This window comes from Grampus griseus (assembly GCF_964374135.1).
Source record: "Grampus griseus genome assembly, chromosome: 17".
In the NCBI taxonomy this organism is placed as follows: Eukaryota; Metazoa; Chordata; class Mammalia; order Artiodactyla; family Delphinidae; genus Grampus; species Grampus griseus.
In genome coordinates this window covers 55,084,158-55,156,246 of record NC_139011.1, presented here as the reverse complement: position 1 = coordinate 55,156,246, position 72,089 = coordinate 55,084,158, and positions in this window count along the sequence as shown.

Genomic DNA, 72,089 nt, shown 5'->3' with positions numbered 1-72,089 from the left:
AGCATGTGGGATCCTCCTGGACTGGGGCACGAACCTGTGTCCCCTGCATCTGTAGGCAGACTCTCAACCACTGCACCACCAGGGAAGCCCCCTCTAACCACTTTGTTGAGAGTTTTTTCATAAATTGATGTTTAATTTTGTCAAAGGCTTTTTCTGCATGTATTAAAATGATCATATGATTTTATTCTTCAGTTTGTTAATGTGATGTATCATTTTGTTTGATATGTGGATATTGAACCGTCCTTGCATCCCTGGAATAAATCCCACTTGATCATGGTATATAATCCTTTTAATGTATTGTTGAATTTGGTTAGCTAATATTTTGTTAAGGATTTTTTTTCATCTATGTTTATAAGGGATATTGGCTTATAATTTTCATTTTTTGTGGTATCTGTCTGGTTTTTTCATTGGGATGCTTCTGGCCTCATACAATGAGTATGGAAGTACTCCTCCCTCTGTTATTATTTTTTTTTAATAGTTTGAGAAGGATAGGTATTAACACTTCTCTAAATGTTTGGTAGAATTCACCTGTGAAGCCATCTGGCCCTGGACTTCTGTTTTCTGGGAGATTTTTTTTCTTTTTTAATTAATGATTCTATTTTATTCCTGGGAATCAGTTTCTTCATATTGTCTATTTTTTCCTGGTTTGCTCTTGGAAGATTACACATTTTTAGGAATTTGCCCATTTCTTTTAATTTGTCCATTTTATTGTTGTATTATTTTTCATAATAAGCTCTTATGATCCTTTGTATTTCAGTTGTGTCTGTTGTAACTTCTCCTTTTTCATTTTTGATTTTATTTACTTGGCCCCTCTCTTTTTTTGTGTGATGAGTCTGGCTAAAGTTTTATTAATTTTCTTTAACTTTCCAAAGAACCAGCAATTAGTGTTACTGATTGATTTTTTTTCCTATTTTTGTCTCTAATTTATTTCTGCTCTGATTTTTATATTTATTTTCTTCTACTAACTTTGGGTTTTGTTTGCTCTTCTTTTTCTAGTTCCATTATGTTAAGGTTAGTTTGTCTATTTGAGATTTTCTTATTTCCTGAAGTAGCCTTGTATTGCTATAAACTTCCCTCTAGAACTGCTTATGCTGCATCTGGCAGATTTTGTCTCACTGTGTTTTTATTTTCATTTGTCTTCAGGGGTTTTTCCATTTCCTTTTTGATTTCTTCAGTGATGCATTGTTTTTTGAGTAACATATTGTTTAGCTTCCACATGTTTATATTATTTGCAGTATTTTTTCTTATAGTTGATTTCTTGTCTCATAGCATTGTGGTAATAAAAGATGTTTGATATGATTTCAATCTTTTTAAATTTACTGATAATTGTTTGTGGTCTAGCATGTAATCTAGCTTGGAGACTTTCCATATGTATCTGTAAAGAATATGTATTAAACTGCTTTTGGATAGACTGAGAGGGAGAGAGAGGGAGAGAGACCATCTGTTCTAATGTGTCATTTAAGGCCAGTATTTCCTTATCGATTTTCTGTCTGGATTATCTGTCCATTGATGTAAATGTGGTGTTAAAGTCCCCTAATATTACTGTGTTACTGTCAGTTTCCTTCTTTTTTTTTTGCAGTATGCGGGCCTCTCACTGTTGTGGCCTCTCCTGTTGTGGAGCACAGGCTCTGGACGCACAGGCCCAGTGGCCATGGCTCACAGGCCCAGCTGCTCTGCGGCATGTGGGATCTTCCCAGACTGGGGCACGAACCCATGTCCCCTGCATCGGCAGGCGGACTCTCAACCACTGCACCACCAGGGAAGCCCTCCTTCTTAATATTTTCATTATGTACTTAGTTTCTCCTATGTTGGTTGCATATATATTTAAAATTTTACATTTTCTTGTGAAATTGATCCCTTTATCATTATGTAATATTCTTCTTTGTCTCTTTTTACTGTCTTTGTTTTAAAGTCCATTTTGTCTGATACATGTATTGCTACCCCAGCTTTCTTTTGTATCCATTTGCATGGATTACCATTTTCCATCCCATAACTTTCAGTATATGGGTATCTTTAGATTTGAAGTGAGTCTCTTGTAGGCAGATTATATATGGGTCTTATTTATTTATCTATTCAGCAACTCTATGTCTTCTAATTTTAACATTTATTTTATTTACGTTTAAGGTAATTATTGATAGGTACGCACTTTTTGCCATTTAGTTCATTGTTTTGGGGTTGTTTTTGTAGTTCTTTTTTGTTCCTTTCTTCTTTTGCTCTCTTACCTTGTGATTTGATGTCTACCTTTAGTTGTTACTGGATTCTTTTCTCAGTCTTTTTTGTGTATGTATTATATATTTTTAGCTTGTGGTTACCATGAGGTTTATATAATGTAATCTATGTATATGTGATTATTTTAAGTTGTTGATATCTTAAGTTTAAACTTATTCTACCAATCCCACATTATGTGAACACATAAAACATTATGTCAAAAACATTAAATGAGGTAGGTGGGGGTGGGGTGGGGGTAAAAAATAGTTAGCTGAGTTGGATTTTTAGAATATTTATTAAAGATAGTTTTTTCGTAAATCATGGAAATAAATACATATATAATTTCTCGAGAACATAGTTACCTTTTTCTGCCATTCAGGATAATCAGAAATTGAGAATAGTTAGATCCATGAATAATATTTGAACATTACATAATGTTTGAAATTTTGAAAGTGTATACCTAAAATAACTCAGGATTTTAGTGTTGTTATTTCACATGTATTTAGATAAAACTAACATCATGTTTAAATATTCTTTGCCTACAATAAAAACTAACTGAAGTTTTTTTCACATGTCTTATGTCATCAAAAACAGCATGTTAGTCTCAAAAAGAAATGGGATGTTACTACATTTATATGTTTGGCTTAATGGATATAATTTTGCATTTACTGAAATGAGAGGGTGTTAATGGAAATACGAAATCATTACTTGCCATAGCTAAGTTTTTCTTTCCAAAGCAAGGCAAACTCCACCTTAAAAACTTGCTTAAAAACTCTTTATGTAGCAATACTATCTGGCTCCTGATCTTCTAATTATAACCTCAAATTCTCCTGTGCCAGCTTTCTATTTGTTGAATATATTGGTAACTTTTGTTATCTGTTCAAATGTTATTGTTTTTTTTGCAGTCTATATTTTGAAAAAGCCACTTTGCTCTGTCTCTCTTATAAGTTGGTAAGTATCTTGAAGGTAATTCCTTCTGCACAAAGATAAAGGTATTGTTATTAAGGAAGCTGATTAGAGGCACCAGATGGTCATAGGAAGCAGGAGTGAGGATCAGGGGGCCAGAAAACAAGCATATCATTCAACAGTCTTTACAGAGACTTTAAACCCTTGATTTATGTTTTTTTTTTGTGTGAATTTAGATAACTGCCTCTTCCCTCATTTTCTAGGAGGTAATGCTTATCTCAAAAGTAGCAGGTACATGGTGTGGGGGTGAAAAGAATTTAATCCTGAGACAGAAGACCTGAAATTAAGTCAGACTCTTTACTCAATTGTGAGACTCCAAGCACTCACTGCTGAGCTCCAGAGTACTAGTTTCTGGGCTGCTAATCCACAGCCAAAGGGACAAGATTATCTTCTGTGAAGTAGATGAACGTCCCAGAGAAAAAGCATAAACATTCTACAGTGAAAATCTGACGGCAGCAGTTTCATCCTAAACTAGCTCACCAGTAGCAAGCCCTGTCCATGACAAGAGCTTTTTACTACCTCACTCTTAAATATGAGTGAACAAAGATTTCCAGATTCATTAGGCAAGCTTCTAACACAAGATATAGAAACTAAAACAAATAACAATAAAAAGGGGATGTTGAGGGATATCGATAGAAATATATAATCTGACTAATAAATGTGTCAGAAAGTGCAAACAAAATTTTATGATGAGGAGGAAATTGCTTTTTAAATATTTCTTTTTTTTAAAAAAAAACAAAAGGATGTAAGTCTTGGGAGGAGAGTATATGGTGGTGGCAATGGAGTCTCATGTTGTTAACTCTTAGGACATTAAAGAAAAATAACATTTAAAAATAGTCCAGAGAGAAAAAAATGAGTACAAAAATTCAAGTATCTAAAGGACATCTGAATTTGCAATAGCAACACTAGAAGGCAGAAGAAAAGAGGGGGGAAAAATGCCTTCAAACTTATAAGTTAAAATAGTTTGCAAACTAAAATTCAAATCCAGTAATCCAGCATTCCAGTACAAAGGTAGCATAGATATGTTTTAAACATGCAAAATTTGAAAAATAAATGTAACTCTTATTGCCTCCTTCTCAGAGGGCTATAAGAGTATGTATTTCAAAAAAATCAGGTAAATAAATGAAGAAAAAGTAAAGTCAGATATGTAGGAAAGAAGATATTCAATACCTGAAAGAAGCAAAGGGAATTCCAAGGACGACAACTCTGAACCATATTTAGAGATCAATCTAGGAGAGTTCCAGAATTCCAGGAAATCCTGGGAAAGAAAGTAAAGGAAACTAACAGATTATTTGACAAGTCTGATCTTGTGGAATCTTATAATACCAGACATTTTTCAGAGCTTATAAATTATGAGATTGTGAAGCCAAAAAGTCTAAGAAAAGTAAGTAAAATTTTTAAAAGAGTCAATTATTAACCACAGGAAAATGCAAAATATACACAAGAAAAGAGAAAGTCCCCATATAATGGCACTTAGAACAGCAGTTAGTAATATTTTAAAAGAGAAATCAAAACACTGAATATGTATTTATTCAAATTACAATATAGCTATTTTGGGAATATGGGCTGAGTGTAGTTGTGGTTGAAGAGTGCTGAGATAATATCTAAAATGCTGAATCAAGAGATAGCAAATGCTAAGATTAATCAGAAACACCTTGGAAATACCAAGAAAAACACACTGGATGGTTAAAAGACTGGTTTTCTCTGGACCTAAAAATGGGTATGCATAGTAGAGTGCTGGCCAAGAATTGTTGGATTAATATTGTTATTATTTTTAAAAGCTTTTATCATCATTTGTCTTTTCTACACTATATATATACACATATATATTTATATATGTGTATATATATGTAGTAATTAAGTTAAAATAATAGTTTACATTAATACATCAAAATATTGACCAAACATTAAAAATAATATTGATAAGTTTGTTAATAACAAAAACAGGTTATAATCACAGCTCACTAAAATGTCATAGTTTTCTCCTTTTTCTTTCTATTTTTAAAATACTAATGAAATCAGAGAAAAAGAAGAGATGCAGTGATAACAGCCCTGGAAATTATGGGTTCATGAAAGATTCATGAATCTTTGAAATGAATTTCTACTAATTTAAATATGGGAGGGGCCAATTTTTTTAAATTTCTAACGACCCACAGATAGAAAGGAAATAATTTAACAGGTAGAGCCATGTTCAACAGTAATTCCAGTGTTAGAGTCAGTGTCTGTGAGGCTGAGCCATGCTTTTCTTTATGCATCTCAGTATTTTTCTGCTAGATAAATATCCAGCATTACATACTGGATGTAATGTAAAGGGCAAGTAGACGTAGGAAATACACTGGGAAGAGTACATACATGATAAGAATTATTAGAGATTATGCTGTTCAATACATGCTTCAAGGCAAAAGAAAAGCTCTGAATATTCCCAAAGTACTTAGAAGTATATTCACCTTCTCAAAGACAAAAAGAAAAAGAAAATGATAGTGAATTTTCTACCTCAGTCTATCAGAATCACAGAAAGTTATCACCTGGAATTTTTACTAGCATGTAGAGCATCTTCTTGTATTCCAGCTCAATATCTGAAAGGAGAATGCTGGAAATAGCTGTAAGTAAAGCAAGAATTTTGGGGAAGAAGGAGATAAATAAAAATACCAATAGAGGCCCAAATGCAGACTAATTTTGCCAAGAACACTGATGAGAAAAAGCAACAATCAATGACAAGCATATAAGAGCCTGAACATATCCAAGGATTCTGTAATATACAAGAAGAACCACTCCTAAGATGCATAGAAATGAATTCCTAGGCAAAAGATAACTACACTAGAAATATACTGTAGATATGTTTATGTTCTCATTTATTCATATTTAAAACCTTTATGGGGTACCTATCCTATGCTAGGCATGGTTCTTGGATATGGGAATATAGTAGTGACCAAAACAAAATCTATGACTTCATGGAAAATGCTTCCAAGTAGATGGACAATAATCAAGATACATAGGAAAAATACAGTCATCTCTCTGTATCCACAGGGGATTTGTTTCAGCCACTACCCCCATCCCTCATGGATACCAGACTCCCCAGATGCTCAAATGCCTGATATAAAATGGTGTAGTATTTAACCTTTACACATCTTCCCATATACTTTAAATCATCTCTAGATTACTTAGACCACAAAATACAATGTAATTGCCAAATAAATAGTTGCCAGTGCACAGCAAATTCAAGTTTTGCTTTTTGGAATTTTCTGGAATTTTTTTTTGAATATTTTCAATTGGTGTTTGGTTGAATCTGGGAATGTGGAACTGGGGGATATGGATATTATCCATCTGTATGTTAGTATGTGTATAGTATGTTAGTTGGTGATAAATGCTAAGGAGATTATAGAAAGGGTAGAAGAATATTAAATATCAAAGAGGGATAGTTTTGGAATTTTAAATAAGGTATCCATAAAAGACTTCACTGGGTGAGTGACTTTTAAGTAAATACCATTCTTGCAGATGTTTTGGAGTCAAACTTTCCAGGTAGATAAAACACTAAGTGTGAAGTCCCATCAAAGGAAGTGTTTCCTGGCCTGTCTGAGGAACAGCACAGCGACCAGGTACAGGATACGGTGAAGAGAGAGGTGGTTCAGAGAGCTATCTCAGAGGCAGATCACACAGGGCCTTGTGAGACATGCTAAGTCTTTATTTTCAATGTCATGAAGATCTCTGGGGGAGCTTGAGCTCAGACTAATATTTTAATAGGATTATTCTACCATTTGTGTAGACCATGACTTCACTGAGCTAAGAGAAGAAGCAAAGGCCCCAGTTTTGATACTATTGCAATATTCCAGATGGCAGTACCTTGGGCCAAAGTCATAGCAGTGGGTGATATACATGGTAGGCTTCTGGTTATATTTTTAAAATTTAGCTGAAAAAAAGTTTGTTGATGAATTGAGTGTGAGGTAATGGAAAATACAGAGAATTTAAGGGTGTGGCCTGAGCAGCTGGAAGAATGGAGTTGCCATTAACTGAGATGTACACGATTATGGCAGGAGCTGGTTTGGGGGCTTCTCAGTAGCTAAGATTTACACATTTTAAGTCCAAGGTGCCTAGAGACTCAAGTGGAGATTCATGTTGATAGGTAATTAAATACAGGAATCTGGAGATCAGGGGAGGGGCCTAGAGCTAAATATAAAGTAAATAAAAATACTAGAACTTATGAGTTCTATGAAACAAAATTTAAAAAATATATATATAGATAATTTTCTGGCTAACATGCACACTAAAATAATGAGTTATAAGATAAGTAATAATTGAAAAATGCAGATAACTCAATTCTTTTTAAACAGACAAGATTTTTGAATGCACACTTTACAAAAAAATAGATACAAGTTTCCCCTACCATCCAAAAGTAAGCATTACTATGAAATCTTTTATAAGCTGAAATGGTGTCAAGCAAAGAAGCAATTACCTTAGTACACATCATGCTAACAGACTCACAGCATAAATCTAGATAAAGCATAGATGTTCACAGACACAGTTCAAAGCTATGGAGGCTTGATGCTGAGTGTAGTTCCAAAGAAAGAGCTTGGCAGTGCCAATCATGCTGATTCAGGTGTGTGCTGCCCTGTAACTGCTCTCTGCAAAACAAATGTCGAATGGTACTTTTGCTTTTCACCATATTTTTGTAAGAGCAAAAACCCTCTTTGGCTATATTTCCTTAAAGGAAGGACTAATGTAGGTCTTTCCTAAAAGCAAAGTGGTGTAAAACAAACTTTTGATAAGTGGAGGATACCTGTAATCAAAATGCCAAACATAAAAATGTACTCAACATTGTTAGTTATCAAAGAAACTAAAATTACAGTATTATAGCAATCACCATCCACCAAAGTAACTGAAATTAAAGGCTGACAACACCAAGCATGGTGAGAATGTGGAACAGCTGAAACTATCATACACTGATAATGTGAGTGAAAAATGAAACAGCGACTCATAACCATTCTAGAAAACTGCTTGGCATTATGCCATAGACCCAATATTTAATAACCAAGCAGGGGGACACCTTCAAGATGGCGGAGGAGTAAGACATGGAGATCACCTTTCTCTGCACAAATACATCAGAAATACATCTACATGGGGAAAAACTCCTACAGAACACCTACTGAACGCTGGCAGAACACCTCAGACTTCCCAAAAGGCAAGAAACTCCCCACGTGCCTGGGTAGGGCAAAAGAAAAAAGAAAAAACAGAGACAAAAGAATAGGGACAGGACCTGCACCTCAGGGAGGGAGCTGTGAAGGAGTAAAAGTTTCCACACACTAGAAAGCCCCTTCACTGGCAGAGATGGGGGGCGGGGGTGGGGGGAAACTTTGGAGCCATGAAGGAGAGCACAGCAACAGGGGTGCAGAGGGCAAAGCAGAGAGATTTCTTCATGGAGTATTGCTGTCGACCAGCACTCACCAGCCTGAGAGGTTTGTCTGCTCACCCACTGCGACGGATGGGGGCTGGGAGCTGAGGCTGGGGCTTCGGAGGTTGGATCCCACGGAGAGGACTGGGGTTGGCTGTGTGAACACAGCCTGAAATGGACTAGTGCACCACAGCTAGCTGGGAGAGAGACCAGGAAAAAGTCTGGAATAGCCTAAGAGGCAAGAGAGCATTATTTCGGGTTGCACGAGGGGAGGGGATTCAGAGTGCCACCTGGGGCTCCAGAGACTGGCGTGAGCTGCAACTATCAGTGCGGACACTGGAGACTGGCATGAAACACTAAGGAGGTGGCTGCAGCCACCAAGAAGCCTGTGTGCAAGCACAGGTCACTATCCACACCATCCCTCCAGGGAGCCTGTGCAGCCCACCACTGCCAGGGCCCTGTGATCCAGGGACAACTTCCCTGGGAGAACACATGGCATGCCTCACGCTATTGCCAACTCACGCTGACCTCTGTGACCACAGGCTCTCCCTGCATTCCATATCCCTCCCTCTCCCACAGCCTGAGTGAGCCACAGCCCCTTAATCAGCTACTCCTTTAACCCTGTCCTGTCTGGGCAGGAATAGATGCCCTCAGGTGACCTACATGCAGAGGTAGGGCCAATCCAAAACTGAACCCCAGGAGCTGTGCGAACAAAGAAGAGGAAGGGAAATTTCTCCCAGCAGCCTCAGGAGCAGCGGATTAAATCTACACAATCAACTTGATGTACCATGCATCTGTGGAATACCTGAATAGACAACGAATCATCCCAAAATTGAGGCAGTGGACTTTGGGAGTAACTGTAAACTTGGAGTTTGCTGTATGAAACTGAATGGTTTCTGGTTTTATGTTTATCTTAGTTTAGTATTTTGAGTTTATTATCATTGGTAGATTTGTTTATTGATTTGGTTGCTCTCTTCCTTTTTTTGTATTTTTTTACATATATATATATATTTTTTTTTTCTTTTTCTCTTTTTGTCAGAGTGCATGTATATGCTTCCTTGTGTGATTTTGTCTGTATACCTTTCTTTTACCATTTGTCCTAGGGTTCTGTCTGTTCATTTTTTGTTTTTTTCCTTAGTATAGATTTTAGTGCTTGTTATCATTGGTGGATTTGTTTTTTGGTTTAGTTGTTCTCTTCTTTCTTTCCTTCTTTTTTATATTACTTTTTAATTTCTTTTATTTTTAATTTTTTTTTAATTTTAATAATTTATTTCTTTTTATTCTTCTTTCTTTCTTTTTCTTTCTTTCCCCCTTTTTTTTCTGAGCAGTGTGGCTGACAGGGTCTTGGTGCTTCGGCAGGGTGTCAGGCCTGTGCTTCTGACGTGGGACAGCCGAGTTCAGGATATAGGTCCACCAGAGACCTCCCAGCTCCACGTAATATCAAATGGCAAAAGCTCTCACAGAGATCTCCATCTCAATGCTAAGACCCAGCTCCACTCAACGACCAGCAAGTTACAGTGCTGGACAACCTATGCCAAGCAACTAGCAAAACAGGAACAAAACCCCACTCATTAGCAGAGAGGCTGCCAAAAATCATAATAAGGTCACAGACACCCCAAAACGCACCACTGGATGTGGTCCTGCCCACCAGAAAGATAAGATCCAGCCTCATCCACCAGAACACAGGCACCAGTACCCTCCAACAGAAAGCCTAAACAACCCACTGAAACAACATTAACCACTGGGGGCAGACATCAAAAACAACAGGAACTATGAACGTGTAGCCTGTGAAAAGGAGACCACAATGCAGTAATCTAAGCAAAATGAGAAGACAGAGAAACACAGCAGATAAAGGAGCAAAGTAAAAACCTACCAGACCAAATAAATGAAGAGGAAATAGGCAGTCTACATGAAAAAGAATTCAGACTAATGATAGTAAAGATGATCCAAAATCTTGGAAATAGAATGCAGAAAATACAGGAACCATTTAACAAGGACCTAGAAAAACTAAAGGGCAGCCAAACAATGATGAACAACACAATAAATAAAATTAAAATTTCTCTAGATAGAATCAATAGCAGAATAACAGAGACAGAAAAACGGATAAGTGACCTGGAAGATAAACTAGTGGAAATAACTACCACAGAGCAGAATAAAGAAAAAAGAATGAAAAGAATTGAGGACAATCTAAGAGCCCTCTGGGACAACATAAAAAGCACCAACATTTGAATTATAGGGGTTCCACAAGAGGCAGAGTAAAAGAAAGGGACTGAGAAAATATTTGAAGAGATTATAGTGGAAAACTTCCCTAATATGGGAAAGGAAAGAGTCAATCAAGTCCAGAAAGTGCAGAGAATTCAAGGGGAAACACACCAAGAAACATATTCATCAAACTATCAAAAATTAAATACAAAGAAAAAATATTGAAAGCAGCAAGGGAAAAACAACAAATAACATACAAGGGAATCCCCATAAGGTTAACAGCTGATCTTTCAGCAGAAATTATGCAAGCCAGAAGGGAGTGACAAGACATATTTAAAGTGATGAAAGGGAAAAAGCTACAACCAAGATTACTTTACAGAGCAAGGACCTCATTCAGATTTGACTCAGAAATGAAAACCTTTACAGAAAAGCAAAAGCTAAGTGAATTCAGCACCGCCAAACCAGCTTTACAACAAATGCTAAAGGAACTTCTCTAGGCCGGAAACACAAGAGAAGGAAAAGACCTACAAAAACAAACCAAAAACAATTGAGAAAATGGTAATAGGAACAAACATATCGATAATTACCTTAAATGTAAATGGATTAAATGCTCCAACCAAAAGACACAGAATGGTTGAATGGATACAAAAAAAAAAAAAAAAAAAAACACCTGTAGGTATGCTGTCTACAAGAGACCAACTTCAGACCTAGAGGCACATATAGACAGAAAGTGAGGGGATGGAAAAGATATTACATGCAAATGGAAGTCAAAAGAAAGCTGGAGTAGCAATTCTCATATCACACAAAATAAACTTTAAAATAAAGACTATTACAAGAGACAGAGAAGGACACTACATAATGATCAAGGGATCAATCCAAGAAGATATAACAGTTATAAATATTTGTGCACTCAACATAGGAGCACCTCAATACACAAGGAAAATGCTAACAGCCATAAAAGGTGAAATTGACAGTAACATAATCATAGTAGGACACTTTCACATCCACTTTCACCAATGGACAGATCATCCAAAATGAAAATATAAAAGGAAACACATGTTTTAAATGATAAATTAAACAAGATAAACTTAGTTGATATTTATAGGACATTCCATCCAAAAACAACAGAATATACTTTCTTCTCAAGGACTCATGGAACATTCTCCAGGATAGATCATATCTTGGGTGACAAATCAAGTCTTGGTAAATTTAAGAAAATTGAAATTGTATCAAGTATCTTTTCCAACCACAACTCTATGAGACTAGATATCAATTACAGAAAAAAAAATCTGTAAAAAATACAAACACATAGAGGCTAAACAATACACTACTAAATAACCAAGAGATGACTTAACAAATCAAAGAGGAAATCAAAAAATACCTAGAAACAAATGACAATGAAAGCACAATGACCCAAAACCTATGGGATGCAGCAAAACAGTTCTAAAAGGGAAGTGTATAGCAATACAATCTTACCTCAAGAAACAAGAAAAATTTCAAATAAACAACCTAACCTTACACCTAAAGCAATTAGAGAAAGAAGAAGAAGAAGAACAAAAAACCCCAGAGTTACAGAAGGAAAGAAATCATAAAGATCAGATCAGAAATAAATGAAAAAGAAATGAAGGAAACAATAGAAAATATCAATAAAACTAAAATCTCGTTCTTTGAGAAGATAAAAAAAATTGATAAACCATTAGCCAGACTCATCAAGAAAAAAAAGAAGACTCAAATCAACAGAATTAGAAATGTAAAAGAAGTCACAGCCACCACTGCAGAAACACAAAGGATCATGAGAGATTACTATAAGCAAATATATGCCAATAAAATGGACAATCTGGAAGAAATGGACAAATTCTTAGAAATGCACAACCTGCCAAGACTGAATCAGGAAGAAATCAAAAATATGAACAGACCAATCCCAAGCACTGAAATTGAAACTGTGATTAAAAATCTTCCAACAAACAAAAACCCAGGACCAGATGGCTTCACAGGCGAATTCTATCAAACATTTAGAGAAGAGCTAACAGCTATCCTTCTAAAACTCTTGCAAAATATAGCAGAGGGAGGAACACTCCCAAACTAATTTTACAAGTCCACCATCACCCTGATACCAAAACCATACAAAGATGTCATAAACAAAGAAAACTACAGGCCAATAAAACTGATTAACATAGATGCAAAAATCCTCAATAAAATAGTAGCAAACAGAATCCAACACAACATTAAAAGGATCATACACCATGATCAAGTGGGGTTTATCCCAAGAATGCAGGATTCTTCAATATATGAAAATCAAACCATGTTGTACACCATATTAACAAATCGAAGAAGAAAAAACATATGTTCATCTAAATATATGAAGAGAAAGCTTTTTACAAAATTCAACATTCATTTATGAAGAAAACCTTCCAGAAAGTAGGCATAGAGTGTACTTGCCTCACATAATAAAGGCCATATATGACAAAACCACAGCCAACATAATTCTCAATGGTGAAAAACTGAAACCGTCTCTGCTAAGATCAGGAACAAGAAAAGGCTGTCCACTCTCACCACTCTTATTTAATATACTTTTGGAAGTTTTAGCCACAGCAATCAGAGAACAAAAAGAAATAAAAGGAATTAAAATCAGAAAGGAAGAAGTAAAGCTGTCACTGTTTGCAGATGACATGATACTATACATAGAGAATCCTAAAGTTGCTACCAGAAAATGACTAGAGCTAATCAATGAATTTGGTAAGGTAGCAGGATACAAAATTAATGCACAGAAATCTCTTGCATTCTTATACACTAGGTGAAAAACCTGAAAGAGAAATTAAGGAAACACTGTCATTTACAACTGCAACAAAAAGAATACAATACCTAGTTATAAACTTACGTAAGGAGACAAAAGACCCATATGCAGAAAACTATAAGACACTGATGAAAGAAATTAAAGATGCTACAAAACGATGGAGAGATATACCATGTTCTTGGATTGGAAGAATCAACATTGTGAAAATGACTACACTACCCCAAGCAATTGACAGATTCAATGCAATTACTATGAAACTATGAATGGCATTTTTCACAGAACTAGAACAAAAAATTTCAAAATTTATATGGAAACACAAAAGACCCCGAATAGCCAAAGCTATCTTGAGAAAGAAAAACGGAAGTGGATGAATCAGGTTCCCGGACTTCAGACTATACTACAAAGTTACAGTAATCAAGACAGTATGGTCCTGGCACAAAAACAGAAATATGCCTCAATAGAATAAGATAGAAAGCCCAGAGATAAACCCATGCACATATAGTCACCTTATTTTTGATAAAGGCGGCAAGAAAATACAATGGAGAAAACACAGCCTTTTCAATAAGTGGTGATGGGAAATCTGGATAGCTACATGCAAAAGAATGAAATTAGAACACTCCCTAACACCACACTTATAAATAAACTCAAAATGGATTAAATACCCAATGTAAGGCCAGCAAAAATCAAACTCTTTGAGGAAAACATAAGCAGAACACTCTATGACATAAATCACAGCAAGATCCTTTTCTATTTTTTTTGCGGTACGTGGGCCTCTCACTGTTGTGGCCTCTCTCATTGCAGAGCACAGGCTCTGGATGCACAGGCTCAGTGGCCATGGCTCACAGGCCCAGCCGCTCCACAGCATGTGGGATCTTCCCGGACCGGGGCAAGAACCCGTGTGCCCTGTATCGGCAGGCGGACTCTCAACCACTGTACCACCAGGGAAGCCCACCGCAAGGTCCTTTTTGACCCACTTCCTAGAGAAATGGAAATAAAAACAAAAATAAAGAAATGGACATAATGAAAGTCAAAAGCCTTTGCACAGAAAAGGGAACCATAAACAAGATGAATAGACAACCCTCAGAATTGGAGAAAATATTTGCAAATGAAGCAACTGACGAAGGATTAATCTCCAAAATATACAAGTAACTCATGCAGCTCAATATCAAAAAAACAAAGAACCCAATCCAAGAATGGGCAGAAGACCTAAATAGACATTTTTTGAAAGCAGATATACAGATTGCCAACAAACACAGGAAAGGATGCTCAACATCACTAATCATTAGAGAAATGCAAATCAAAACTACAATGAGATGTTACCTCACATCAGTGAGAATGGCCATCATCAAAAAATCTACAAACAATAAATGCTGGAGAGGGTGTGGAGAAAAGGAAACCTATTGCACTGTTGGTTGGAATGTAAATTGATACATCCACTATGGACAACAGTATGGAGGTTCCTTAAAAAACTAAAAATAGAAATACCCTCTGACCCAGCCACCCCACTACTGGGCATATACCCTGACAAAACTAGAATTCAAAAAATCATGTACCACAGAGTTCATTGCAGCCCCATTTACAATAGCCAGGACATGGAAGCAGCCTAAGTGTCCATTAACAGATGAATGGATAAAGAAGATGTGGCATATATATACAATGGAATATTACTCAGCCATAAAAAGAAACCAAATTGAGTTATTTGTAGTGAGGTGGATGGACATAGAGACTGTCATGCAGAGTGAAGTAAGTGAGAAAGAGAAAAATAAATACCATATGCTAACACATATATATGGAATCTAAATAAAAAATGAAAATGGTTCTGAAAGACCTAGGGGCAGGAAAGGAATAAAGGCGCAGATGTAGAGAATGGACTTGAGGGTATGGGGAGGGGGGACGTGTATACTGGGACGAAGTGAGAGAGTGGCATGGACTTATATATACTACCAAATGTAAAATAGATAGCTAGTGGGTAGCAACCGCATAGCACAGGGAGATCAGCTCAGTGCTTTGTAACCACCTAGAGGGGTGGGAGGGAGAAGCAAAAGGGAGGAGATATAGGGATATATGTATATTTATAGCTGACTCACTTTGTTATACAGCAGAAACTAACACACCATTGTAAAGCAAGTATACTCCAATAAAGATGTTAAAAATAAATAAATAACCAAGCAATTTCGCTCGAGTGTATATACACAACTGAATTAATTATATACGTCAGAATAATTACAGCAACATTGTTTGTAATAGACTGGCAGAATCCAATTGTCCATTTAAATTAAAACAGTTAAATAACTTACGGGATGTTCATACAATGAAATATCATATAGCATGTGAAATCATATGTCATATGTTTTTTGTCCCTGGATTATTACTCAGAATTATATTTGTGAGAGGTATCAGTGTTATTTATTGTATGTACAGTAGCTTGAATAGTTGCACAAACATAACTCTGAGTAAAATAATCCAGACAAACACACAAAAATATAACATACTAGTCCATGTATATAAAGTCCCCAAACAGAGAAAATTGGTATATGTCATTAGAAATCAGCATTTATTTTGGGGAAAAAGAAGAGGTAGCAATTCAGGATAGTTATGATAAAGGGCTGTTGAGGCTTCTGGGGTGCTGATAATGTTCTTTGTTTTGGCCAGTGTCATTGTCACATGAGTATGTCTATGTTGTTATTCAATGTGTTCATTGAACTTTACCCTTATGTATGTACTTTTTTCTCTATGTATAGTAAACTTCTACACAAATGTTCATGTAAAATTATATCAGGGAACTCAAAAAGAAACCAAACCTGATATAAAAAAATGGGATTGAGTTAGAAACTATGAAAACTAATCCCACCTAAAGAGAGACTCTGAGAACTTTAGAACAGATAAGAAGACATGCAGCACAGTCAGTCAAATAGGTGAAAAAAAGTGGTTTGTTTAAAAGAAAAAAGACATATGCTGCACAGAAAGATTAGCTTATCTTTATAGGATTGAAAAGGGAGAAAATAGAGACTGGAGGAGAAAAAAAAAAGCAAAGAGATAATAGCTGAGAGTTTTCTAGAATTGATGAAAAGACAGTTTCAGATTCAGGCAGCAGAATAAATTTCTAGCATGATAAAAAAGAATTTCTTACCCCTGGATATCATAGTCGAAGTGCAGAACACCAGAAACAGAAGATCTTAAAAGCTTCCAGAGAGGAGAGACATTACCCACAGAGCAGCAACATCAGATTGTCAGGAACAAATAAAAAGCCAGAAGAGTGTTGAATATTATTTTCAAAGGAGGGGAGACAATAATAGTTGCCTAGAGAGAATTTGATACCAAATGAAAACTAACTTTCAAGAATGAGTTTAAAGAAAAATGTAAACACAGTGGAGGAGACAGGCTGACAGCACATGGTCAATCTTTGCTCCTGTACTGGTATGACTATTAGATATTATACGTCTGCTGAAATGAAGAATCATAAATGACTCAGTGATATATTCTAACTTAAATTTATCAAGTCTTTACAATCTATTAATGTATACAAAATAAAGGGGGATAAGAAATAAACAAAATAATACCCCAGGAGGCAATCAGAAAAAAACAGAACTAACAGTGTCTTCATAAGTCAGTGGCATGAAAATATAACTGTTTTAAATTAAAAGACACAAAGTACACAACAACTGGATGCATTGAATGATTCTGGGCTTGATATGATTTGGGCAAATCAGCTATAAAGGGCATATTTTAGACAATTTAAAATATTTGAAAGTGAAATAGTTATTAGCTGATATCAAGGAATTATTTTTACTTTTGTTAATTTTAAAAATATCATTTGGCTATGTAGAAATACTTAATTTTAAAAGGTGTATCCAGAAGTTAAAAATAACATTTTTTCAAGTTTGAAATAAAGCCTTTATTTTCAAACAAATAATAAGAAACTTTAAGATCAAGAGATTTTCAAAGAAATAACTAAATGATGTACTTTAGTATAATAGGAGAATTCCATCTCACTTGTCTTGATTTGGGTGAGAACGGATTTTCTGTAAGCAGATCTGGCTGTGTACCCCACTCCTTGGTCTTCCTCATGGAAGTTGAGTGATTAATCTGGAGGTTAGATGACAGGCAGTGATTTGCATTTCTTGACTGAATGAGGCTAGGTATATGGTGGGAGGAGTACAAACCCTTGGGAATTTGATCTATGTTCCTTTTTACAACCAAGCCAATGTAATCGAATTTCCAGCAATAACACCTGTTTTGCAGACCTAAACATTAGATGGGCTGGTCACAGGTCTGTATCTAGGGTAGGAAATTAGCAAGCCCATTTTTGTCTCTTGCACTAAGCTATGTTACTCAACTAAGCTTATCAAGTAATAAAGTTGATAATTTGCTTTTCCATATATAGACACTTTAATTGTATTTCTAAGTTATTTTGTTTCTCAATTGGAGAAGAGTGGTATTTTGTCTCCAATTCCACAAAACCGTAAACATCAGATTTACTTAGCAGAAAAACTTGAGAAATAAAGAAAATTTGAGGAACCAAATAACTTGCAGTGATGCTCACTTTGTACACAGCTGAATTGAGTTGCTGTTTTTACACAGGCGAGTGCCCATTTCCAGATATCTGGAATATCAAGTTCATGCTTTAAGCAAATGTGTGATCCTAAGAAAAATCTGGTGCCTAGAGAAAGTACAGTATACCTCAAAGTTTGACACGTGCGTTTTCTGTGTCCTGAAGGAAAGCATGAGAAATGTATGGAATCCAAGGTCTAAGGCAACATGCACCAAGATAAGATGTATTAAAGGGGACAAAATCAAGACAATGACAGGTTGCATGCAAGTCTGGATTAGATGGAAGTCTGATGGGAGACATCTCCTTGGTAAGACTATCTCATTAAGCATCATGAGGTATGCATCATGTGATTGACCTATGGAAGATTTTGGTAGAACTGATATTCTGGATACTGTATTTCAAAATATATTTCAAACTCTTCCAGGCAAAATGTAGAGGAGTATGTTAGAAAACAAATATCTGGTTCAGTAGGCAAGGAAGATATAAAGAAGGTACTTAAATATAGCAAAAATCACTAGCCCTCATGTGGAAAAAATAAGAAGGAGCAATTTAATAATTGTATTAACTTCTTAGAAATGTAACTGAGTCCTCTGAAATGACTTTCAGGACAGCAAAAGTAAATAAACCACCTGAGGCATCACCCATTTTAGCAGAAAAAGATGCATTCAGCACACTGGGTATGCAGGGTATAATGGAGCACATTTATAAAGGGATCAGTGCTCACCAGGCACCTTGGGGTCCAACCTTTGAAAGCATCACATCAGCTTTGCACAGAGTGACTACTGGGCTGAAACAAAAAAGGGAATGAGAAAGAAAACTCTGGAGGAAAATTTCACAGGTATAAGAAATACTATAACAAGGTCAGTAGAAATTGTTTCTGTCAAAGGACTCAAAATATCTGCTTACAAGAGAAAATGAAATTTGTGTCACTAGTCAGCAGCCCACTCCTATACAACCTGAGGGTATCAAAAATATGGAGCCCAAAGAGGAAGCAGCAATGAAGAGGCTTTGGATACTAGAAGGAAGATAAAAGATTATCATTTTAGATGAGGGCTGACCTTACTGTGAGATTCTTAAAGGGGCAATGAAGATTTTTTACCCCTCATTTCTTAAATACCATTATCTGTGAGAGGGGAGGATATGAATGTCTTTGCTCCCGACATTTGGTAAATGAATATTGTGAGTTTTGCTGAGTGATTTCTCCAGGGTTTTTTTTAGTTTTATAAATTGTAGGGTCTATACAACCAAAGTTAACTGTCATTTTAATTATCTACAACTTCAATATGCACTTAAAGTCTTTCCAAAACCTTGGTATTTAATTCCTTGTACTCCTCTTCATTGTTCTATTTTAGCCTATCTCTGTCAGAGTCATTACGTAGACCACATAATCACTCAGTAACTACAATTCCTCTTTGTTCCTGATTCTATCAATTCCCTTTTCTGACTGCCAATTTCTCCCTACTTCACCCAGCCTAATTTCAGTATTAGATTCTCATAATTACTCCTTTGCCTACACCCTCAACTCCCTTGCCATTCTTTTGTTTAATTCTACTCCTTGGCAAAATCATAAGCCTGGTAAATTCTAAATATATCCTTAATATAAATGTAATGGAAAGTGGATGATATTTATAATCATACCAGAGCAACCAGTAAACCTGTCTATCCTTAGAAAATCAAGCCATATGGTCACTGTATTAACAATAAAAAAAAATGTTTAAATAATGATACACACAAAATCTAGAATGTTGGTACAAAAAGAACAAGCAATAGGATAAACATAGATAAATTTAGGAGATACCTTTTCATCAAAATAACCAAGAAGACAGTTAAAATGCAAATTATAGAAAGGATGAATATGACTGCAATATTTTGAACCAATAGTTTTTTCTGTCTAGAATATATTAAGAACTCCTCCAGATTAATTAGAAAAAGATAGACATTCCAAATAAAAATGGGCAATAAACTTAAAGGTAGTTCACAAAAGAAATAAATACTGATGGGAAAAAAAATATAGATTTTTTGTTAACCTCATTAGAAAAAAACCAGGAAGCCTACAGTGAAATACCTCTTCTACCCACAAGAAGAGCTGAAAAAAAAAAATAGAAAACAGACACTATCAGTTGCTGGTAAATGTGTGGAGCATGAAAACTCTCACACACTTATGGAGAGCACATAAATTGGTTTAACTACTTTAGAAAACAGTATTTTTCTATTGCTATTATGTACTAAATTGTGATATCTTCAAATTAGCAAGTGTCACACATCCTATGATATAACAATTCTGTTATAAATATGTGCCAAGCAGAAATGAACACACATATATATAGCAAGACATGAACTAAAATGTTATAGCTACATTATTTGTAATAACTCCAGACCAGCCTAAATAACCACTAACAATATAATGAACAGTATGCTGTTTTTTAAATCTATTAAATATAATTTAGTGCAATAACATGGATTAACCTCATAAGTATAATACTGAACAGAAAAAATCCAAAAGAGGAGAATACATAGTCCATAATTCCATTGGCTAATGGAAGAAATATATGATAGTGTTACATAATAAAAGCATAAAGAAAAGCAAGGAAGTAATTAGCAAAAACTTCTGGACTGCAGAAAGGCAAGAAAGCAGAGCTGTAGAAAGAAAGGAAGAGCAGGTGATTACAAAGGGCTTTCTAGCAGGTTTACGATGTTCATAATATTCTGCGCTTTGATGTGGAGAGTGGTTACACCACGGTTCTCTTTGTAAGTCTTGGTAATTCATTAAGTTATACACTTATAATTCATGCACTCTTATGTATCTATGTTACATGGCAAAATAAAAGAAGTTTTTAACAGTTCATATTACTTTATAGAGGTATGTCTTACATACTAATCAATTTTCATTATAAAATCTAAATGAAATTCTTTAAGGAAAGTACAAAATCGTAAGGTTACTTATCTCTAATCAACAAAAAGGAAGTCAAATTGTTACAATGTGGAGCATACCATCTTTTAAGTTTTTTTTGATAGCAATGTGATTTTTCTCTCACATCAAAGAAGAAGGTTTGCTATAGTCTCACTTGTTTATTTTTACTGTTCTTTCCTGTGATTTTGGTGTCATATACAAAAAATCATTGTGAAGACTGATGTTGATGAGCTTTTCCCTGTGTTTCATTCTAGGAGTTTTATGGTTTCAGGTCTTATACATTTAAGTGTTTAATCCATTTCAAGTTAATTTTTCTGTATGATACAAGGGACTAAAAAAATAGTGGGAATATATAGAAGTAGAGGGAAGAAACATACATAAACCTACTCTATAATGTTAGATCCTTTCCCATTCTTACTCTCCCAATTCTGAAAATAGTGGTGGGGCGGAGGCAGGGGGAGGACCTAAGACCTTCAACTAAAAATATTTATTAAATTTCATCAAAATTTGCTTTTTATAAAACAGGCCACTCCTGGTCGTAGTCTTTGACAAGCCATAACAACATCTGATTGGGAATTATTGGGTGGTGAGAAGTATTACCCTGCAAATGATTAGGAAAAAATGAGATAAATTCTCCATTTTCAATAAGAGATGATGAGAAAGCAAACAGGAAGGCAGCTACCACAGAGATAACTGGCATTTATAGTTTCTCAAGAATTTTGTTTATTAAGTTATAAGAATTCACAGATAATGTGATTGTTTATTTGTGCTGTTATGAATATTGCTTTTGTTTCAGTCATGAATTATAATATTATACTTCTGGTAATTACTTGGTCATGACCTTTTGGGTTGGAATGAATCTCAGGAGCACTAGTAAATATGACTTTAAGTAAAGATATTTTCAAGTTAAATAAAAAGTAAAAGATTGGACCAGAATGTTCATTTTTATCAAAAAGTAATAGACATTAAATGTCAGTATATGAGTAGTCAAAATGAAAATGGCATAGGCTGTAAATGCTTCTGGAAAGTTTTCTGTTATGCTTTTTTTAATTGGAAACACTGATATTCACAATACGTGATTACATTCAAAACTCCTTGCATGTTATACACTGTCCCAAGTTGCAACTGGAAAAATGCATACACAAGAGAATACAGCTTACGTAACAGAAATAAAATCAGGGATAGAGATAGAAGATATATTCCATTATATTATGAGAACTCTTGAGTAAGGTGGGTTTCACTTGAACCTGGTGAATCTTGACTGTCCTTTCCAGCCTGGGATTAATAAGGAGGGAGTGTATATATTTGCTACTGTGACTTAGAGATATAGTTTTTTTGTAGTTGTTTTTTTTTATTTTCATTTAAGCCAGAATATGATACTGAAGATATGAAGTAAGAAGTTCTCTATGTACAGAAGAGTTATTAATTTTTTTAACTGTAACCCCAAGCATTGCTGCAACCCCTTCTTTCTGGGAAGGCTCTCTAATTGGGAAGGGGACTTCTAGATGTCATGTCCACTCACATCAACTGAACAGTCCCCATAGTCTGTCAATGTCAGTGACAATTAGTGCCAGTCTTCACACTAGTGAGAGGTGTGGGAAGCTGGTAGGAATCAGATAATAGTTTGTGCAATATGAAATACCAGACTTTAGTCAGGCAACTGGCCTGAAGATTTTCACATAGTTTTTCTGTTCTACCATCTGACAATATGTACAGGTTGTTTTGTAGAAAAGGATGAAGTCAAATTAACATTACAAAAATAAGCAGTTTATAACCAAAAGCTGAGGTGTCACTTAAAGTCAAATATAAACAAACAATAAAGCAACAATTAAACGGAGACCCTTCGCTAAAACAGCTCAATATTTATTCACTCAGGTCCTAAATACACATATGCATGCACATGTACACAAAACAGAGTTTGACAAAATTAGCATACACAGACAATGAGAATTTTACCGTACCTATTCTGAGTTTCTCCCTTTCCTACCTTAATTATATAATACTTATTTCTAGGAAGGAAAGAAGGAAAATAACTGATGATCCTAGTTTTTAGGGGCAAATCTACATGATCAAAAGAAGAAAAAATGCAGAATTTTTTAAATGAAAAATAAATTCAATTATGAGTTAATTGAGTTAAAATGGTTCCAACTCTGAAACAAATCTCAAGACTATTCAACTTCATAGCTAGATGAAAATTTGGAATTGAAGAGAAGTCCTTTTAAATGTATCAAAAAATATTGTTTCGTTAATGGCTGCTACAGTTAAACTTCAGTTAGAAAATAAAAAAACAAACTGAGGTAGTTAAATAATGATTATGAGAAGTGATTTGGGGGGAAAAAATAGAAGAACCCTCACTGTGTTTTCTATCATAACTGTGAGATCCTGGGAAGATTAATTACCCTATTTATTCTTCAGTTAAAATTCTAATTCATAGGATGAAGATAATTTTATTAGGTCATAACAGATAATGTGATAGAGATTAAAGTACTGCATGTAAACCATTTAGCAGGTGTTTAACAAATAAAAGCTAGCTTTAACCAATAGCATCAACACACCTACATCATCATTTTCACCAATATTCATTTTTTAATTTATTTTAATATTGTCATCATCATCGTCATCATTATCATCATCAATATAATCACCATATTCTCAAGTGAAGGTATGCATACCTGTTGGTCTTCATGAAAAATATCCAGTTAAGGTTAGATTGCTTTGTTTTCTTTGGTTTATGAAAACTTTACCTGTTCAGAGCTAGAATTGTCTCTTTTTTTAATATAAAGAAACCTCATTTAAATACACTAAATTTCCAGTTATTTTAGTATCATTTAGTACATCCATTCATGAATTCATTCATCATATATTTATTGAGAACCAACTAAATGCCAATCTTTGAACAAGATTCTGCGAATGCAGACATAGCCATGAGATAATTCATGACTTCAGGGAATATGTTGTCTAAGATAATTTCAGCTGCAAGTAACAAAATACCAACTATAGGTGACTCAAACTAAAACACCATTGATTATTTTACAAGACCAAGATAATCAATCTATAATACCTGCATTTGTATATTTGTGCCCTGCTTTCTTGCCCATTGCAATGAATAAACTGCCTATCATCCTTTAGAATGCCTATCCCTCCATCAAGATACTGATACATCCTCTCTGGTCTAACTCAACATTATTCCTAAAATTAGCTCCTCTCCTGAATCTTTAATTATTCCCTCTTGTGATACTGTGATTTACAACAAAAATACGTATTTGGTCATCCAGTTGACCAAAATGTATTTTTTGTATATATTTGGTTGTTTTTCAGGTTCCTGACTCACAGGGCCCAAAACTCTTGGAATTTCCTAAGTGTTGACAGTGACAAAAGTATCTCTTGTTATGATAATAAGGCGACTTTTGAACCCCACCTGAGGATGGGGCTGGTTGCCAGGAGAACCAACCATCTGATTAGAGGGTTGGAACTTTCAGTGTTACCCTCACCCCACCTCAAGGGAGAGGAGAGGGCCTGGATTTTGAATCAATTGCCAGTGGCCATCAATTTAATCAATCATAACTATGTAATAAAGCTTCCATAAAGACCCAGGAGAACAGGGTTCAGAGAGCTTCTGGGTTGGTACTCTAGAGATTTGAAGAGAGTGGTGAGCTGGGAGAGAGCATGGAAGCTCTGTGCTCTTTCCCCATACCTTGTCCTACGCATCTCTTCCATGAGGATGTTCATCTGTATCTTTTTACAATAAATCGGTAATCCAGTAAGTAAAATGTTTCTCTGAGTTCTGTGAGTGACTCTAGTGGATTAATTGAACCCAAGGTGCGGGTCCTTGGAACCTACAATCTGTACCCACTTGGTCAGAAGCACAGGTAACAACGTGGGTTTGCTACTGCTGTCTGAATGAGGGTGGGAAGTCTTGTGGGATTGAACCCTTAACCTGTGGAATCTGACTCTATCTTAAAGTATATAGTGTCATAATTGAATTAAATTGTAGGACACCCAGCTGGTGTCCAGAGCATTACTGGCATATGGAACCACTCTCCATGTTGGATTTGGGTCTAATAATTCCTTTACCTCTCTATTTAATCACTCTCAATAGTCTTCAAATATACCATATTATTTACCATCTCAAACAAAGTTTTTTATTGCACCCATACCACCCTCTGGCTTCCTCTTCATTCATTATTATGCTATGTTGATGAAACATTAAGCAGTCAATCTAAGAAAGAAATGGAAAATTTTAGTTGAGCTAAATTTGAAGATTATATCCCAGGAAGAGCATCTAAGAAAGCTCCAATAACTATTCCACCCCTTAGAAGACAAAGCACAGTTATATAAGATTTTTGAGACAGAGAGTTGTACATTAAATGTCATATTATTGACAGTTTACACAGTCCAGATCTAAGCATCACTATGGTCCCTTACAAAACCAAGTAGTGTTATGTTTTAAGGAGTTGTCTTATTGATGCTAGGAGAATGTTGTTCTTTGAGCTTGAGCAGGTATTTCTTCTGATTGGGAGAGGTTTGGTCAATGCATAATGCAGACACACAATATACGGTAGGTGGGAGAGAGGAGGCCAAATGGAAGAGAAAAAAAATTATGTTTAAGTTTTTCTTACCTTGCCATAAAATAACAATTTTATTTCAAGCTTTAATAGCAAAATTGTTTTAGGATGTTGTCTCTAGTCTCTGTTTTGTTTCCTCATCCTCTGATTATCTCTTAGGAAAAAAGTCCTCTCAGATTTTCTCCCAACCACTCAACTGATATTACTTTGGTGAAGATCACTAATAACCTCCACATCAACAAAGCATTGGTTCTCAGCAACAGTTCACTCAAAAATCTAGCAATATTTGACCTAACTAATTACTCCTTCATTCTTTCAGCATTTTTTTCTCCTAGCTTCTGAGTCATCATTCTTTCTCTTGAGTTGCTCTTTAGCTCACTAACCACTCTTTCTGAGCTTCCTTTGCTACTTCTTCCTCATCTTCCTCAATGTTGCAAACAATGCTGTGCCCAGGATCCAACATCAGATTTTTTTTCCTTTTGTCCTTTTGTCTCTAATCACTCTTACAGTGATATTGCTCAACTGAAAATATATAGATACCACTTACACATTGGCTAATTCCAAATTTACAGGACCTTAATAATCTCCCTGTACTTCAGACTCAAGTAGGGGACCTCCTACTTAAAATCTCCACTGGGATTTTTATTTAACATCCTCAAATTTAACACATTTAAACTGCTAAAAGCTACCCCTCCTCCAGTAAATGGCACTTTCAGTCCAGACATTCAGGATAACAAAATCTTTCTCTGAAATTAACATCTAATCTATCAGTAATTCTTACCTAGTTTTCATAGAAATATATTCAGAAATTACACAGTCTTAGTTCCTCCACTGCTGCCACCCAAGTATAAGCCACCATCAGCTCTCACCTGGACCATTGAAACAGCCTTCCATCTAGTTTCACTACTTCTACACTTGCCCTTTACAACCTGTTGTCCCAATATCAGTCACAATGGTTCCTATAAACCTAAATCAATCTATGTCACTCTTCTTGCTTGTAAAGGATGCAATGGCTTCTTAGGTAACTGAGAGTAAAATCTAAAGTTCTTACCATGTACCACAAAGACTTAGTTTTCTGATACTACCCCACGCTTATATTTTATAACTATCCCCACCCTCACTCTTTTTAATCTTCACTCACCTCCTTGCTATTTTTATCATGTTAGTCTCCATAATATCTTGTTAGTATATATTAATGTGTCGGTTCACTCTCTCACTCCTTCAGAAGACTTAGCATATTCTCTTCACTGCTTCTTGCCCAGTATCTAGCATAGAGACAGATGAAATTGATGAGTGGAAGAATAACAAGATACCGAGAGATAGGATGGTTACAAGATAAACTAAGTCAGAGGTTCAACAATTCCATAAATACTGAAGTATTTTCTCTTTTCTTTAATATTATATTGGTTTCAGGTGTAGAACATAGTGATTCAATTTTTTAAAATTTATTTTTGGCTGTGTTGGGTCTTCGTTGCTGCACGCAGGCTTTCTCTAGTTGCAGCGAGCGGGGGCTACTCTTCATTGTGGAGCACAAGCTCTAGGCACACGGGCTTCAGTGGTTGCAGCACATGGGCTCAGTAATTGTGGCTCATAGGCTCTAGAGTGCAGCCTCAGTATTTGCGGTACACAGGCTTTGTTGCTTCGCTGCATGTGGGATCTTCCCGGACCAGGGATCAAACCCATGTCCCCTGCATTGGCAGGTGGATTCTTAACCACAGCACCACCAGGGAATTCCAATACTGAAATATTTTCTGTATCTCTACTCTTCTCAGTATGTTGACTTAGGCCCTCATATGTTCTCCCATGATCAAAAGATTTTCTGCCATCATCCCAGTCATCCAGTATATAAGCAACAGTATACACTTAAAGAACTGGGCCATTTTTCCCGTGTATCTTCTATGATTAGAAAGGCAACTCCTTGCCTCAACGTCCTCAGCAGACGTTTCTCAGATCTAATTTCCCAGTACTGGGTCACGATTTATGTCACTCTGCAAATGCTTGCACTTCAAGTCTCGACTGTGGGTAGTGGGCTCTTATAGAAAGAAGAGGTGGATGGTTGTTAGGTAGCCTACTCTGCAACAAATAACTCACTATCTCAGGAATAAGTAGCAGCCCATTAGGGTAGACTTCTTAAGCAAATGATTATGTCTTTTTGTAAAATATATATTTTGATGCAGCTACTAAGACTGAGCTATTTTTATTATTGATTTTATACACCTATGTCAAAGTAGCGCTATCATACCATATTTTTTTTAACTTTTAAAATGACTGAAACAACTTATCAATGACCTTATTTTATCTCTAAACCATCTTTCATTTAGGGTAACTATCACTTTCTCTTTTATTCCTTTTTGTATTGCTTTATTTCAACTTTATACAGTATTTTGACTAATGCAATAGGTTGAATGAGAAATCCTAGATTTTGAAAGTATACATGATATAGTTTTATTTTTCCTAAGAATAACTCTCATATTTCTATGTCCAATTAATCTTTCTCACTGGGTAGCAGGTTCCCTTCACAATATATCAATCTTATTCCATATTATTTCTGTCATTGTAACATTTTATTTGTTAACTAGTCTTATTCAGGTCCTTAACACTTAGTACTGATAATTTTAAAACTAATTTCATATATCATTCTTTTTTCTGCTTCCATGGGAGAATGGCCTTGAGGCTGTAGTGACCAACTATAGAGCCAATGTCATCACTGTCACCCCGACTGTTAGAGGGAGAAGAAAACCATATTTCTTGTGAGATACCCCATGGCTAGGTACCCATCCTTCCTTTACTTTGTAGTAATTGCTCCTTTCTTATTTGAACAATTCTATACCAGCCATGGGGAGTGTGTTCTGCTCTTTGGGTGACTTCCATTAATCTGTCAAACACTGACTTTTATTGTTTATCCTGTGGCAAGGGATCCAAATGTTGGCTCTCTCAAGGGAGGCATTATTGGTTCATCATGAGTCCCTAAGGGGACCTCTCCCTGCATCATCCCCAGGTAAAGGAGATCTGGCTCTAGTCTTCCACCACTTTTGCCCCTTAGTCTTCACAGTGGGTGAAGCCACCAACAACCTCCTTCTTTGCTCTGCAATTTCCACATTCAAGGGGAACCCTCTTTAAGATATATACAATGTTTTAGTTTCTAAAACTTTCCTTTGTGTCATTTCAACCCATGAGAATCATGTGTCCATGTCATGTCAAATATAACAGGCAGTCTAAATTCAAATATGTTTTGAAGAATTTTCATTTTAAAGTTTTTTACCTTTGCTGTAACACAGCCACCATTTGAAAACCTCCCTGTCCGGAAAGAGGTCTTTAACAGAATCTCACATTATCCATTCACACTTGCAAAAGCAGAAAAGAAGAAAAAAAAGGAAATATATTTGTAAAGTCTCTCTGTAACTGAGTTGCTTCCATAATACTTAATCTCTAAAACTATTATTTTTTAAATATCTAAATAACATATATCTCCATAACAATGAGTACCACCATTTTAAGTCTTAGAAAATATTACAGGATTTAGTCTATGGATTGGAAATGAGAATAAGGAATCATATTATGGCTCATATGTCTTTCCCATCATTATTCATATCTGTATTTTATTGACTCACTTGGTAATATTAACACAATTAGACAGTTTACAACAAAAGGTGACACTCAGCCTTTAGGTTTGTTAATGGAAAAGAGAACATATACAGTTATTTAGTAGAGAAATATGCTACCAATTTAAAATATTACTTTAAGGAATAACTCTGATAATTTGAGAAATGAACTATTCAAAATTCAAGTGACTCTTAGAAAATTGAGAGGATAGCATGCTTTAAAAAATTGATGCCCTTCTCTTGAAAAGCTATATACACACAAGTCCTGAACATTTGTCTTTCATATATATTGAATTTGCATTCTATTCTGCACTCACAATGTCACTTCATCACCATCTTTTATTTTGGCTGTGCCATGTGGCTTGCAGGATCTCAGTTCTCCAGCCAGGGCCAGAGATTGAACTCGGGCCATGGCAATGAAAGGCTGGAATCTTAGCTCCTAGGCCATGGGGAACTCCCAGTCACCATCTTTATACTAAGGTTGATCCTCACTTCAGAGTGTGGGGTAATGTTTAACAAATTAAATGGAAATGAAAATAGGCAAACAATTGAATATTTTATACTTTCAGATATAGCAAAATGAAAGAGCTGCATCAAAATGACTATTTCAAATGTTAGAACCTGTCCCCAGCTATCTACAGTTTGCATCTATAACTTTTATTAGTTGCATGTTTTCCTTCTACTGGTTACTAACTTTTGTATTTTGAACCCACAAGTTAGTGTCTAGCTGAGAGAGTAACCTATAAATGATTTAAATGTAACAAATGACTGCAAAAAACATGTAGTTTTTAAGTCAGATATTGTTGGATAGAAACACTTATTTCTGTTATAAATGTCCTTTCTTTTCCACATCCCGTTACCAATTTATACAACTAGAAAACAAACAAGGACAAATTACCTGCACTAAAAATCTATATTGAAGGATGCTACCCTTCACAGCTTACAACACTAGAACAAAGCATCATTAACAGCAAGAACTCTTAATAGTGATTTCTAACTGGTGATTTGCCCAGAACCAATTTAAATAGCATGTCTCTGGAACAAATAGTGTTGTAGTTACAATAAGATACCTTAGGCATCATTGAAAATCCTACATATGACAATAATGTGTAGGGCTAAAAAAAAAAAAAAGCCATAATTTAAAAATAATAGAGAGGAGTACGTAAATGCATTTTTCAATAAAAGACTGAATTTTCACTTTGCAGTGTTTAATTTTTTTTCCTCTTTAAAAATATAGACATTATTACTTTCTTCTTGGTGATTACATATTTCTGAAACCACCAAATTCACAATTTACTCAATCTTTGGGGGTTTGTTGTTGTTTTTTGGGTTTTTTTGGCAAGGGGCGATGGTTGTTTTCTCTTTTTTTTGGCTACACATTTGAGAAATTTTGATTTTTTAAGGATACTTGTACATAATGTGTGCACAGCCACTTTGTTCTTGGTTTGTAAATTAACTTTTATAAACTTTATCTTTTTTATGCATTAAACAAAACCAAGTTTCTTAAGGCAACCTTTGTTTTCCCTCCTGTACCTCTTGAGCCTTGAACTTTGACCTCTGCAACAATAAAGCAGCATTTCTATGACACACTCAAGGTCATTTTTTCAAGAAAAAGAATGCACAGAGTTGTTAATTTTTTTTTTTTTTTTTTTTTTTTTTTTTTTTTTTTTGTGGTACGCGGACCTCTCATCGCTGCGGCCCCTCCCGCCGCGGAGCACAGGCTCCGGACACGCAGGCCCAGTGGCCACGGCCCCTGCGCTCAGCCGCTCCGCGGCATGCGGGATCCCTCCGGACCGGGGCACAAACCCGCGTTCCCCGCATCAGCAGGCGGACCCCAACCACTGCGCCACCAGGGAAGCCCAAGTTGTTAAATTTTTAAGAGTTGTATTCAAAAGATGCATTGCTCAGAATTCTCTAGTTTGAATCAATTCTTGCAAAGTACCCCTACTGTAATTTGTGAAATGATGCTGTGTCCTAAAGTGTATACTTTTCACTAATAGACAATTTATTATGGTACATCAGCATGATTTCTGTTTAGATAATACACCACTACCTTCTGCTAATCAATCATTAGGTGACTGAATTTCTTTTGCAGTTATTAAAAAATCTTGAATTTCTAAATCTGTAGAATAAAACTTTTTAAAATAATATATATATATATATATATATATATATATATATATATATATATTATACAGCCGTCCCTCTGTATCCATGGGAGATTGGTTCCAGGACACCTTAGGGATACCAAAATCCATAGATGCACAAGTCATTTATATAAAATGGCACAGTATTTTCATAACCTATACACATCCTCCATCCTCCCATATATTTTAAATCTCTAGGTCACTTATAATACCTAATACAATATAAATGTTATGTAAAACAGTTACGAGCCCACAGCAAGTCCTAGTTTTGCTTTTGGGTCTTTCTGTAATATTTTTTCTGTATATTTTTGATCTGCAGTTGGTTGCATACACAGGTATAGAACCCATGGATGTGCAGGGTATTGTGATGTGTGTGTGTGTACATGTATTGCATGTAGCCAGAGTATGCACAACTCAAGGCATCATATATTTTAAACAAAAGTTTAAATATCACTGAAGGATCAAATAAAAATGATATCCATAATATTTGATAAAAGTCAAAGGGGGAAATGTATTTTGACAATATATTTTTAGTGTTAATATAGAATAGAATATAATAGAACCTACATTTTCAGGTTTAAGCAAAAATATTTTTAAAATACTGATGCATTTTATATTACATATTAAAAATATAATGTAACAAAAATATCCAAGAGGGTCAAAGAACTGGGCTTGGATACTACACAAGTAGGAATAGGACAGGAAAATACCCAGCAGTGGCAGGTCAGGTTACCCAGGAGGAGTGGAAGATTAGCATGCAGTACATTAATTGGAGGACTTTTAGGATTAACATGTATATGAAGCTTAAGAAACATATTTTGAGCAGAGGAAGAAGTTGGGTGGTGATACATCACAGCAATCTCAGACAATTCGATCAGTAGCTAAGAAGAGGAGATGGCCCTTTCCCAGTAGCATGACCTTTTATAGCCTTGCATTGATCAACTATATTATATAAAGGGTGCCCCTGGAAATGGCTATAATGTTGGAGAAATGGCTTTCTTCGGGTGATGGTTGGTAGTTCCTGGAGAGGGCTGCCTGTAGAGATGTCTGTTGACAGTACCTGATACCTGGAAGACTGGTTTCTAGGTGGCACTGCATAGAGTGTACTAAACCCTCTATTATAAAGGGATGTTCTCAGGAAATACCGCTGCCATCACTGACCAGCATCTGGCCCTATTACGTTAGATGCCAAATGATAACAACTCCCCCATTACTCCTTCAGAGGTTCTTAAGGTCTCTGTCACAATGCTTAAAAGGATCACTAATGACTCCATGTACTATTACCCCTTCAAATTGTTTTCCTTCCAACTTCAACTTTCTCACAGGGGAGTCAACCCCATGAAAATTAAGTCATATGAAAGTCTTAAATTGTAGTAGCTGAACTTTCAGAAACTGTAGGAGAAGCGATCAATCTAGGATAACATTGCAATAAGTACAAAATTTGAGTAAATACATATTTGGTGTTTTGACTATTCAAAAGCCATGTATATCCCCATTTAGCTGTCCATGTAATAGCTATAAGAATCTGATCTTACTAAACACAATGCAACTATTCCTCATAAAAAATAAAATTTCAATCACACAACTCTCCCCCAAAAGGTGAACCGATGTACAATATTACCACAACTATTTCTACCTGACATTCATTTCCCTTCTAGTTTAGTCAAAATAATCTCATTTACAGTTTCTGGAAACTTTTTATCAAAGTATGAAGTCAATGATCTTTGTAGTATAGTTAATAAAGCATCTTATTCCAAATTTCTAGAAAATGCAAGTATATATATTTTTTACAGATGAGCACCCAGCAGTGCCAATAACAAGGTCAGATTGATGAGTGATACTCTGTGTTAAGTCTGTGCAACCCCTGCTCTTTGTATCATAATCAATCATTTTATGAGGCAAGAGTTTTTGTTGATAGCCACAGAGCATGTCACCTTGCCTGCCTGACTTTGCAACGGTATTTTGTTCTCAATAAAACATTTTAACATTCTATATCCATTTTGAGAGGGGATCTGTACACCTTTTGACCCAATCCACTTACTACCCATCCCCCAAGCTTTTTCCTTTCAAATCCCTGATAATCTGTTAAAATCATTAGTGCTTGCATGGAGTCTGTGTATATCTTTACCTTAGACCTCCTCTCCTTCCAGTCGATATTGAAATTTGGCATGCTGCTAGATGTTCCCCCAATGGGAAAGATTTGTTTTCTATGCTCTTTTTTGAGGGCCCCTGTGTGTGTCACTAAAGAACTACAGTATTTACCTTCCTATTGCTGCTAACTTATCAAGCAGAATCATCATTAAATCAGGTTCACTTAAACCTCATTCAAAACGTCATAACGAATTCTTCGTGAAAATTCATCACAAAAGTGAGTAGTATGAGAAGAGGCAGTGAAATTGACATACTAATAGTATAGTATTCAATAGGTTTTCAAATCTAGCCTTGAGGCATAATTCCATATGATCATGAAGAATTACATAACACACTTGATTATGTTTTGGTGGACCAGAGAACTTGGGCCATGTCATTGTTGGATGACCAAGGGTCAGATTAGGGTTTCTACATGGGCACAATAGCAAGCCAGGAATTGCCTCTAAATTGAAAATGCTTATTTGCTCAACAAAACATGACATTGTTAAAATGAAAACAAATAACAGCAACAGTAACAAAATCTTATATTTCTTTGCTGTGATTAATCTATCTAAGCTTTCCTTGGAGAGCATACATCACAATTTGCACACTCACTAAGTTTTAACAATGGATCCTCAGAATAAAGTACTACTGATGCTTGTACTTGAGTCTTGGTCAGCTTGACATTGCTATAGCTTACAACCTACAGTTCATGCAGGAAATTCAAGAGACCAAATCTGGTACAGTTATCTCAAAAAAAATAAAGAGAATTATCCAAAGTGTAGCTTCTTTCAAATCGAGGAAGATATAACACAGAGAATGTAATTTGGTAGAACACTCAGAAAGTAACGGAGACAGCAAGAACCTGAATTTTCATGTGGCTTATCTCCATTTCCCAAGCACAAAAGTAATTTAACAAGGACTCTAAAGTACCTGTGACTTCCTATCCACCTGGACATATCATCTTAAATAATTGATACAGCAAACTAATGGGATACCCTATGTGAGGTTAAAGTGACCAAAATCTCTATGAACAAAATTATCATGAAGCTAGAGAACAGATAAAAACCTGAGCCAATATTGTAAAAGTTGTTAAAGAGAAAACCACAGTTCCAAAATGACTTCACTTGCCCTGAATCCCATGGTACCAAACCTGGATTTAATACCCAACCTAACTGCAGTTTCCACTTTCCCAGGAATGTAACCTTAATCAGCCAGTTTGGAATTTTCTAAGCAGCACCAATGAGGTAAATCTGTCACAGGGAGCCCACACCTCTGCCCAAGAAAGAAGAGATAATCTGTATGATAGACTCTTGCCTTTCTCCCAAAAGAAGGTAACCTGGCAAGAAACAATTCTTACTTTCCTTCTGCTAAAAACTTTCTCCCTACACCTTGCTTCTATAAAAATCCTCCATTTTGTACAACTCCTTGGAGTATCTCTCTGCTTTCTAGATGGCATGTTGCCAATTCATGAATTGCTTAAGAAACCAATTACATCTTCAAATGTACTTAGTTGAATTTTCCTTTTTAACAGATTTGATGGCAGTGATGGGATCCAAAGCAAACTTCCAATGGCACTCAGGATCAATGAGAAACACAAGCATGATGCCCTGTAATTTCCTCTCAGTTTGAGCTCTGCTCTTTTTTTTTTTTTTTTTTTTGTGGTACGTGGGCCTCTCACTGTTGTGGCCTCTCCTGCTGTGGAGCACAGGCTCTGGACGTGCAGGCTCAGAGGCCGTGGCTCACGGGCCCAGCCACTCCGCGGCATGTGGGATCCTCCCTGACTGGGGCACGAACCCGTGTCCCCTGCATTGGCAGGCGGACGCTCAACCACTGCGCCACCAGGGAAGCCCCCTGAGCTCTGCTCTTTTTGAATTCAAGCTGGCAGACAGTTCTGTCCAGAGCCAAGAACCTAGACTTTCAGACCACAGTTCCCAGGTTTTTGAGTGAAAAACTCTAGAAAACTTCCACACTGGAAACTGCTGATAGTTTAATCTGCAATTCCCCATTTGTTTGGAATCCTTCCCCAGATTTCACGTTGGGAACTGTTGGTGGCAGCTGCAATTCTCCATTTTTGTTTGGAATCAGTCTGCAGCCCCCTTCTTTGAGGTCTTCTGGTTCCATTCTTTCCTCAGTCCAAGGTTCCACAGTACTTGGTGGTGGTGCAGAAAGGGCCTTTTCTTGGCCAGAAATACTCATTAATATCACTTGATTACTCCCAATATATTAAGGTGCAAGTTTGTTTGTCTTGTTTTGTGTAAATAAAGGCTCATTGCTACTGGGATCCTTTACAACCAAAGAGTTGAGCAAACCACCTTCCAGTACACCCACTTATTTTACACCTGAGAACTATGATCCCAGAAGCTGTAGACATTTACAAAAATGGCAAAATCTTTCCAAACTTGTTTTGTGTCCTGAGAACATGGCTTGGTAGCCATCAGGTTGGCAGCTCTAAAATATGGCCAAATAGAAATGTGAGTTGCACCCCATTTATGACTAGACATAACTGGATAGAAATGTGGATTAAACTCCACTGTGGCCAGGGACCCACCAAAGTACCGCCGGCCCTCCAGGGAATTATGATGGCCATTATAAGAACATTTGAAATAGATAATATCATTTTAAAAGTGCACGTAAAAGCAATCCTGGGAGATTCACATTCCATAGACAGAATGTGTCCATCTCAAAAAACTTGAGAGCAACCTGAAATATGGGGTGGTTAGTTTTTATGAGTGGGGTGATTTCATAGGCTAACAAGTGAGAGGATTATTCCAACTATTTTGGGGAAGGGGCTGGGATTTCCAGGAATTGGGCCACCACCCACTTTTTGGCCTTTTATGGTTGGCCTCAGAACTGTCATGGCATCTGTGGGTGTGTCATTTAACATGCTAATGTATTATAATGAGTGTATAATAAGGCTCAAGATCTACTGGAAGTCAAGTCTTCCACCATCTTGGGCCTAGTAGGTTCTAACTGGTTTTTGTGGTCCCCTATTCATTTAATGATTGTGTCATTCATTTTTAATGGTTGGGCCCTGCCCCCTTCCTTTCTGTCTCAACATGATCTGGGATAATCTTTGGTAAACAAAAGCTAGGGTTTCAGTTTGTTGGTTTAATTAACAAACATGTCCTTAATGTTATCAACATTAGATATCAATATAATGCAGATAAACAACTTTTATTCTACTAGGGTTTGGTAGTCAAATTCATGTTATCTCTGTTGCAAAATTTTTAGAAAAATAAAATAAAATAATTTAGAATGATAGCTCATTTTTTCTAATGTCTCATGAAGTTTTCATGGGTAATATAAACATGATTGTTGAGAGCAAGCAACTTAGGTAGATGTAAGTGGGATAAGAGTTTGTAGAGAAACTTTTTAGCAAGTTATATTTTATGTGTACTTAAAAATATCTTCCAAAATCTTTTTGGCAACTCAAAACTTAGGTTTGCTAAGTTAAATTAAATGATAGATATTAAATATCTAGATCATTTCCAAATAAAATAAAATAAAATAGTGAAACAATTTTTGAACATACATTTATCTACTTTTGGCTTCCCATTGCAGAGAAAGTAAAGATTAATTTGGTTCTAGTGGTACACATGATTTGTGTCATGTTGAAAGATTATACTGTGAAGAAGCACATTTCTAGAAACTATGAAATGTATTCATAAATTTGCCAATCTAAAAAAAATCGACATATGGTTCACAATTGCTTAATTCTTAGTTTTTACTAGAAATTAAGTTTTCTAATGGTTAATAATTCTAGTTAATATATGTAATTAAAGCAATTAGAGGTAATAAGGGAAACAAATGCATGCAAGGAAAGTAGAATATGTTTGGGGGTTAAGAAAAATTATGAGATATGGAGATGCATTCTTGTTAAGGAAAATAAGAGTAATTTTATCTAAAAGCAAAACTTTATTTTAACTCTGGTTATTTCCAGAATGGGAAGGAAGAAAGTGAAGGGCAAACTATGCACATAGGAAGTGGGAAGAGAAAATGAGAGAGAGAAAAGGAATCTTGTGTATTCAAGCTGGCTAAAATTGAACTGTTATTATAGGAGGTTTAAGAATAAGCTTTAATATCAATAGTGTACTTATGTAAAACAGGAACTTAACTTCTTACCTCTCCTAAAAGAACAAAATTTTCTTGGACTATAGGTCTGCTCTTGATAATAAGAGATTTTGAAAGGTTTCTTCTTTACTTTTAAAAGTAATCTGCCTAGAACCCAAGGATTCTGTATTTTGCCAAAATAATTCCCTGTGTTTATCAGGTCTTTGATTACTTGAATCTAGTGTCCTCAACATTAAAACAGCAAGTTTTGCTCACAACTATGTAACCTCCTGATTGCTGTCCTCAAAACTGAGGCTCACATCAAAAGAACTGAACTTGAGTATCAGGGAAATGCTCTTGCTGACTTTAACGTAACAGCAGTAGATTCTATAAAGATTGTGGCATGTGTGGCTAATGTCTTATCCTCCTTCTGCAAAAAAATGATCCCTCATTGCCAGAATTTTGCCATTCTGATTTCCTTGTGGCAACAAGGCAACAGTCTGCTTCTGAATCAAAGAAATTAAGATGGGTAAACAATGGCTGTAAATTAAACAAACAGTTGGGACTATGGAAAACCCAAGACTGCTGCTTGGTTCTTCCCATCTCCCTGGCAAATCCCATTTCTGGTTTTTACACCTCTTTATTCACCATAGAGCATTTAAGATGACTCAAATTTTGAATAGACTTTGGTGGAGAAACTCCTATAAAACTGCAAAGACAAATTACCAGCAGTGTATGACCTGCCAGATCCATAATCATGGAAAAATCATTTTTGTCCCAGCAGCCCCAGACTTCCTTTCTCTGGACCCTTGGAACACCTGCAGCTGGACTTCATTCACCTGCCATTCAGTATGAGTTATCCATATGTTCTTGTTATGTATGTTTTCCAGATGGATTGAAACCTCCCCCTATCTCAAGGCTGATACCCTCACGGTGGCAAAGAAACAGTTAGAAAATGTGTTTCCCACTTGGAGTATACCTTCCACAATCTCCAGTGATCAAGGCCCAGACTTCACTGGGCAAATCATACAAGCATTAGTGAAAACCTTGCAAAGTTCTTGGAATCATCAGGCAAGGTTGGGATAACTAATGGAAAAACTGGATTCAAGCAGAATGAAAAATTAATAATATGGAATTGAACAAACTGATGACAATGATTATAATTTAATGACTTTGTGTCTAAAATATTGCTTTTTTAAATTTTTTTTCAGGTTTAAAGAGATCTTTTCTCTTAAGCATTCTTATTATCAGTGATATTGCTATTATCAGCAGTACAGCTTGTAGTGATTGTGTCTCACCCCACTAAGTATTTAGTTTTGTGTTTTTCACAGTGCTGATGAAATGAAAGAAAGCTGCAGGTACTAGTTTAAGACCCCTGCCCTGAGGTATCTGGCCTTATTATATTGTCCAGGGATACATTGAATAATGTCAAGTAGAGGAGTGACAGAATCAGAAAAATATTTCAAGAAGTTCAATCTGATCATGGTCTTTTTTTTTTTTTTTTTTGCGGTACGCAGGCCTCTCACTGTTGTGGCCTTTCCCGCTGCGGAGCACAGGCTCCGGACGCGCAGGCTCAGCGGCCATGGCTCACGGGCCCAGCCGCTCCGCGGCATGAGGGATCTTCGCGGACTGGGGCACGAACCCGCGTCCCCTGCATCGGCAGGCGGACCCTCAAGCACTGCGCCACCAGGGAAGCCCTGATCATGGTCTTTAAATAAATGTGCGGACAAAATTATTCAAGTCCCTCCTTTTAAGCACCATTAAGGATTATCTGTGGAAAAGGATATTAAGTTTGAACTCTACCCTTTCACCTCTCCAGGCTTGCTTCTTTAGATCAATCACATTATGGTATTTTTCTCCTTTTTCATTCTGTTAGGTAGTTAGTCAGACATTAGCAGCAAGGAGGTAACAGTGGAGAAGAGATACAAGGGGAATGATCAAGTCACACCCCAACCATCTGGGTACCTTCCCCTGACATTAGCAGCAAGAAGGTTACCGTGGCGAAAAGACAAGAGGGGAATAGTCAACTTACACCCCAACCATCTGGGGACTCTCCCTTGACCCCACCCAGAACAGGCAAAACTTTGGTCATGTGGTGGGCAATTTATTCTGATAAAGAGGAAGCACAGTGACATGAGGGGACTTTCCCGGGCTGTGCATGCCCAGGCCAAATAGGCCTACAGCCTTTAGTAAACCCAAACTCATTATACCATCATTATAATAAAATATGCATAAAAATAATAAAATAAAAATAAAATAATAATAAAAAAATAATAAAATCTGCATGTGGTTTTGCCCCTCCCCCCCCCCGTCCCGTGGGCTTTTCTTAGTGAATCAAGGGTAAGGTGAGGGCATGCGCAATAACGTACTTGTTATGTAACTGGGGACTGTCAATCAAATAATGATCCCCTGTCACTCACCCATGATCGCACCCCACCTCCTCACAGAACACTCCTTATAAACACCCTAAAGCCTGTACAGGAGCGCTGGTTTCACTTCACAGAAACAGCCTGCTCTCTCTCTGAGAGTGTAAATGTGCTTTAATAAACTTTGCTTTGCTTAAGCCCGAAATAGTAGTCTGCAGCTCTTTGCTGCTATCACAAGGACCGAGATTGCTGGTTCAGGTCTTCCACTGACCTCCTCGGTTGAAGCCATTTGACACAATGCACACCAACCCAGTAACAATTCATGTTTCCAAATTACTTACAGTTAATCTTCAGTCATATAGTAAAAATATCCAAAAATGCATTTGCTCAAGCAAGATAGAAGTTTATTTCTCACTCATGTAACAGTCCCTAGTGGGTGGGTAGAATTTGCTCCAAAAACTACTTCAAGAACTTTCACCAGTTGGGCAGCTGTTCCATCGACAGCATGCAAATTCCAAGCCCACTCTAGTCATCACTGTTTCCAGTCAGCGGAAAGGAAAACAAAGGGATACGTCTACTGCTAGTTTGTTTTTTTTAAGAGAATGAGGTAGAATTTGAACATACACTAATGTTCACATTCCATGAGTAAGAACTTAGTCATATAACCACAAATAAGATTGAGTAATGTAGTTTTTTCCAGAAAATCAAGTGCCCAGCAAGGGGAAAACACACTGAGGATGTGAGATCCGGGATAACCAAGGTCTTCACACGTGTTTCCATTTGTCTACTGTTCTTCACACAAACTGAAATATAACTTTTTGGAATCCACTTTATTTTCACGTTCCTCATGAAGATATAAAGATTTCAAAATAGTATATTCTGTATTCCAAAAAAGCTTAGCAGAGAGGAGTCTGTGAGAATATTAAATGTCTTGGATTTTGTATTAAATTATCAATTGTACTTTGGTCTTCTTGGTAGAAGAATATAATTCTGAGTATTTGGATTTTTAATCTTTTTTAATTGAGATATAATTGACATATAACATTATAATAGTTTAAGGTGTACAACACAATTATTAAATACTTTTTATATATTGTGAAATGATCACCATGAAAAGTCTAGTTAACATCCATCACCATACATAGTTACAATTGTTTTCTTGTGATAAGAACTTTTAAGATCTATTCTCTCAGAAATTTTGATTTTTAACTTTTAATTTTGATTCTCTGAATCTCAATATTTTCTAGCAAAATATCAATACTTTTATTGTTTCCTGAGTATATCCTATCTTACGTGGACCATACCTAATAGAAATTGAGAGGGGAAAATGGCTTTATATGCTTTTTGCTTGTCACCTTAAATTTATTTGAAGATTTTGGTTGGTTGATTGGTTGGTTAAGGAGATAAGGAATGGGAAGTTTCAACAATAAAACTCAAGTCACAATATGTTCTTTTCTTCAGATGGAATAGAACATTTTCAACTGCATTTCTGTGGGAGTCAGTCTTCAAGGGGTCCTTGATGAATATCAGGTCCTGCTTCCTGATATTCGTAGTCATTGGCAGTCTCCCTCACATTGAGTAGGACTAACATGTGTAACAAATAGGATATTGAAGAAAAGGTGAAGTGTAATTTTTAAGGCTAGGTCATAAAAAGCATGTGAGTTCTGTCTTTCTGAGTGAAGACAAGAGTATGTTATGAGATACTGGGTTAGCCAAAACGTTCGTTCAAGTTTTCTGTAACAGTTTGCAGAAAAACACGGATGAAATTTTTGGCCATCCCAATACTTTAGGTGACAATTAACCAGTACCACACAGTGAGCCATCTTGAAGGCAGATCTTGCAAATGGTAATTAGGTTGTGAATATTGCATGCCATATCAGTAAACAAAGAATTTCACAGTCGTCAGCAATTACAGCCACAGCCAGCAGATGGTGAGCTAGAGAGCCCTGAGGTAAGTCAGGAAGGATTAGAATACCTGCCATCTAGCAGCGATCAGACTGCAGACACTCCCCACAGTGAGCTCTGAGGAAACTCAGGAAGTGAAAACAGAGGATACTGGTCCCAGATAGCTAAGATACATAGCAAAGGAATGATTTCAGTGAGTCCAGACTCTCGCATCTTCCCATATATAGAAAAGCACAAAATTCATTAAACTTAAGATTTCTAGTTTTTTTTAATTAACAATAAACTTTTGATGTTCAGACTACCTGTCCTTTGTTACAAAACTCATATATCCTGGCTCCCTCCCTTGCCTCTTCAGAGCAGTTCTCTCAGGGTTACTTGAGATGCTGTCTCTCAGGATTGAAGTCCTAAAAATTCCCACCAAATAAAACATAACTGTCAACTTTTAGGTTGTGAATAATTTTTTAGTTGACAGAAACAATGACAAGCCTTCAGATAACTGCAGTTTTGGTTGCATCTTAAGTGAATATCATGAGATACCTCAAGCCACAACCCTCCAGCAAAGCTGCTTCTGTATTCCTGATCCACAGAAACTATGAGATGAATAATAATAATTTATTATTTTAGACCACTGAGTTTTTGATACCGAGCAGGACCCTGTGGGGCTCCTGGGAACAAAACCTTTCTGTGTCTGCCATTTCTTTGATTACAGAAAATAGCCTTCACTCAGCCTCCATGACCTTCGCTGAGTTCCAACTGGGCAGATTGAAGCAGTTGTTAGTTAAGGAGGGGAGGGGATGCCAGACAAGAGAGAAACAAACAGTCAAGAGAAACAACAGTGCAGCCTTGGGGCAATGTGCTGGCTCCCCATTAAAGGATACACACACAATATCTTTGAGCTGTTTTCTAGATTTTGAAACACCCTCCAGGTGGGAGAAGTTAAAGATTAATGAATGATGGTATGCCGCCCACAAGCATGTAGACCCAAGACCAGTCAGAAGCTGAAGGTTGATAATGCTGACTCCTACTTAGCTCACCACCAACCCATCAAAGAATGTCCTCGAGTAGAACACGCCCTCTTTAAACAATTACTGTAAAACTACTCACTATCCTCTCCAAGTGGGGACAAATAGTTTTTGAAGGCAAGAGCCTGCTGTGTCCCTCATTTCCTTGCAAAGTAATAAAGCTATCCTTTTCTACCCAAAACTCTCTCTAAGATTCGATTTGGCACAGGTGTACAGAAAAGTTGAGTTTTGGCACCATTTTTATTATTATTATTTTTCTTATTTATTTATTTATTTTTACATCTTTATTGGAGTATAATTGCTTTACAATGGTGGCTAGTTTCTGCTTTATAACAAAGTGAATCAGTTATAAATATACATATGTTCCCATTTCTCTTCCTTCTGGCGTCTCCCTCCCTCCCACCCTCCGTATCGCACCCCTCCAAGCGGTCACAAAGCACCGAGCTGATCTCCCTGTGCTATGCGGCTGCTTCCCACTAGCTATCTACCTTACGTTTGGTAGTGTATATATGTCCATGCCTCTCTCTCCCTTTGTCACAGCTTACCCTTCCCCCGCCCTATATCCTCAAGTCCATTCTCTAGGAGGTCTGTGTCTTTATGCCTGTCTTACACCTAGGTTCTTCATGACTTTTTTTTCCCCTTAAATTAAATATATATGTGTTAGCATATGGTATTTGTCTTTCTCTTTCTGACTTACTTCACTCTGTATGACAGACTCTAGGTCCATCCACCTCATTACAAATAGCTAAATTTCATTTCTTTTTATGGCTGAGTAATATTCCATTGTATAAATGTGCCAAATCTTCTTTATCCATTAATCTGATGATGGACACTTAGGTTGTTTCCATCTCCTGGCTATTGTAAATAGAGCTGCAATGAACATTTTGGTACATGACTCTTTTTGAATTATGATTTTCTCAGGCTATATGCCCAGTAGTGGGATTGCTGGGTCATATGATAGTTCTATTTGTAGTTTTTAAGGAACCTCCATACTGTTCTCCACAGTGGCTGTACCAATTTACATTCCCACCAGCAGTGCAAGAGTGTTCCCTTTTTTGCACACCCACTCCAGCATTTATTGTTTCTAGATTTTTTGATGATGGCCATTCTGACTGCTGTGAGAAGATATCTCATTGTAGTTTTGATTTGCATTTCTCAAATGATTAATGATGTTGAGCATTCTTTCACGTGCTTGTTGGCAGTCTGTATATCTTCTTTGGAGAAATGTCTATTTAGGTCTTCTGCCCATTTTTGGATTGGATTGTTTTTTTTTTATTATTGAGCTGCATGAGCTGCTTTTAAATTTTGGAGATTAATCCTTTGTCAGTTGCTTCATTTGCAAATATTTTCTCCCATTCTGAAGGTTGTCTTTTGGCCTTGTTTATGGTTTCCTTTGCTGTGCAAAAGCTTTGAAGTTTCATTAGGTCCCATTTGTTTATAAGAGGTGGGTCAAAAAGGATCTTGCTGTGATTTATGTCATAGAGTGTTCTGCCTATGTTTTCCTTTAAGAGTTTGATAGTTTCTGGCCTTACATTTAGGTCTTTAATCCATTTTAAGCTTATTTTTGTGTATGGTGTTAGGGAGTGATCTAATCTCATACTTTTACATGTACCTGTCCACTTTTCCCAGAACCACTTATTGAAGAGGCTGTCCTTTCTCCACTGTACATTCCTGCCTCCTTTATCAAAGATAAGGGGACCATATGTGCATGGATTTATCTCTGGGCTTTCTATCCTGTTTCATTGATCTATATTTCTGTTTTTGTGCCAGTACCATACTGTCTTGATTACTGTAGCTTTGTAGTATAGTCTGAAGTCAGGGAGCCTGATTCCTCCAGCTCCATTTTTCGTTCTCAAGATTGCTTTGGCTATTCTGAGTCTTTTGTGTTTCCATAAAAATTGTGAAATTTTATGTTCTAGTTCTGTGATAAATGCCAGTGGTAGTTTGATAGGGATTGCATTGAATCTGTAGATTGCTTTGGGTAGTAGAGTCATTTACACTACGTTGATTCTTCCAATCCAAGAGCATGGTATATCTCTCTATCTATTTATATCATCTTTAATTTCTTTCATCAGTGTCTTATAATTTTCTGCATACAGGTCTTTTGTCTCCTTAGGTAGGTTTATTTCTAGATATTTTATTCTTTGTGTTGCAGTGGTAAATGGGAGTGTTTTCTTGATTTCACTTTCAGATTTTTCGTCATTAGTGTATAGGAATGCCAGATATTTCTGTGCATTAATTTTGTATCCTACTACTTTACCAAATTCATTGATTGGCTCTAGTAGTCTTCTGATGGCATCTTTAGGATTCTCTATGCATAGTATCATGTCATCTGCAAACAGTGACAGCTTTACTTATTCTCTTCCAATATGGATTCCTTTTATTTCCTTTTATTCTCTGATTGCTGTGGCTAAAACTTCCAAAACTATGTTGAATAATAGTGGTGAGAGTGGGCCACCTTGTCTTGTTCCTGATCTTAGTGGAAATGCTTTCAGTTTTTCACCATTGAGGATGATGTTGGCTGTGGGTTTGTCGAATATGGCCTTTATTATGTTGAGGACAGTTCCCTCTATGCCTACTTTCTGCAGGTTTTTTATCATAAATGGGTGTTCAATTTTGTCAAAAGTTTTCTCTGCATCTATTGAGATGATCATATTTTTTTCTCCTTCAACTTGTTAATATGGTTTATCACATTGATTGATTTGCATATATTGAAGAATCCTTGCATTCCTGGAATAAACCCCACTTGGTCATAGTGTGTGATCCTTTTAATGTGCTGTTGAATCTGTTTGCTAGTATATTGTTGAGGATTTTTGCATCTATGTTCATCAGTGATATTGGCCTGTAGTTTCCTTTCTTTGTGACATCCTTGTCTGGTTTTGGTAACAAGGTGATGGTGGCCTCGTAGAATGAGTTTGGTAGTGTTCCTCCCTCTGCTATATTTTGTAAGAGTTTGAGAATGATTGGTGTTAATTCTTCTCTAAATGTTTGATAGAACTCGCCTGTGAAGCCATGTGGTCCTGGGCTTTTGTTTCTTGGAAGATTTTTAATCACAGTTTCAATTTCAGTGTTTGGTATTGGTCTGTTCATATTTTCCATTTCTTCCTGATTCAGTCTTGGTAGGTTGTGCATTTCTAAGAATTTGTCCATTTCTTCCAGGTTGTCCATTTTATTGGCATGGAGTTTCTTGTAGTAATCTCTCATGATCTTTTGTATTTCTGCAGTGTCAGTTATTACTTTTCCTTTTTCATTTCTAATTCTACTGATTTCAGTGTTGTCCCTTTTTTTCTTGATCAGTCTGGCTAATGGTTTATCAATTTTGTTTATCTTCTCAAAGAACCACCTTTTAGTTTTTTTGATCTTTGCTATCATTTCCTTCATTTCTGTTTCATTTATTTCTGATCTGATTTTTATGATTTCTTTCCTTCTGCTAACTTTGGGATTTTTTTTTGTTCTTCTTTTTCCAATTGCTTTAGGTGCAAGTTTATGTTGTTTATTCAAGATGTTTCCTCTTTCTTAAGGTCGGATTGTATTGCTATAAACATCCCTCTTAGAACTGCTTTTGCTTCATCCCATAGATTTTGGGTCATCGTGTCTCCATTGTCATTTGTTTCTGGGTATTTTTTTATTTCCTCTTTGATTTCTTCAGTGATAACTTTGTTATTAAGTAGTATATTCTTTAGCCTCTGTGTGTTTATATTTTTACAGATCTTCTCCTGTAATTGATATCTAGTCTCATAGTGTTGTTGTTGGAAAAGAAACTTGATACAATTTCAATTTTCTTCAATGTACCAAGGCTTGATTTGTGACCCAATATATGATCTATCCTGGAGAATGTTCCGTGAACACTTGAGGAAAATATGTATTCTGTTGTTTTTGGATGGAATGTCCTGTAAATATCAATTAAGTCCATCTTGTTTAATGTATCATTTAAAGCTTGTGTTTCCTTATTTATTTTCATTTTGGATGATCTGTCCATGGGTGAAAGTGGGGTGTTTAAGTCCCCTACTATGAATGTGTTACTGTCAATTTCCCCTTTTATGGCTGTCAGTATTTGCCTTATGTATTGAGGTGCTCCTATGTTGGGTGCATAAATATTTACAATTGTTATATCTTCTTCTTGGATCGATCCCTTGATCATTATGTAGTGTCCTTCTTTGTCTCTTTTAATAGTCCTTATTTTAAAGTCTATTTTGTCTGATATGAGAATTGCTACTCCAGCTTTCTTTTGGTTTCCATTTGCATGGAATATCTTTTTCCATCCCCTTACTTTCAGTCTGTATGTGTCTCTAGGTCTGAAGTGGTTTGCTTGTTGACAGCATGTATATGGGTCTTGTTTTTGTATCCATTCAGCCAATCTGTGTCTTTTGGTGGGAGCATTTAGTCCATTTACATTTAAGGTAATTATCGATATGTATGTTCCTATTCCCAATTTCTTAATTGTTTTGGGTTCGTTATTGTAGGTCTTTTCCTTCTCTTGTGTTTCTTTCCTAGAGAAGTTCCTTTAGTATTTGCTGGAAAGCTGGTTTGGTGGTGCTGAACTCTCTCAGCTTTTTCTTTCTGTAAAGGTTTTAATTTCTCCATCAAATCTGAATGAGATCCTTGCTGGTAGAGTAATCTTGGTGGCAGGTTTTTCTCCATCATCACTTTAAATATGTCCTGCCAGTCCCTTCCGACTTGCAGAGTTTCTGCTGAAAAATCAGCTGTTAACCTTATGAGGATTCCCTTGTGTGTTATTTGTTGTTTATCCCTTGCTGCTTTTAATATGTTTTCTTTGTATTTAATTTTTGACAGTTTGATTAAAATGTGTCATGGCATGCTTCTCCTTGGATTTATCCTGTATGGGACTCTCTGTACTTCCTGGATTTGATTAACTATTTCCTTTCCCACATTAGGGAATTTTTCAACTATAATCTCTTCAAATATTTTCTCAGTCCCTTTCTTTTTCTCTTCTTCTTCTGGAACCCCTATAATTCAAATGTTGGTGCATTTAATGTTGTCCCAGAGGTCTCTGAGACTGTCCTCATATCTTTTCATTCTTTTTTTCTTTATTCTACTCTGCAGTAGTTATTTCCACTGTTTTATTTTCTCAGTCAATTATCTGTTCTTCTGTCTCAGTTATTCTACGATTGATCCCATGTAGAGTATTTTTAATTTCATTTATTGTGTTGTTCATTGTTGTTTGTTTCATCTTTAGTTCTTCTAAGTCCTTTTTAAATGTTTCTTGCATTTTGTCTATTCTATTTCCAAGATTTTGGATCATCTTTACTATCATTATTCTGAATTCTTTTTCAGGTAGACTGCCTATTTCCTCTTCATTTGTTAGGTCTGGTGGGTTTTTATCTTGCTCCTTCATCTGCTGTGTGTTTTTCTGTCTTCTCATTTTGCTTATCTTACTGTTTTTGGGGTCTCCTTTTTGCAGGCTGCAGGTTCGTAGTTCCCACTGTTTTGGGTGTCTGTCCCAAGTGGCTAAGGTTGGTTCAGTGGGTTGTATAGGCTTCCTGGTGGAGGGGACTAGTGCCTGTGTTCTGGTGGATGTGGCTGGATCTTGTCTTTCTCGTGGGCAATTCCAAATATGGTGGTGTGTTTCGGGGTGTCTGTGGACATATTATGATTTTAGGCAGCCCTCTGCTAATGCGTGTAGTTTTGTTCCTGTCTTGCTAGTTGTTTGGTATAGAGTGTCCAGCACTGTAGCTTGCTGGTCGTTGAGTGAAACTGGGTGCTGTTGTTGAGATGGAGGTCTCTGGGAGATTTTCCCCATTTGATATTATGTGGAGCTGAGAGGTCTCTTGTGGACCAGTGTCCTGAAGTTGGCTCTCCCACCTCAGAGACACAGCACTGACTCCTGGTTGCAATATCAAGAGCCTTTCATCCACACAGCTCATAATAAAAGGGAGAAAATTTAGAAAGAAAGAATTAGTAGAAATAGAAAGAAAGGAGGGAGGGAGGGAGGAAGGAAGGAAGAAAGGAGGGAAGGAAGGAAAAATATAAATAAAGAAGATAAAGTAAAATAAAATAAAGTAAGATAAAATATAATAAAGTTATTAAAATAAAAATTAATTATTAAGAAAAAAACGGACAGATAGAATCCTTGGACAAATGGTGGAAGCAAAGCTATACAGACAAAATCTCACAGAGAAGCATACACATACACACTCACAAAAAGAGGAAAATGGGAATAAATCATAAATTTTGCTCTCACAGTCCACCTCCTCAATTTGAGATGATTCATTGTCTAAAGGAGGGAAGGAAGGAAGGAAAGAAAGAAAGAAGATAAAGTAAAATAAAATACAGTTATTAAAATAAAAAATAATTATTAAGAAAAAAAAAAAAAAAAAAACGAATGGATAGGACCCTAGAACAAATGGTGGAAGCAAAGCTATACAGACAAAATCTCACACAGAAGCATACACATACACACTCACAAAAAGAGGAAAAGGGGAAAAAATCATAAATCTTGCTCTCAACGTCCACCTCCTCAATTTGGGATGATTCGTTGTCTATTCATGTATTCCACAGATGCAGGGTGCATCAAGTTGATTGTGGAGCTTTAATCTGCTGCTTCTGTGGATGCTGGGAGAGATTTCCCTTTCTCTTCTTTGTTCTCACAGCTCCCAGGGGCTCAGCTTTGGATTTGGCCCCGCCTCTGCGTGTAGGTCGCCGGAGGGCGTCTGTTCTTTGCTCAGACAGGACAGGGTTAAAGGAGCAGCTGATTCAGGGGCTCTGGCTCACTCAGGCCGGGGGGAGGGAGGGGCACAGAGTGCGGGGCAAGCCTGCAGCGGCAGAGGCCGGCTTGACGTTGCACCAGCCTGTGGCGTGCTGTGCGTTCTCCCGGGGAAGTTGTCCCTGGATCCCAGGACCCTGGCAGTGGTGGGCTGCACAGGCTCCCCGGAAGGGGGGTGTGGATAGTGACCTGTGCTCGCACACAGGCTTCTTGGTCGTGGCAGCAGCAGCCTTAGCGTCTCCTGCCCGTCTCTGGGGTCCGCGCTTTTAGCCCTGGTTCGCACCCGTCTCTGGAGCTCCTTTAAGCAACGTTCTTAATCCCCTCTCCTCGCGCACCAGGAAACAAAGAGGGAAGAAAAAGTCTCTTGTCTCTTCGACAGGTCCAGACTTTTTCCCAGACTCCCTCCCGTCTAGCCATGGTGCACTAACCCCCTGCAGGCTGTGTTCATGCCACCAACCCCAGTCCTCTCCCTGTGCTCTGACCGAAGCCCAAGCCTCAGCTCCCAGCCCCGCCCACCCTGGCGGGTGAGCAGACAAGCCTCTTGGGCTGGTGAGTGCTGGTCGGCCCCGAACCTCTGTGCGGGAATCTCTCTGCTTTGCCGCCCGCACCCCTGTTGCTGTGCTCTCCTCCGCGGTGCAGAAGCTCCCCATTCCGCCATCCAGAGTCTCTGCCCACGAAGGGGCTTCCTAGTGTGTGGAAACCTTTTCTCCTTTCCAGCTCCCTCCCACTGGTGCAGGTCCCGTCCCTATCCTTTTGCCTCTGTTTATTCTTTTTTCTTTTGCCCTACCCAGGTACGTGGGGAGTTTCTTGCCTTTTGGGAGGTCTGAGGTCTTCTTCCAGCATTCAGTAGGTGTTCTGTAGGAGTTGTTCCACGTGTAGATGTATTTCTGGTGTATCTGTGGGGAGGAAGGTGATCGCATCTTACTCTTCCGCCATCTTCCCCTTGTCCCTGGCATCATTTTTAAATAATTAATTACACAGCAATAGTTACCTAATGCAATTCTCATGTATTAATAGCATTGTTCTTTATATGTCTTCCTACATTTTATTCTGTGTTCAATAAAACCCTGAAGTTATAGTTTTTCCACTGAACAATGCTATTCTTTTTGTATTCATTCTTTTGAACAGGAATTAGCCAGTGAGCTTTTCCTGTAAACTAGATTTGGGCCACATGCAACAGAAAACTGACTGGATTTCATTGTGTTTCTTTCCAAGAAGGATACCTAGAAGAGTAAAGGGAATCAGTGAATTGCAGAGTCTGAGAAGCGAATTGTGACCAATGAGTTGAGGGAAAGAGCATCATCTGCAGCAGGAGGGATGCAGATGAGATATTGCCCCAAATGTGCCTGTTATCCAAGGACCTATGAACACACCTATTAAAGACTAAGCATTAACCATCTGCCAGCTCTAAAAATGTGATGCTAGCTCACATTACAATCACAAAAATGTTCTGTTCATCTTTCCTCTACTCCGCCAGTCCAAACTTGGCAGTGAGTGTGGATTTGAAACAACTGTTAGCAAGGTGTCAGTATTGGAGAAGCAGCCAGTTGTTCTTTCTCCTTTATTATAGGCCTCTCCACTATGGATGAAAAATGTTGTCTGCCAAATCAGTAAACAAAGGATGTCGCTGCTCATCAAGCCTGCAGCTACTGAAGTGCCCCTACTGGGCACCCTGAGGGGATTCAGGGTGGAGAAAAGCAGGATACCAGCTCTATATAGCTAAGGTGTATATCAAAGGAATGATTTCAATGAGCCCTGACTCCTGCATCTTCCCATACTTAGAAAACTACTAAATTCATTAACTTAAGATATCTGGTTTTCTTTAATTAACAGTAGTCTTTTGATATTCTGACTACCTGTGTTTTCTTTGGGTTGTTTTTTTTTGGGGGGGGGGAGGGAGGTTTGGTAAAATCTCCTATATATCCTGGCTTCTCCCTTACCCCTTCCGAGCAGTCCCTCAGAGCTATCTGAACTGCTGTCTTCTGGGCTAAGGTTTTTTGTCCACCAAATAAAATATAATTCTTAATTTTTAAGTTGTGCCTTTTTTTTTTCAGTCGACAACTGCATGCATCCAAACTGAGGAGGAGTGAGGTGGGGAGGTATTTTGAATCAAGTTGAAAGTTTAAATTTGACATGACATTAAAAATTCTCATAACTAAGTAAATATAGTTTGTAATTCCCCCAAAAATGTGATAATAGAAGTCTTTATATTTCATCCAGTCGCAGTGGAAAAATTAGCTCCCTTGTATCTATGTAGAGGAAGAATGGGAATCCAAAGTAAAATTGGTTTATGATTAAATCCCTGAAGTCATATATTTCACCGTAATACTTTATTGGGAAATGTGCAGAATTACATAGAGCAAAAATAGATAATTTGATTGATGCAACTCTTTCTTTAAAATATGCATGCTAAAATAGTCATTTTTAAGTATAACCAACTTGAAGTAACATATTTTACAAGACTAAATAGATATTTGCCTTATCTATTTTATTTTGTGAAGTTATACACAATGTAAGGGAGGGGTGTTTTTCCTTCTCTTCTCAATGTAATTAGTTGGTGGAATTTGATAGCTGGAAATAAAAAACTCCATAAAAATTTTCCAAGCACATTCCACCCTGCTGTATTTCTTCACAGTTTTCAGTCACATTCTGAGGGTCATAAATAGATGTATTACCTTATTTACATAAGGGAATCATGAAGTCAGCATAACTTTTGCATAGACTATCATGTCAGTGAGAGCTTTAGAGACAAGTCAGGTTTAAAAAGAGATTCCAATATGCATTCAGATCAACCTGCTTTGTGTGTGTGTGTGTGTGTGTGTGTGTGTGTGTGTATATATATATATATAAATTTCAAATAGAAACCTAGAAATGGTTGAACTAAATTGATGTCTAGCACAACAAACTTGTTCAAATTGATAGAATAGCAAGAAATGTATAGCATAAAATACATTTATCTTCATTTTGACTTTGTTTTAAAAAGGTATGATATTTTGATATTAATCTAGTATGAAGCAAAATCCCTCAGTAAATTAAGTTTCCATTTTCAATATTTCTATTCATACTAGAAAATGCTACAATTTCATGACAAAGTAAAAAAATGCGTATGTTAGGGAAAAGAGAATCCATCAACAAATTAAGTAGAGAATAAACTTACCTTAACACAATAAAATCCGCATATGAAATGCCTACAACTAATAAAATGATCAATGTGGAAAAATGAAAGCTTTTTTCTCTAAGATCCAGAAAAAGACAAGGATGGCCACCCTTGCTGTTTCTGTTCAATATAATAATGGAAGTCCTAGTTAGATCAATTATGCAAGGAAAAGAAATAAAGGGCATCCAAATCATAAAGGAAGAAATAAAATTATTTGCTTGCAGATGACATAATCTTATGCGTTGAATATTGTAAAGACTGCATACAAAAAAGAGTTAGAACTAATAAAAACATTCATTAAAGTTGTAGGATACAAAGTCATCATACAAAAATTATTTGTGTTTTTACACAGTAACAAGAAAGTATCTGAAACGTAAATCAAGAAAATAAAAACATTTACAATAGCATCAAAAACCAAAGAAGTGAAAGACTTGTGCACTGAAAATTATAAAACATTGATGAAAGAGATTTAAAAGACACACACAAATGGAAAGACATCCTGTGTTTATTAATTAGATGAATTAATATTTTAAAAATATTCATACTCTTCAAAATAATCTATGTAATCCTTTTTAAAATTGCAATGGCATTTTTCGCTGAAATAGAGAAAACACTCCTAAAATTTCTATGGAATCACAAAAGATTCCAAAAAGTCAATGTGATTTTGAAGAAGAAGACAAAATTGGAGGCATTACACTTCCAAATTTTAAACTATATTACAAAGCTACAGTAATCAAAACATTATAGTTTTGGAATAAAAATAGACCGATAGACCAGTAAAACCGAATAGAGAGTTCAGGAATAAATCCACACATATATGGTCAAATGACCTTCAACAAGAATACACAATGGGGAAAGGATAGTTTTTTCAAGAAATGGTGTTGGGAAAACTGGATATCTACATGCAAAAAAATGAAACTAGCTCAATGACTTCCTTACTACCAGAGCACGACAGAATCTAGAAAAAAATGAATGGTTCTTAGATCTAACTAAGGTACTCTCTATTCCTTTTGCACAAGGAATACAATACATCCTTACTTATAAAATGTAGGAATGTAATTCCTAGTACACCAGTTTAGTTGGTTTTATATTTCTTCTTTTTTTTTAACATCTTTATTAGAGTAAAATTGCTTTACAATGGTGTGTCAGTTTCTGCTTTATAACAAAGTGAATTAGTTATACATATACATATGTTCCCATATCTCTTCCCTCTTGCACCTCCCTCCCTCCCACCCTCCCTATCCCACCCCTCTATGTGGTCACAAATCACCAAGATGATCTCCCTGTGCTATGCGGCTGCTTCCCACTAGTTATCTTTTTTTTTTTTTTTTCGGTATGCGGGCCTCTCACTGTTGCAGCCTCTCCTGCTGTGGAGCACAGGCTCCGGACACGCAGGCTCAGTGTCCATGGCTCATGGGCCCAGCCACTCCGTGGCATGCGGGATCTTCCCAGACCAGGGCACGAACCCGTGTCCCCTGCATCGGCAGGCAGATTCCCAACCACTGCACCACCAGGGAAGCCCCACTAGCTATCTATTTTATGTTTGGTAGTGTATATATGTCCATGCCACTGTCTCACTTTGTCCCAGCTTACCCTTCCCCCTCCCCGTATTCTCAAGTCCATACTCTAGTAAGTCTGCATCTTTATTCTCATCTTGCTCCTAGTTCTTCTGAGCATTTTCTTTTCTTTTTTTTTTTCTTTTTTTTTTCTTTTATATTCCCTATATATGTGTTAGCATAAGGTATTTGTTTTTCTCTTTCTGACTTACTTCACTCTGTATGATAGTCTCTAGGTCCATCCACCTCACTACAAATAACTCAGTTTTGCTCCTTTTTATGGCTGAGTAATATTCCATTGTATATATGTGCCACAGTTTTATATTTCTTAATTACACAGTAGATATTCCTGTTTTGCCATCCTGTCCTACACATTTTTTTCTTTCAAAACCCTCTTCTCCTAATATATTTACAAACCATCCAGAGTATTATAATAATAGATCGGATTAAAGATTCATTTTTAATTTAAGAATGCACACATATTCACAATATAGAAACTGTTGGCACCAAAATCTAATAGTAATTAGTTAGAAATGGTGTGTGTTAGAGGTTAGGGTGTTTGTTTTATAGTGATGTTAGTTCTTTCTGGCATTTAGTAACTGGAAGTTGAGGATGCTAATTGTCATATAAGGAGAAACAAATTCTAAAGAACAAAGACATTTCCTTCCCCAACCAAAAAAACAACATTCTAAATGTTTCTTCATTAAGAAATACTGAATATAAAATTGTTGAATAAACAGATTTTTATTTGATTTTTTCCACTTGATTACTAATGAGATCAATATTTTCCAAAATTTAGTGACTACCTGATAGTATTAGTTATGATTTGGATGTTATGTGGAATGTATTATTCTTTTCAATAATAATGTTCAAAATTAATATAAAGAGACATTAACTATCCAGTTATACCAAATATTTAATTCATAATTGTTTTGAACTGGGATAATTAGGAATGTAATAATTTGTAGGCATAAAGAAAATAGTAAATAACTAAAATAAGTGGTGTGTAGATATGACAAAAGAACAGAAGATGGTAAATAAATTATGGCTTCTTGGGAAACACTGAAGGGGTGTGTGTGTGTGTGTGTGTGTGTGTGTGTGTGTGTGTGTGTGTGTGTGTTTTAGTAACTCAGGGTTAATCAATACACTGATGTAAGTATTTGTACCAACCCAAACAAAAACATTACTTCCCCACTTAAGTTCATACTCACCCACATAAATGTATTGTTGAGAAATAATAGATATCTAAGGTTGTTGACATAGCAAACATACTTCACAGTTTGATAGTTCATAAAACTCAAGTATGCAAACCTTATCACTATGGACTAAAACTAAGCTGGTTTTTCATTCATCCCTCTTTTTTATTGATGGTTAAAACTTTAATCTTGCCCTTGCTCTCTTTTTTGGATAATACTTGATGAAAATTGAGGACTCTCCCCCTCACTTCTCACCATTTCTTCTGCTCAGTGATTACCTGAACTGCACAGGAATTCAGGCATGGCATTGAAAGAGCAATAGTACAGTCATCTTCTGTTCTCTAGTGACATCTGGTTAGAAGTAGAGCTCCTCCTTTGGTGTTTCTTGAGTACATTTGCATCTCTGCTGATATGTACAGTTAAAAATGTCCTCTGGTTACCAGTTCCAGGCATTCTGCTCCTCTCCATACTGACTACAGATATTCTAGCCTATTTCCCTTATGATTCCTCCTTAGAGATTAAAAACGTCCAGCTTCTTTTCCTGCACCTCACTGTAGTACACACTCTTTTGTGAGGCTGCCCTAAGTCCCATTTTGCTGGATACCTTACTCAGTCTTCACTACTCATCTGCTAGTGAGTTATGCTTAAATGTCCTGGCTCACAATAAAAAGTAAGGCATGAGTCCACTAATTTCTTACCATCTCTAAACCATTCTGGGATTTCTGCTGCTAAATCCCTGCCCCTCATTTCCCTCAGACATCTACAATGAAGGAAAATGTAGGAGGCACTGCTCTCCCACAAAACTCACAGCTTAACACTCATGTTCTTCTGGTTCAATCCCCTTCAAAGTTTTTGTTCCCAGGTCAGAAATTTTCCACACTTTTTTTCACCATGCAAGGAAACCTCTCGTATCATTTTGCATTTCTCTACACTTTGTACTTTAGGCAATAAAGTCTTCTAAACTTTAATTTGGTAGTCAAAGCCAAACTTACTGGAAATAAATACTTTTAAAAAAATCTTTGCAAATGTATAGCCCTTGCTATCAAAATTCAAACTGCATTTCAAGACAAATTTGGAACTCAGAGCCAGTAATTTCACACAAATTTTAAATTGGGTTCCTTTGGAATTCTCTGTTCCCTAAAGCAATAAGGTTTCACCTATGGTCAAGTATTAATAGCCAAATGATTGCATAAATGAATGCATTTGCCAAGAAGAAAAAAGAAGTTGTGTTTTAGTTTAGAATATTTCACTGATGTAATCAAAATAAAATGTATTTTAGGAAAAAACATGTTTTTTTTTAATACAGCAAACATGTTTATTCTTTTCTTATACAATGAAGACATTTCTCCCATTTCAAGAAAAAAAGTGATAAAGTGGATGAAGGAAACAAACAACACTCTAAATATCTCTGTTCTTATAAGTAATAACATGAAAGGTACAAGCACTCCAGGGACAATAGCATACCTACCTATGGCATTTACTAAGGGCTTAGTAACTTAGAGAATTTTCTCCCCTCACTGTCCATCAAATGACAGACTTAATTACCAATGGATTAAAAGGGTCAGGGTAGGGCTTCCCTGGTGGCGCAGTGGTTGAGAGTCCGCCTGCCGAGGCAGGGGAGACGGGTTCGTGTCCCGGTCCGGGAAGATCCCACATGCCGTGGAGCGGTTGGGCCTGTGAGCCATGGCCGCTGAGCCTGCGCGTCCGGAGCCTGTGCTCCGCAACTGTAGAGGCCACAACAGTGAGAGGCCCACGTACCGCAAGAAACAAAAACAAAAACAAAAATAAAAGGGCCAGGGTAAAACTTGTAAGTGATCTTTTAAAAATTAGCATAGGAGTGGACCTCTAAGTCTAAATAGCACTGAAAGTGTTATTTTAGTCTTTCACCACTGTATCCAAATTTTGGGCTCTCAGAGCCTTTCAATGTTTTTGAGCTATAAGTCTACTCACTTAGTACGTAGAGCAAGAGATAAAGAAATGTCAAGAGGCTGCAATCCTTACTTGATGCCACAGAGATATTTAAACACATAAATATATTCATGCATGCATAATAACATACCTAAAGGCTGATTCATCTTTGGACCTTTCCTATGAGAGCACAACTCAAAAAATATATTCTTGCTCAGGATCCAGTTGTCTAATGTTCTGATTTCTGCATAATTCCATGAATGATTCTGTTATAAAGCAATTTTTGTTCATGGAAATGTGAGTCAAGTAAACAGAACTCTAGTTACGCTTCACTAAAACTACTGAAATCTATGCCAATAAATTAACCTTTTGACCTTACTTTTCTGCATTGAAAATCTTTTCTACAAATACAATTAGTAAAGTTAATTTCACAATTTCACAGTAGTTTAAACCTAATATAGTAACTATGGATGAGCAAAACCAATTTAAAGACAAGTGTTTGTAAACACAGCACATTTTGGTCTAACAACTGTTATTAGGAAGAAGAGTTCTTCATCTATTTTGAAACCATCCAAACTAGTGGATCGATTTTACTGCTTGTGGATCATATAATCGGCAAGCCTCTGTTGACATATTTAAAACTGTTTTCCCGCAGTGAATTTTAAATTAATATTTCAGTCAAGATGATCTGCAGCTCTCTCTCAGCTATTCAAAAGAAAATATGTCTTGACCTTTTTAAGATTTGAAAGATTCCATGAAATATATATTTAAAATATAATCTCACCTTAAAGTATAGGTTTGTGTCAAGTGAAATGTCTAACCTTAGAAGACTAATAACCTCCCAACGGTAAAATAGCAAAAATATCTTTCACCTATGTAGCATTAGGAGGTTTATATGGATAAAATAATATTATACCTATTACAGCACTTTAGAAATAAATATCCTTTATACCTCTCAGGTATCATTAGATGGAGAAATCTTAATGTAATCTTCTTTTAAAGTAGCATAGACCACATTATCCTGTGTCCTAAAAGCTTTCAAAGGCTCCTATAACCTTCCAAATTCAGTTTAGAATTCTCAACCTGGCCTTTACCCTCCATAAAATGGTTACAACCTACTTTTCCTCACATATAGGTACTATTACTTATGCAGATGTTAAACTGCAACCACCATCACTATTGCAAGTACATATCTCATGATTTGGCATCTCAGAACCTTTTTTCACTGTTATACCTTTATCCCAGAGTGTATCTTCCTTTCCTACCCATAAGAGCTACTTAATTTTCAGTTCTATCCTCAGCATCTAGTAAAAGCTAAACAAATAGTAGGATTTCAGGAAAAAGCAATTGAATCAAATTTATATTACTAACAGTAACCAGTCTTACATTATACCTACCTCTTGTTTATACTTGATGTCTAGGTTCCAAAAAATAAAAAAATGCTTCAATCAAAATTATTTTCCCTTCTGAAGTCAAGTCACATTTCTAAGGTTATGGAGTCATGAAGGGAAGAAAGGTAAAATAAACCTAGGTCTTTCACTATCAGGCTCACTTGTAAAATACTTTCCTGAATATATATATATATAAGCTACAGAAACATAATTAGTTCTTTTGCTTGTGCATTGTTTTGGGAAATTCTATACAACTGAAAAATCTAGTAGGAGTATGAGTTCATCATACACTTTTGATGGAACAACAACCTTCTTCCTTTGTGTGAGGTCAACCTCACTGAACATTTAGCCAGCAAATCTCAGATAGAGTGACTAGGGAAAGGGGATGATATCAAGTCCCCCACAGTATAAATCCTAACATAAAATTTTAAATAGAAATACATTCTGTTTTCCAGCTTCTTTGGCTTCTGCCATATAGATATATGAATAAGCTTCTGGCAATCCAATGCACTTGAATGAGAATTTGTTTCCGGACTGAGTGAACTAAGGAAGAAATGCAAAGTATGTGACATATGTTTTTCTCTTGGTGGAAATTGCGATAGAGGCAAAGTGGTTCTGGAGGAGGTAGCTTTCTGAGTTGGCAGATTCTTGACCATAGAAGAAGCAGTTGCTCCCTTTGGTAAGCAACATTCTGTATTGTGGATATGTTAGGTAGTTAGATATGAGCAGCAAGGAGGTGACAGCGGTGAGAAAAACAAGGAGAAGAAATCGAGTCACACACCCAGCAGTCTGGGGACTCTCCCTTGACCTCACCCAGAATGGGTGAAACTATTGTGGTGTGGTGGGTGGCTTATCCTGATAAAGAGGGGCACAGTAACACAAGGGAAGTTCCCTGGGCTGCACATGCCCAGACCAGACAGGAATATAACCTATAGTAAACCCAAACTCATTATACCATCATTATAATAAAACCTACATGTGGTTTTGCCCCTTGAGTGGGTGTTTCTTAGTGATTCAATGGTGAGAGCATGCGCAGCAGTAAACTTGTTACATAGCTCGAGACTGTCAATCAAATAATGATCCCCTGTCACTCACAGCCATCTCCCTGCAAAATGCTCCTTAAAAGCGCCCTTAAGCCTGTATAGGAATGCTGCTTTCCATTCACAGCAACAGCTCACTCTCTCTCTCTCTGAGAGTACCTTTGCTTTGGGCTTGCTTCATTTTGCTGAAACAGCCCGCTCTCAGAAACAGCCTGCTCTCTCTCTCTTTCTCTCTCCCTCTCTGAAAGTGTACCTATGCTTAAATAAACTTTGCTTTGTGCTTAAGCTTAACGTGGTAGTTTGCAATTGTTTGCTTACTATTGTGAAACAAGATTGCTGGTCCAGGCCTTCAGTTGACCTTGGTTGAAGCTATTTTGTTACAAAGTAGATCTGGGCATGGTTCCTAAAAGCTCAGCTCAAAGTCCATTTCTTCAGGCATGCTTACAAGTCTCTATATATCTTACTTAAATCCATTTCTGCTAAAACTAGACTATGGGGCTTCCCTGGTGGCGCAGTGGTTGAGAATCTGCCTGCCAATGCAGGGGACACGGGTTTGAGCCCTGGTCTGGGAAGATCCCACATGCCGCGGAGCAACTGGGCCCGTAAAGCCACAACTACTGAGCCTGTGCATCTGGAGCCTGTGCTCCGCAATAAGAGAGGCTGCGATAGTAAGAGGCCTGCACACCATGATGAAGAGTGGTCCCCGCTCACCGCAACTGGAGAAAACCCTCACCCAGAAACGAAGACCCAACACAGCCAAAAATTAAAAAAGAAAGAAAGAAAGAAAGAAAAAAAAGAAAAGAAAAGAAAACTAGACTAGATATTCTTTACTGTAACTAAGAAATTTGATCAATATAATAATTGATGTCAGAAGTTATTGCATGCAAAAAATTGTCAAATAAATTATAATCTGGGATTGAATAGCTGATATAGTGGGTTTAAAGGAATCCTATTACACTTAAAAGGTAGATTGTCAGAGGTCCATGTAACATAATTGTGAAAGTTACTTAAAGCATTACCTATAGTTATTTGAAATGAAATGCCTATTGATGACAATATTTTGGTAGAATAAGAGATCCCTTATATAGAGCCTTATGAAGGACATGAAGAACAACCATCATAGTAGGGTTTGAGTATTTCTAATTGAACCAGAGAGCTTAATAAAGAAATGTTTACGATATAAGGTTTTTAATTTTCAGATGACAGCAGGGCAAAAAAATCAGCTAGTATCTATGATTATTTTCAAAGGTTCTCTAATCTTTTTAGCTGTAAGTCTGACTCAGTTTCGAAAAAATGAGCTCAAGCCTGCTATCACAACTTGGTTTCAAATCCTTATCAAGTCTCTTACAAGAAAGTTAGGGCAATAATTGGTAAAAATCCTTGACACTAGAATTGGAAAAGGAACAATCTGAAGAATATCAAAACCCCTATCTCTCTGAACCTCCAGTTTCACTGAATGTTGACTCTACCAGTTTTGAGGTGGCCTTTAGAAAACCCTATAAGAACCTATCTGAGGTATTATAACTACCTTAAAAGGCTTAGCTAATTCTCATACTCCATCAGAACTATAACTAGACTCTAAGTCCAGCATGGATAAGAGAAAAAACATTAAGTCAAACTAATGAGAAGAAGACTTATACATGAAAAATATTGGAAAAATGTGCATGGGGAGGAGTAGTAAGGGTTCCAACCCAAGGAAGAAGGAGTATAATTTTATGTCAAACTGAATTAATAGCATGGATCACTTTTCCAGAGAATTTGAATTGGATATCCTCTCAAGTACTTGGAATTGTTTGCGTGGTTGTTTGACTGAAACCTAAATTCAATGGGCACTAATTTTAAATAAAATTGATTCCAAAAAGATTTAATTATAAGAACGTTGGAGGGGCTTTATCATGTCTAAGATACTCATTTAACCCTTGACTATATCTTCCAGCAGACACAGAGAACATTGCCCTAACCATGTGTATTAGTTTCCTAGGGCTGTCAAGAAAGTACCATAAACTGGGTGTTTTAAAACAACAGAAAGATATTCATTCACACATCTGGGGCTAGAAGTCTGAAATCAATCAGTTGGCAGGATCATGCTCCCTCTGAAACCTCTAGGACATTATCCTTCCTTGAATCTTCCTGCTTCTGGTAGTCCCAGGCATTCCTTGGCTTGTATTCTAGCAGCATCACTCTAATCTCTGCCTCTGTCTTCACATAGCTGTCCTTCCACTGTGCCTGTATCTGAATTTCTCTTCATTTATACAGACAACAGCCATATCTGGTCAGGGCCCACTCTAACGAGCTAATCTTAACTTGATTGCATCTATAAAGAACCTGTTTCCAAATAAGGTCACATTTACAGTTGCTGGGGGTTCGGACTTTAACATATCTTTGGGGGAATACAATTGCACCCATCAGAATCTGTTCTCCAGCTCTCTAACATTCATATGCTTTCCAAATGCAAAATATATTAACCCACTTAACAACATTCCTAAATTCAAAATGCTAACTACATATAATCAATTCAAAAACACTCAAATCTCATCTTCTAAATAATCTAAATCAGGTACTGGTGAGATTCTGAGTATGGTCTCTCCAGGACAAAATTCCTTTAAACCTGTGAAACCATACAAGATACCTATTTCTAAAATACAGCGATGGGTTTGTAGTATAGTCTGAAGTCAGGGAGCCTGATTCCTCCAGCTCCGATCTGTGTTCTCAAGATTGCTTTGGCTATTAGGGGTCTTTTGTGTTTCCATACAAATTGTGAAATTTTTGGTTCCAGTTCTGTGAAAAATGCCATTGGTAGTTTGATATGAATTGCACTGAATATGTAGATTGCTTTGTATAGTACAGTCATTTTCACAATGTTGATTTGTCTAATCCAAGAACATGGTATATCTCTCCAACTGTTTGTATCATCTTTAATTTCTTTCATCAGTGTCTTATAGTTTTCTACATATAAGTCTTTCGTCGCCTTAGGTAGGTTTATTCCTAGGTATTTTACTCTTTTTGTTGCAATGGTATGTGGGAGTGTTTCCTTATTTCTCTTTCATATTTTTCATCATTAGTGTATATGAATGCAAGAGATTTCTGTGCATTAATTTTGTATCCTGCTACTCTACCAAATTCATTGATTAGCTCTAGTCTTAATCAAGACAGTATGGAACTGGCCCAAAAACAGAAATATAGATCAATGGAACAAGATAGAAAGCCCAGAGATAAACCCATGCACATATGGTCACCTTATCTTTGATAAAGGAGGCAAGAATATACAATGGAGAAAAGACAACCTCTTCAATAAATGGTGCTGGGAAAACTAGACAGCTACATGTAAAAGAATGAAATTAGAACACTCCCTAACACCATACACAAAAATAAACACAGAATGGTTGGAAGACCTAGATGTAAGACCAGACACTATAAAACTCTTAGACGAAAACATAGGCAGAACACTCTATGACATAAATCACAGCAGGATCTTATTTGATCCATCTCCTAGAGAAATGGAAATTAAAAAAAAGTAAACAAATGGGACCTAATGAAACTTAAAAGCTTTTACACAGCAAAGGAAACCACAAACAAGACGAAAAGACAACCCTCAGAATGGGAGAAAATATTTGCAAATGAAGCAACTGACAAAGGATTAATCTCCAAAATTTATAAACAGCTCATGCAGATCAATATCCAAAAACAAAAAACCCATGGGCTTCCCTGGTGGCACAGTGGTTGAGAGTCCACCTGCTGATGCAGGAGACACGGGTTCGTGCCCTGGTCCGTGAAGATCCCACATGCCATGGAGCGGCTAGGCCCGTGAGCCTTGGCCCCTGAGCCTGCGCATCCAGAGCCTGTGCTCCGCAACGGGAGAGGCCACAATGATGAGAGGCCCGCATACTGCAAAACAAACAAACAAAACAAACCAACCAAACAAACAAAAAAACAATCCATAAATGGGCAGAAGACCTAAATAGACATTTCTCCAAAGAAGATATACAGATTGCCAAGAAACACATGAAAGGATGCTCAACATCACTAATCATTAGAGAAATGCAAATCAAAACTACAATGAGGTATCACCACACACCAGTCATAATGGCCACCATCAAAAAGTCTACAAACAATAAATGCTGGAGAGGATGTGGAGAAAAAGGAACCCTCTTGCACTATTGGTGGGAATGTAAATTGATACAGCCACTATGGAGAACAGTTTTTTCCTTAAAAAACTAAAAATAGAACTACCATATGACCCAGCAATACCTCTACTGGGCATATAACCTGAGAAAACCATAATTCAAAAAGCATCATGTACCACAATGTTCATTGCATCTCTATTTACAATAAGCAGGACATAGCAGCAACCTAAGTGTCCATCGACAAATGAATGAATAAGGAAGATGTGGCATATATATACAGTGGAATATTACTCAGCCATAAAAAGAAACAAAACTGAGTTATTTGTAGTGAGGTGGATGGACCTAGAGTCTGTCATACAGAGCTAAGTAAGTCAGAAAGAGAAAAACAAATACCGTTATGCTAACACATATATCTAGAATCTAAAAAAAAAAAAAGGTTCTGATGAACGTAGGGGCAGGACAGGAATAAAGATGCAGATGTAGAAAATGGACTTGAGGACATGGGGAAGGAGATGGGTAAGCTGGCACGAAGTGAGAGAGTGGCATGGGCATATATACACTACCAAGTGTAAAATAGATAGCTAGTGGGAAGCAGTCACATAGCACAGGGAGATAAGCTCGGTGCTTTGTGACCACCTTGAGGGGTGGGTTAGGGAGGGTGGGAGGGAGATGCCAGAGGGAGGGGATAAGGGGATATATGTATACATATAGCTGATTCACTTTGTTATACAGCAGAAACTAACACAACATTGTAAAGCAACTATACTCCAATAAAGATATTAAAAAAAAGAAATACAATGGTGGAGCAGGCATATGATAAACATTCCCATATTCATTTATGTGCTGTTTTCACATAAATGATACAATATTTAAGATCAAAGGTTAAAATTAAAATGATGTAAGGTAATATAAGTATTATACATGAATATTTTATACATGTCACGTGCATTTAAGGCAAATATATGATGCTTGCTTTGATTTATTTACATGCATGTCTTATTTACACATATTTTACTTTTTTATGTGCTCAGTATCCCTTCTTCTATATGAAATTTGAAGTGACTTCCTTCTCCCAATAATAAATTATTTATTTCTTAGTACAGGTCTCTTGGCTGATAAAATTTCTCAATATTGTTTTAACCTATAAATGTTTTTATTTCACACTGAATTTCAAAAATAATTGACGGGGACCCATTTTTATAGACAATTATTTCATCTCAATTTCACAATTTGTGTGCATGTGTGTGTGTGAGAGAGAGAGACAGAGACAGAGACAAAGACAAAGAGAGAGAATCACTGTCACAAAAGGATAAGCCTGCTCTCAACTTGTATGATGTAAGTAATGTCTCAAAGACTCTTCTCTTTTCAGGATCTAATTTTCTGCAGTAGAAGAATCCCTTGGAACACCTAGTTGCCCATAATGCTGAAACCAATTTGCTTCTCTTTTTGTTCATATGTTTGTAGTCCCTTTGTAATTTTATCCAATTTATTTTATGAATATAGAGTTTCAATTGTACATCTATATCCATAGCCACTCCCCTTTAAATTATATACATTTACATATAAATATAACTCTAAAGGAATTGCTTGATCTTCTATCCTATCCTTCTAAAAAAGCTTTTAAAACAGAATTTCTTCCCCATCAGTAATTGCTACCTCATCCTCCTCTGTTTAGGCTATATGCCTCATTGATTATTTCTTTTCTGTCACACTCTGCATTCAATCCATCAGCCAATCTTATTTATTGTCTTTCTCAAATCATTTTTCAGAACTTATCTAAAAGCATCATCTCTTTCCTGGCTTATTTATAGTTTATTATTTGGTCTTCTTGTTTCATCTCTTCCTTCTTTTCAATCTATTCCATAGTTTTCTTTTTCATATACAGTAAAATAATCTGCATGCTCTTGACCCCACTGACTTTCTATCCCCATGAGCAAAAATTCTGCACTTTACTCACATCATGGCAGTTTACAGGTATCTTTGTGAATTCCAAACACCTCAGGCACTCTCTATCTACTCACTGTACCCTCTTCCTGTAGAACTCCTTCTCCACATATCTTCAGAGCTGTTTTTATAAAAATTTTCTTAGTGTTTTTGTCTTAAATGCTGTTGTCCCATTGAAGCCTTAACTGGTTATCATATTTTAATTAATACCCTAAGAGCAATATCCATCCTCCTTTCCTGTTTTATCAGTTTTCTCAGCCCTGAACACCATGTATTCAGTGTATACAATGTTATGTGATGTATGCATTTCTCTTAAATACTTTTTGCTTAAATTAGAAAAACTTGGGACTTCCCTGGCAGTTCAGTGGTTAAGACTCCATGCTTCCACAGCAAAGGGGCACTGTTTCATCCCTGGTCAGGGAACTAAGATCCCACATGCCACGTGGTGCAGCCAAAAAAAAAACAAAAACAAAAAAATGTGCCTTTAAGTTAGAAAACCTTGTACTCTATTACCTAGCACCAAGAGTATTGATAGGGACCTCTTATGGCTGCATTATGTTGTGAAACAAAAATTTGATGACTACAAAATATTTGTAATCAAAATATAAAACTCACTACAGTATTATAAAATCTAAACTAGTTCATCAGAAATTCATAACCCCTTTCTGTTAGCAGATATGCCTTTAGTTAATCTAAAATAGTTCTCCATTTTTAAATGTTTTATGCCCAAAAGGAACATGATTACTGCCCAGTGTGTATAGCTACTGTGCTATACTGCTATAGCTACCTGAGATAAAAAATAATGGCTCTGTTTTGCCCATTCATTTTTCTTTGGATGCCAATATTGGGTCCAAGCCTAGGTATAGAAAAATAGATTTAAAAATCAAAGAATTAGACTTTTAATTGATTCTCAAAGGGAAATTAGTGGTCTTGGAAAACATATATGAAAATGTGGCTAATTTTGATGTCTGTTCATGCTGACTAATAGCACTGATATGTTCATTGTACTTTTCATCTTTGTGTATGTTTGGACATGTTCATAACATACAATTAAAATTAAGAAAGTTACATATAGCTCTGGCAAAAGAAGTAAAGAAGCAGGCTTAGTATTATCATCTTCATGCTATCATAAGTCACTGTTCGATCATTCAGTATGCTCTTGAAAACATTATTGTAAAGTATGTTACTAGTCATCATATGCATGCTAACATTGAGGGTCAAAGCTGTTGTTGAATCTCCAAAAACCACACACACATGCAACATGATATGCTAATTTTTTTTTTTTTTTTCCGGTACGCGGGCCTCTCATCGCCGTGGCCTCTCCCGCTGCGGAGCACACGCTCCAGACACACAGACTCAGCGGCCATGGCTCACGGGCCTAGCCGCTCCGTGGCATGTGGGATCTTCCTGGACCGGGACACGAACCCGTGTCTCCTGCATCGGCAGGCGGACCCTCAAGCACTGCGCCACCAAGGAAGCCCTGATATTTATTTTTTAACTAATTTAAACTATTGACTGGAATAATGTTGTTGCATAATCCATCAGTGGCACTAGAAAAGAGACAATACCTATGTGAAATCTGCTTTTACTGTTATAAATGATTTCTAATTCTTACTTCACAATTTATACAAAGTTTTCTGTTTAAAGGGAAGACCATGAACACTTTGGTGACCACAGTGGGCTGTTTAATATAATAATAGGAGCCTAAGGACATGAATGAGAAAGAGTATCTTATTGAGAAATATTTTAATTGCAATTATATTGCGTGATTACACATGGAAATTGGACTACATTCCTGTAAACTGGGAATAAACTATCCTAGAATGCTAAGTTCTCGTACTTCCAAGGTTGGACTCCTTAATTTACCTGTTGAGTTACACTTACTAGAAATCTAACTCATCTGCCTAAAAGACAAACAGATTGGCTGAAATCTAAGACCAACATACTTAACTGCTACTAAAAATTATGTCTTGAAACACATTAACAGTTATCTTGACCCATTTTCATTGACCTGCTGGCTGAGAGTAAACTGTCAAATCTGGCCAATATGTCTTAATATATAACACCCTACTAACTATCCTCTTCAAATAATTACTATTAAATACTTACTTTAATTATAGGTAAAGAGATATTAAAATCTCAATAATAAAGTAGGAATATATAATATATTAATCATAACTAAATATAACTATTCATCACAACAATTGTACAAAGTCACTGTTTATTGGTAGCAGTAAAACATATTGTCTTCATCGAGAACACAAGAAGAGCATGTGTGACTATTAGAAAATTGGTAGGAGTTTAGGAAGGAAAAGCATCCTGCGTTCACTGAGCATCTGCTGTGTGCTAGGACACATCTCAAACATTCTCTTGTAAAATCCTCACAACAAATCTTAGAAGTAATTGATGTCATTCCATTCTACAAATTAGATAAACGAGACTGGCCAAATACATTTTCAAGTGTATCTGAGCTTTTAAACCTTCTGCAATACAACACTACTTGTTAAAATATAAATGCTCAGCTTTAGTGGTTTTTATCTTAAGAATAGAGTAAGTTTTAACTCAGTTATCAGCATCTTACCATAACTCCAATGTATTTTCAGAAGAAAATGGGTGATTACTATGACGTAATTTGGAATTAACGCTATCACCCTGTATTTCTGCTCCAAGGAGAGCATAGGATTGATTGTTCCTCTTGTTAAATAAGTTATTAATAATTTCTCATTCTACATTGTAGTTTTTTTCTACAATTAGATTACTGCTTTGTTTTTAGACAGAAAATTTCCATTGTAGCATACCATACACTTTGGAATATATTTCATTTTTATCTAATTTGTTTCTCATTATGTTTGACTGTTACTATAAACAGAAATTTTACTTTGAGTATTGAGCCAATAAAATAACAAAAGTAAAATAAAAATACATTCTGAATACTAAGACCTTTAATGTTTCACTATAGTTTATAAACTCCTACTGTTAATTCAGTGGTAATTTGCTTTAAAACTTATAGTACATTGCACTAGACTAAGTCCCTTTGGATTGCTGGTTTTCCAGTAACTAAACATTAGTATTTTAGTTCTACAGTTACATATATCCATTCACATATAAAATCGAAGTATTTCTCCTATGTTTCTAAAGAATGAAAACCATGTATAAGGATTGAAATTTTGTATAAAAATCATCATATAATGATTAACTATCTTGACATTGAATTCTACTTTTCTGCAGGAATGCCACCACACCATTCTGCTACCTTAGTTCTCTTAGCAAACTTTTATTTTAATACAGCCTCATTCCATTAAAGGCACCTATTACTTATATTTATCTGTGTCCTGCTCTAGAATAAAAGTTCCTTCTGAGTGAGGACTGTCTTACATATCTTTGTGTCACAAACATTTAGTCATTCGCCTTATAGTCACATTGTGGGCACTTGAGAAATATCTGTTGCAAGAATGAATGTATGGTTTTAATATTGTGAACTAGTATACTGTATGAAAACTATGACCTGGAAAAGTACAGTTATGTATACTAAGCATAAGGGCACATCGACACAGGATTATGAGACTAGTGATACAGATTAACTGTGACTTTGGTTTCACTACCACTTTCCTTTTACAACTTTGTCTTGTGTCCCCGAGCTGCGTTCATTCTACTTATAAAAAAAAAAAAAAAAAAGAACAGGCAAGACAATGTTCAGGAATCTTTATCCTTCATCACTTACTTCTTATTAAAACTAATGTTTTGAGATCCACTCCCCTGACTGCTTACTGTGAAGAGGAACCCATTCCTTTCTATTCTATCTTAGAATGTAATATTCTGCCCTGCATTAATCCCAAATTGTGGGTATTAAGGAAAATTCTACTCACTCTACTCCTAAGCTGCAAAGTAAAATTCTAAGAATTAGAGAATATCCTGAAGTGCTGTAATAAAGCATCTTCACAGGGTTGCTGAATATGTGTTATGCAATAACTCAAAATCCAGGCAGCAGGGCTAGATCTTGCTCATGCAATTTGTCAGAAAAATTCTCCATGCAAAGATAGATTAATATATTATTTAAATACTATTTTAAAATAATACATTCTTTCTAGTCTGGCTTGCATTAAGTTTTATTCCAACTGAATAGGTCTTACCTCTTTTTACTTAGATAATATATCTACTATTTTAGTCAATCTCAAATTGTTACTTATTACCTCTTGACCTTCTTAAGGTTTTCATCAGATAGCAACTTACTATAATTTGAGTAATATTATGTTATAAACCTTAGAAAACATTTTTTTTCATATTTTATGTTTCTTCCATATACAGAGAAAGAAGGTAGAAATTTTGTTAAGAAAGTGGCATACCAGGATGAAGATACAGCTCAAATCAACAAGCTCAGCAATACTTCTACATCTTGAAATTGTTTCCTGTGACATAGTTTTCCATCAGTTTTCTGCATTAAAATCAACTTCCTTGGGCTTCCCTGGTGGCGCAGTGGTTGAGAGTCCACCTGCCAATGCAGGGGACTTGGGTTTGTGCCTCAGTCCAGGAAGATACCACATGCCACGGAGCAGCTAGGCCCATGAGCCATGGCCGCTGAGCCTGTGTGTCCAGAGCCTGTGCTCCTCAATGGGAGAGGCCACAATGGTGAGACGCCCAAGTACTGAAAAAAAAAAAAAAATCAAGTTCCTTGAACATTTATGTAGTTTTTCAAACTCTGATAAAAGAAATTTCATCATTTTTGGAATTGAGTTATTATTGATCATATTTGGGAAAAGAATCAAGCCAGGAACAGATGTTCAAGAGATTATTCATTGTAGAGACTTCCTGAAAGTTAAGAATGTACTTAAATTATATCCAAAGCAAATTACATCACTTTTAATAAGCCACATATTTAAAATTTTTGAATTGCATATATAATATTAATTGACCATTCTTTAAATAGAAAGTTTAAAATTTAAAATAATACTAGGCTGCTTTATATATTTGGTGAAACATTGTGTGTGTGTGTGTGTGCGCACACACCCACACACGTGCATGTGTGTGATGCTTATCACCAATAGCTCAACCCAGCTTTTCAGGAAACTACATAGAATGTGACTTAGCAATTCATGGCTGAGGGAAATATGGAGGTACTTTTACCGTATAAAGAAGGTGTGATAAGAAGAAATAATAATAATGGAATTTTAAGGGAACGTTTCCATCCTACTCAATAGAACGAGGAAGACATGGACAAGTGGACAGGTGATAGGGAAGAAAAGACAGAATGAACAAGTAACAAAGATTCACACAGAGGTTACAGAGGAAAGACAGAATTCAAATAACCTATCATGAAGGAGTTACATCCACTGAGAACCCAGAGATGGGGGTGAGAGGTCAAAAGTAATAAAAGAGCTCTTACTGCCAATGAATTATCCCCACATTGGCCTTTTTGTTGATGCACTACAATTTGGAAGAAACAATTTAAATGTATCATAAAGTAAAATTCTGTACATTATTATCCATCAAATGTGCTTGATTCGTAAGGTTGTTAAATAATGGCCAATACTACCCTCTCTCCTGAGAGGACGAGCATGTTATGTGAAAATCAATTCATTCACCAGTCGCAACATTCAGTAGTCAAGAACTACATTTTTCATTATACAGATGAGAAAATTAAAGCATAGGCAGATTTTTAAGAAAGCAGTTAATTAGAAGAATAGGAAATTGAACTCAAGTCGCTGGTTCAAAGACAGTACTTCACAGGGGTATTTTCTGTTCATTTTTGTGTGTATATATGTCTGACTTCTTCATCACACTGAGCTTTGTGAGAACAGGAATTATTCCTATATTAGTTTCCTGGGGCTACTGCAACAATTTAACACAAACATTGTGGCTTAAAACAACTGAAAATTATTCTCTAAGAGTTCTGGAGTCCAGAAGTACAGAATCAAGGTATCAGCATGGTCTGGCTCCCTCTAAAGGCTCTAGGGAAGAGTCCTTGACTAAGATTGAAAATTCTTTGCCTTTTCCTGCTTCTGGTGAATACAGAATATATTGGTATTTGTTTATGGCTGCATAACTCCAGTTTCTGCCTCCTTCTTCATATTGTCTCCTCTTCTGTTTGTCTTTTTTGTTTTTTCTGTCTGTGTCAAATTTCCTTCTGTCTGTCTCTTATAAAGTCATTTGCCATTGCATTTAGGGCCTACCTGGATAATCCAGAATGGTCTCATCTGGAGATCCTTAACTTAATTACATATGCAAATTCCCTTTTTCCAAATA